At 37.8% G+C, this 72,089-nt stretch overlaps 1 protein-coding gene across 9 annotated transcripts; it reads right to left on the bottom strand.

The window, feature by feature from the left end:
• Positions 1-24,636: 24,636 nt before the first annotated feature.
• HNRNPC (heterogeneous nuclear ribonucleoprotein C) lies at positions 24,637-71,778 on the bottom strand. Of its 9 annotated transcripts, none has more exons than XM_060004905.1 (10): positions 71,627-71,778; positions 70,962-71,006; positions 66,613-66,638; positions 45,452-45,729; positions 42,147-42,261; positions 41,509-41,556; positions 26,145-26,302; positions 25,509-25,625; positions 25,106-25,263; positions 24,637-25,006 (listed from the first exon to the last, which is right to left on the bottom strand). In XM_060004905.1, exons 4-10 carry the CDS (start codon positions 45,690-45,692, stop codon positions 24,923-24,925), a joined length of 921 nt encoding a protein of 306 aa, XP_059860888.1. In that variant the 5' UTR covers positions 45,693-45,729; positions 66,613-66,638; positions 70,962-71,006; positions 71,627-71,778; the 3' UTR covers positions 24,637-24,922. The 9 variants fall into 9 exon arrangements, with proteins under 9 accessions (XP_059860888.1, XP_059860890.1, XP_059860882.1 ...); XM_060004907.1 differs by having other exon boundaries at positions 42,186-42,261; XM_060004899.1 differs by having other exon boundaries at positions 25,106-25,266; positions 71,627-71,777.
• Between the last annotated feature and the right edge of the window lie 311 nt (positions 71,779-72,089).

Genomic DNA, 72,089 nt, shown 5'->3' with positions numbered 1-72,089 from the left:
TATACTCACCCCCTCCCAAGAATCCCGAAAGTCACGTTCCATTACAGTATCAGCTCAAGGTCCACAATCACATCATCTAAATCAGGTACAGGTATGGATGAAGTGCATCATATGTGGTTCCTTACATAGAGTTTCTTGAGTACAGTTCCTCTCAATCATAAGATTGGTGAGCTAAACACACAAGTTACATCTGGCTTCTACACACACAAAACACATAATGGCAGGACAGGTATAGGAAAACCACTACAGAAAAAAGCGGGGGTAGAGGAAGGTGGGCACACAAGAGTCACTGAGTCACAAAAATTCTAAAATCCAGTAAGACACTTGTTGGCAAGTCCTTGATTAGGACTCAAATCCTAGGAATAATTCTCGGTGGCTCTTGGCTCCACTCTGAGATTATAGCTCTGCCCACTAAATTATCCTTCATTTTATATGAAAGGTAGCCTGTGTTTGTAGCTGAGTAGTTTTCTTAGCTTGCTTCCTGTCTGAAGGAGTTTGGGGATTGAAAGGCTTCTCTTCATTTTCTACTGTCTTACAGTTCAAGCTGGTGGTGATTCTGCACCATGACATTCTTAAAAACTTAACAAATCTCTGAGAAAACGCTCTACCTTGAACCTCTGCTGAGATAGCTGAGGGCCTACACTCTGAAGCTTCCTGGAAGTCCTATCATTTGTCTGAACTGTTCTCTGAGGCACCACCTTGGATCTTCCTAAGGTCTTAATGAAAGATTTTACTGTCACCCTCAGCTTCATCTTTATTGATTGATTGATTGATTGATCGATTGATTGATTGGCTGCACGCAGCTTGCGAGATCTTAGTTCCCTGACCAGGGATTGAACCTGGGCCCTCGGGCAGTGACAGCATGCACTCCTAAGCACTGGACCACCAGGGAATTCCCAAATCAGCCATTTCATTAGGTACATTTTCTACCACCTACATTACTGTAACAACAGAGTTGCTAAACTCTCTGCCACTGCATAACACAGAATTTTTTTCTCCAGTTTCCAATAACACTATCCTCATGTTTATTTAAGTCCCATTGGCAGCCTTCTCAAAGGCTATCCGAATTTTCCTAACAGTCTCCTCAAAGCCTTTTAGACTTTCACTGATACTTTCCTCAAAGTTCTTTCAGCTTCCTCCCACCGTACTGTCAAAGACACTATAACTTTTCAACGTCTCAATTCCATGTACCAAAGTCTGTATTACTTATCTATTGCCGTGTAACAAATTGTCCTAAAATTTAGCAGCTTAAAAGAACAATAAACACTTAGTATTTCACATGATTTCTGCTGGTCAGAAATTTGAGAGACCTTGGCTCTCACCACCAGGGAAGTCCGTCAGGTGGATTCTTAACCACTGCGTCACCAGGGAAGTCCGAAAAACATTCTTAAAGAACATAACTTACGAAAACAAAGAGGAAATAGATAATCAGAATAGTCCTAAAGCTACTAAAAATTTTATCCATTATTGAAAATTCCCGGGACTTCCCTGGTGGCGTAGTAGTTAAGAATCTGCCTGCCAATGCAGGGGACATGGGTTGGAGCCCTGGTCCAGGAAGATCCTACATGCTGTGGAACAACTAAGCCTGTGTGCCACAACTACTGAGCCTGCGCTCTAGAGCCCATGAGCCACAACTACTGAGCTTGCGTGCCACAACTACTGAAGCCCACATACCCTAGAGCCCGTGCTCTGCAAAAAGAGAAGCCACTGCAGTGAGAAGCCTGCGCACCACAAGGAAGAGTAGCCCCCGCTCGCCGCAACAAGAGAAAGCCTGTGCACAGCAATGAAGACCAAATGCAGCCAAAAAAATAAATAAAATAAATAAATAAAATTTAAAAAATTCCCTACAAAGAAAAATCTAGGCCCAGATGGCTTATCAGTAAAATTTCCCAAATATTTAAAGAATAAATAACATCTATATTACACAAAATTTCCAGGGGATAGAAAAAGATGAAATTCTGTTCAGTTCATTGGAAGAGGCCAGCATAACCTTGACCACGAAACTTGAAAAACACTGTAAGAAAGGAACCTACAGGTCAATTTCTCTCCTGAACATAGATACAAAAATCCTAAATAAAATATTACTAAAGCAAAGACAGCAATATATAAAAAAGCTAAATCTTACATCAAGTTCATTTTATTCTAGGAATGCAAAGTTGATTTAACATTCAAGATAGAATCTAAAGAAAGGGTACAAATGAACTTATTTACAAAACAAAAGTAAAGTCACAGATGTAGAAAACAAACTTATGGTTACTGCCGGTAAGGGCGGGGAGGTTGGGACTGACATATACACACTACTATATATAAAACAGATAACTAATAAGGACCTACTGTATAGCACAGGGAACTCTACTCAATACTATGTAAGGGCCTATATGGGAAAAGAATCTAAAAACAGAGTGGATATATGTATATATATAACTGATTCACTTTGCTGTACATCTGAAACTAACACAACATTGTAAATCAACTATACTCCAATAAATTTTTTTTTAAATTCCAAATAAAGGATAAAATATATAATTGTCACAATTGATGGAGAGTAAGCATTTGATAAAATTCCATATCCACTCATGATTTTTAAAAACCTTTGCAAACTAGTGATAAAAAAGAATATACTTAATCTAACAAAAGATAAATACAAAAACTTTACAGCAAGCATCATATTTATTGGCTTTATTAAAATCCAATAAATAGTAAAAGTGTTCTCCCTGAGATCAGGAATGAAGCAGGGTTGTCCTCTGTCACAATTTTGTTTTGATATTGAACTGAACAATTTGTATTCAATAGTGTGTAATAGGCAGGAAGAAGAAATAAGAGGTATTGAAAAAGAAGAAACAAAACTTTTATTATTCACAGACATGATTGAATACATAGAAAGTCCAAAATGAATCTACAGAACTAATAAGTTAATTTTACAAGGACCTGAATACAAAGTTAATGCATAAAAAATAAATTATTAGAAAATGAAACATCAAATGATAGCATTTCTACTGGTATCCAAAATTAATGAATTCTAATGAAAGATGTATATGAAAGCTACTACATAGTACTAAAACAACTAAAGAAGACTAAATAAATAGTTATATTATTTTCATAGATTGGAAGTTTCAAAATTATAAAAATTCATTCCATTTTGATCTATAGATTACATTCAGTCCCACTCAAATTCCCAGCAGTTTGTCTTTGGAAATTGCAAGCTGATTTAAAAATTATTACATATTTTGGGGGCTTCCCTGGTGGGGCAGTGGTTGAGAGTCCGCCTGTGGATGCAGGGGACACAGGTTCGTGCCCCGGTCTGGGAAGATCCCACATGCTGCGGAGTGGCTGGGCCCGCGAGCCATGGCCACTGAGCCTGCATGTCCAGAGCCTGTGCTCCACAACAGGAGAGGCCACAACAGTGAGAGGCCCGCGTACCATAAAAAAAAAAAAAAAAAAAAAATTATTACAAATTTTTTAAAAAGGCCCTCCCCAAATCCTCTCTTTAGCCAAAGGAATGGCAAAGGGTGGCCTAGGAGAATAGAAAATCTTTGGACAATATTCACACTACCACAAACCACCATATCAAAAATTGCAGTCAGCAGTCCCAAATGAGGAACCTAGAGTTCCAACCCATCCAGCAGTAATGAGGCACCATTCTCCCTCCCTGCAGAAGCTGAGTGGAGGGTCTAGACTTCCATTCCTGCCTGACAGTAACAAAGCGCCCCTCTGGATACCCATGATGTCAGTAGAGGCTGAATCAAAAGTCTAAATTTCTACCCCTACCCAGCAGTAATGAAGCATTTCTCCTCATGTAGGCAGAGGCTGAGTGGAGAGCATAAACTTTCACCCCTACCCAGTGGAAAAAAGAGGTGTCCTCCCTTACCCCACCAGCAAGGTGTCATTGGAGGCCTGCTAAAAGACAAGATTTAAATAAGATCCAGAAAATCATAAAATAATACCCAGTATGTCCAGGATATAATAAAAAAAAAACAGTTGTCATACCAAGAACCAAGGAAAGCCTCAACTTCAATGAAGCAACACCAAATGAACACCAAAATGACACTGTTGGAATTATCTTAGAAAGATTTTAAAGAAACCATCATAAAAATACTTCAATGATAAATTATAAACATGCGTAAAACAAGTGAAAGAAAGGAAATCTCAGCAAAGAAATAGAAGATATAAATAAGAACCAAATTCCATTTCCATGGAAATCTAAATTTCCAATTTAGAACTTAAAAATAACTGAAATTTAAGACTAACTGGATGGGCTAAAATAGTACAAATGCAGATGACAGAGGAAAGAATATGTGAATGTGAAGATAGAACAATAGAAGCTACCCTATCTAAACAACAAACAGGGAGAAAAGGGACAAAAAAAAAACCCCAAACTAAACAAACAAAGAAAACACCAACAACAACAGCTAAAGAAAACAAGAAAAACCTCAAAATCCCCAAAACCTCAGGTACCTGTGGGACGATAACAAAAGATCTAACATTGGTATGATCAGAGTCCCAGAAGAACAGAAAAAGAATGAGAATTTTTAAATTAAAAAAAAAAAAGCTAAATTTCCCCCAAATTAGGTGACAGGCATAAACCTACAGATTCAAGAAGCCTAGCAAATAATTCCTAACAAGATGAACCCAAAGAAATCCACACAGAGAACATCATAATCAAAACTTTTGTAAACTAAGAATGAAGAAAACATCTTGAAAGCACCTAGAAAGAAAATATACATTACCTATGGGGGAATAAGAATTCAAATATTAGACTTCTCATGAGAAATCATGGAAGCCAGAAAGGAGTGGCACACTTCAAGTGCTGGAAGAATGGTCAGCCATGAATCTTTATCCAGGGAAAATATCCCTCAGGAAGGAAAGTTAAATAAAGATATTTTCAACTGAGGTAAAACTAAGAATTTTTGTCAACCAACCTATTCTAAAGAATAAAGCAAGTTCTTGAAAAAGAAAGGATCTTGAAAAAGAAACTTTGGAATATTAGTAATGAAAAATAGGAAAATGAAAAGGGTAAAAATATGACTAAAGGTAATACACTATCCTCCTCTTGAATTAAAAAAAAATTCTGTTTGATGGTTGAAGCAAAAATAAAATTGTCTGATGTGGTTCTCTGTGCAGGTAAAGGAAATATTTAAGACAATTTTATGATGAAGGAACAGGGTAAAGGGATCTAAATAAGGTTTCAAAATTTTGCTCAAAATGGTAAAATAAAAGCAGTAGACTGTGGGCTTCCCTGGTGGTGCAGTGGTTTAGAATCTGCCTGCCAATGCAGGGGACACGGGAGCCCTGGTCTGGGATGATCCCACATGCCATGGAGCAACTAAGCCCATGCACCACAACTACTGAGCCTGTGCTCTAGAGCCCACGAACCACAACTACTGAGCCCACATGCCGCAATTACTAAAGCCCACATGCCTAGAGCCCGTGCTCCACAACAAGAGAAGCCACCACAATGAGAAGCCCACACACTGCAACAAAGAGTAGCCCCTGCTCACCGCAACTAGAGAAAGCCTGCACACTGCAACAAAGACCCAACACAGCCAAAGATAAATAAATAAAATAAATAAATTTTTTTTAAAATGCAGTAGATTGTGATCAGTTTTGTATGTATAATGTAATATCTAAGCAATCTCTAAAAATCACTACAGAAATCTATCAACAGAGTGAAAACACAATCCACAAAATGAAAGAAAATATTTGAATATAGCTCATAAGGAACTGATATCCAGAACTCATAAAGGACTTCTATAACCCAACAAAAATGAAACAAACAAGTCAATTAAAAAATGGGCAAAGGAATTGAATAGACTTAATCCAAAGAACATATAAAAATGACCAATAAGCACAGCAAAAATGCTCAACATCATTAATCATTAGCGAAATGCAAATCAAAACCACAGAATTCCCTGGTAGTCCAGGGGTTAGGACTCTGCACTTCCACTGCAGGGGGCACAGGTTTGATCCCTTGTCAGGGAATTAAGATCCCACATGCTGTGGTGTGGCAATAAATAAATAAAAATAAAAAACATTAAAAAAAAGAGACTTTATAAAAAAAACACACATTGAGATACCACTTCACATCTTTTAGGATGGCTATTATCAAAAAAAGAAAGAAAGAAAAAAAATAACAAGTGTTAGTGAAGATGTGGAGAAATCTGAACCTTTGTGCATTGCTGGTGGGAATTTAAAATGGTGCAGCCAAGGGAATTCCCTGGTGGTCTAGGGGTTAGGACTCGGTGCTCTCACTGCCAAGGGTCCGGGTTTGATCCCTGGTTGGGGAACTAAGATCCCACAAGTCGCATGGTACAGCCAAAAAATGGTGCAGCCACTGTAGAAAATGGTGTGACAACACCTCAAAAAATTAAACAGAATTCCCATATGATCCAGCAATTCTACTTCAAAGTATATAGCCCAAAAAAGTGATAGCAGAAACTTGAATAGATATTTGTACATCCATGTTCATAGCAGCATTATTCACAATAGTCAATAGGTAGAAGCAAACCAGTGTCCATTAAGCAGATGGATAAACAAAAGTGGTATATGAAAAAAAAAAAAGTGGTATATATACCTAGGAATAAACCTACCTAAGGAGGCAAAAGACCTGTACTCTGAAAACTGTAAGATGCTGATGAAAGAAATTAAAGATGACACAAACAGATGGAAAGATATACCATGTTCTTGGGTTTTTTTTTCACCTTTTCAAGAACTTTATTTTAGAATTGACCTTTTTCCCCCTATATATATATATATTTTTTTTTAACAGCGTTATTGGAGTACAATTGCTTTACAATGGTGTGTTAGTTTCTGCTTTATAACGTAGTGAATGAGCTATACATTTACATATATCACCATACCTCCTCCCTCTTGCGTCTCCCTGCCACCGTCCCTATCCCACCTCTCTAGGTGGTCACAAAGCACCGAGCTGATCTCCCTGTGCTATGTGGCTGCTTCCCACTACCTATTTTACATTTGGTTATATATAAGTCCATGCCACTCTCTCACTTTATCCCAGCTTACCCTTCCTCCCTCCATGTCCTCAAGTCCATTCTCTACATCTGCGTCTTTATTCCTGTCCTGCCCCTAGGTTCTTCATAACCATTTTTTTGTTTTAGATTCCATATATATGTGTTAGCATGCAGTATTTGTTTTTCTCTTCCTGATTTACTTCACTCTGTATGACAGACTCTAGGTCCATCCACCTCACTACAAATAACTCAATTTCGTTTCTTTTTATGGCTGAGTAATATTCCATTGTATATATGTGCCACATCTTCTTTATCCATTCATATGTCAATGGACACTTAGGTTGCTTCCATGTCCTGGCTATTGTAAATAGAGCTGCAATGAACATTGTGGTACCTGACTCTTTTTGAATTACGTATACTGTGTTCTTGGATTGGAAGAATCAATAGTGTTAAAATGACCATACTACCAGGAATTCCCTGGAGGTGCAGTGGTTAGGACTCCGCGCCTCCACTGCAGGGGGGCATGGGTTTGATCCCTGGTCAGGAACTAAGATCCCACAAGCCATGCAGCACAGCCAAAAAAAAACCCAAGGCAATCTACAGATCCAATTAAATCCCTATCAAATTACCAATGGCATTTTTCACAGAAATAGAACAAAAATTTTTTAATTTGTATGGAAACACAAAAGACCCTGGATAGCCAAAACAATCTTGAGAAAGAAGAACGGAGCTGGAGGAATCATGCTCCCTGACTTCAGACTTACTACAAAGCTACAGTAATCAGAACAGTATGGTACTGGCACAAAAATAGACATAAAGAGCAATGGAACAGGATAGAAAGCCAAGAAGTAAACCCATGCACTCATGGTCAATTAATCTATGACAAAGGAAGCAAAAATATACAGCAGAGAAGAGACAGTGTCTTCAATAAGTGGCGCTGGGAAAACTGGACAGCTATGTGTAAAAGAATGAAATTAGAACATTCTCTAACACCATAAACAAACATAAACTCAAAATGGATTAAAGACCTAAATGTAAGACTGGATACTATAAAATTCCTAGAGGAGAACCTAGGCAGAACACTCTTTACATAAATTGCAGCAATATTTTTTTGGATCCATCTCCTAGAGTAATGAAAATAAAAACGAAAATAAACAAATGGGACCTAATTAAACTTAAAAGCTTTTGCACAGCAAAGGAAACCATAAACAAAATGAAAAGACCTTGTGTTACACTGGGAGAAAGTATTTTCAAATGATGCTACCAACAACAGATTGATTTCCAAAATATACGAAGAGGTCATATAGCTTAATATAAAAAAAAACACAACCTAATCAAAAAATGGACAGACCTAAATAGACATTTCTCCAAAGAAGACATGTAGATGACCAACAGGCACATGAAAATATGCTTGACATTGCTATTTATTAGAGAAATGCATATCAAAACTACAATGAGGTATCACCTCACACCAGTCAGAATGGCCATCATTAAAAAGTCCACAGGGCTTCCCTGTTGGCACAGTGGTTAAGAATCAGCCTGCCAATGAAGGGGAAACGGGTTCGAGCCCTGCTCCAGGAAGATCCCACATGCCATGGAGCAACTAAGCCCATGTGCCACAACTACTGACCCTGTGCTCTAGAGCCCGCGAGCCACAACTACTGAAGCCCACGTGCCTAGAGCCCGTGCTCTGCAAAAATAGAAGCCTGCGCACCATAATGAAGAGTAGCCCCTGCTCGCTACAACTAGAGAAAGCCCACGTGCAGCAACGAAGACCCACCACAGCCAAAAATAAATAAATAAATAAATAAATTTATATTTTAAAAAAGTCTACAAATAATAAATGCTGGAGAGGGTGTGGAGAAAAGGGAACTTTCCTACACTTTTGATGGGAATGTAAGTTGGTGCAGCCACTATGGAAAACAGTATGGAGGTTCCTTAATAAACTAAAAGTAGAGTTGCCATATGATCCAGCAATCCCACCCCTGCGCACATATCTGGAGAAAACTCTAATTCGAAAAGACACATGCACCCCAATGTTCATAGCAGCACTATGTACAATAGCCAAGACATGGAAGCAACCTAAATGTCCACTGACAGATAAATGGATGAAGAAGATGTGGCATATATATACAATGGAATATTACTCAACCATTAAAAAAGAATGAAATAATGCCATTTGCAGCAACATGGATGGACCTAGAGATTATCATAGTAAGTGAAGTAAGTGATACAGAGAAAGACAAATATATGATATCACTTATATGTGGAATCTAAAAAAAATAATACAAAGGAGCTTATTTACAAAACAGAAATAGACTCGCAGACATAGAAAACAAACTTATGGAATGGAGAGGTGGGGTGGGGTGGGAGATAGGAGTTTGGGATTAACATACACACACTACTATATATAAAATAGGTAAACAACAAGGACATACTGTATAGCACAGGGATCTATACTCAATATCTTATAATAACCTATAATGGAAAAGAGTCTGAAAAAGAATATATATGAATAACTGAATCACTTTGCTGTACACTTGAAACTAACACAACATTGTATATTAACTATACGTCAATAAAAATTTTTAAAGCAATGTATGTATAGATATACATGTGATATAATAAAAAATAAATATTTGTACTTTGTTCCTAGTTTCTGGCACAGATTTCCTAAAACTCTTGGAATCTCCTACGTGAAAAGAGTGTCTCTTGTATGCAAGTGAGATTACTCATGGGGTGGGGGGTTGCACCTAGATATCTTCAGGATGGGGACTGGTCGTCAAAAAAACTAACAACTGATTAGAAGGCTAAAACTTTCAGCCTCACTCCCAAACCTTGGGGAGCGGGGAGGGGCTGGAGATTAAATTCAAGCATCAGTGGCCAACAATTTAACCAATCATGCCTATGTAATGAAACCTTCATAAATATCTCTAAACAACAAGGTTCAGTGAGCATTCAGATCAGTGAACACATCAATGTGCTGGGAGGGTAGCATACCTGGTAAAGGCAGGGAAGCTCTGCATCACCCCACCCCCACGTCTTTCCAATACATCTCTTTCATTTGGCTGTGCCTGAGTTGTATCCTTTATAGTAAATCAGTAAAAGTAAGCACAGCAATTTCCTGAATTCTGTGAGTTGTTCTAGTGAATTATTGAACCTGAGGCAGGAGGTGAGGGTTGTTGGAACCCCAAAATTTTCAATAGGCCAGGCAGAGAGTGGCTAATTTGGGCACTGCATTTTCAGCTGGGGTCTGAAGTTGGGGCAGTCTTCTGGAATTAAGTACTTAACCTGTGGGGTCTGCACTAACTCCAGGAGTTACCGTCAGAATTGAATTATTGGACATCCAGTCAGTGTTGGAGAACCAGAATGAACTGGTTGGTGCTAGAAAAAGACACATATATTTAGTGTCAGAAACACTTTACACCATACAAGGGAATATTATTCAGCCTTAAAAATGAAAGAAATTCTGACACATGCTGCAACATAGATGAACCTTGAAGACATTATGCTAATAAGCCAGTCATGACAGAACAAATATGGTATGATTCTACTTATATGAGGTACCTAAAGTAGTCAAATTCATAGAGACAGAAAGGGGCTGGGAGGAGGGAGACAAGGGGAGTTAGTACTTAAATGAGTAGAGTTTCAGCTGGGGAAGATGAAAAAGATCTGGGGATGGATGATGGTGATGGTTGCACAACAGTGTGAATGTATGTACTTAATGCCACAGAACTATATGCTTTAAAATGGTTAAAATGATAAATTTTATCTTATGTATATTTTGCCACAATTTAAAAAAAAAGACTATTTCTAAAAACATTTTAAGTTAACCAAATTATCCACAAAAACTACCAGAGCTAAATCAAGATGAAATTCTAAAAAGTGTTCAAGTAACCCATAAGACGTCAGGAAAATGGGGAGGTGGGGAGAACAAAATAGAGAGGAAACAAACAGAAAAAAAAAAAAAGCAGATTAAAGCCCTAACCTACCAATAATAACATTAAGTGTAAATGGTCTAATCCATCAAGAAGACATAGCAATCCTAAACATGTATGGTCCAAATAATAGAGGTTCAAATGCATGAAGCAATAACTGATGGACCGGGCTTCCCTGGTGGCGCAGTGGTTAAGAATCCACCTGCCAATGCAGGGGAGATGGGTTCGAGCCCTGGTCCAGGAAGATCCCACGTGCCGAGGAGCAACTAAGCCCACGCACCACAACTACTGAGTCCACGTGCCTAGAGCCCATGCTCCGCAACAAGAGAAGCCACTGCAATGAGAAGCCCACGCACGGCAACGAAGAGTAGCTCCCGCTTGCTGCAACTAGAGAAAGCCCGCATGCAGCAATGAAGACCCAATGCAGCCAAAAATAAATAAACAAAATAAATGAATTTATTAAATAAACAAAAAACTGATGGACCGAAATAGGTAAAAGCATAACTATAGTTAGAAACTTCAATATCCCTCTCTAAACAATGTACATAACTATTAGATTAAAAACAAAGATATGGAATATCTGGATAACACCATTAACCAAAAGGATCTAACTGAAATTTATACAACACTCCACCAAACAATGGAGTAGAATACACATTCTTTTTAAGCATCAATGGAACACCTACCAAGATGGACCATTTTCTGGATCATAAAACAAACCTCAGCAACTTTAAAAGAATTGAAATAATACAGAATAGGCACCCTGATCGTGATGGCAACAAACTAGAAATCAATAGCAGAATGATAATAGGAAGACATACAAACACTTGGACATTAAGCAACACAAATCTAAATAATCCATGGATGAAAAAAGAAGTCTCAAGAGGAATTAAAATTCATTAAACTGAATAAAAATGAAAATACAACATACCACAATTTGTGGGACATAGTTAAAGCAGAGAGAAAGGGAAATTTACAGCAGTAAATACTTATATCTCAAGAAACTAGAGAAAGAGCAAAACAAAATCAAAGCAAGCAGAAGAAGGCGAATAATAAAGATAAGAGCAGAAATCAATGAAATTGAAAATACAACAAGAGAAAATTGAACAAAAAAGTGCCTCTTTGAATAGATCAACAATCTTGATAAACCTCTAGCAAGACTGACAAGGGAAAAAAAAAGAGAGAAGACACAAATTACCAACATCAAGGATGAAACAGTGGCCACTACAGAGCCCACAGACGTCAAAAGGATAGTAAGAGAACAGGTCAAACAACTCTACACACATAAATTCAACAACTTAAATAAAATGGATTAATTCTTTTAAAAAAAACGGATTAATTCTTTAAAAAAAAACCAAACTATTAAAATCACCCAAAACAAAATAGGTAACTGAGTTCCTAGTTTAAAATAATCCTTAAAAGTAAATCTCTAGGTCTAGATGGTTTCAGTGGACAATTCTACCAAATATTTAAATAAGAATTCACATCTATTCTACATAATCTCTTCAAGAAAATACAAGAAACCCTTTCCAACTCATTTTATGAGACCAGTATTACCATAATACCAAAAACAAAACAAACAAAACAACAAAAAAAAGGAAAATGGAAAAAAAAAGAAAAAGACCATACTTAAAAAAAAATCTGTCAAGGATATAGACACAAAACTCTTCAGCAAAATATTAGCAAACAGAATCTAACCATATATAAAGAGAATTATGCACTATGACTAAGTGGTGTTGATTCTGGGAATGCAAGATTGGTTCACTATTTGGAATACAGTTGTTGGAATCTACCATATTAATAGGCTAAGGAAGAAAGTCACACAATAATATCAATTGGTGCACATGACAAAATTCAACACTCATTCATGAAAAAACACTCTCAGCAAGTTAGGAATAGAGGGAAATTATCTCAACCTGATAAACAGCATCTGTGAAAATCCTACAGCTAATATCATAACTACGACTGAGTATTTTCCCCCCTAAAATTGGGAACAAAGCAAGGATGTCTGCTCTTACCACCCTTATGCATCATAGTACTAGAAATCATAGCCAGTGCAAGAATGCAAGGAAAGGAAACTAAAGGCATACATATTGGAAAGGAAGAAAATCCCTATTTGCTGATGACATGACTGTCTAGGCAGATAAATCTACAAAATTCTCAATGCATTGAGAAAATTCATTTCTCAATGAAGCTACAAAAAAACACACAAAACTCCTAGAATAAGAGGGTTCAGTAAGGTTGCAAGATGCAAGATCAAGATATAAAAAGTAACTATATTTTACATACTAGCAATGAACATGTGGAAACTGAAATTAAAATAAAATACCATTTGCAATTGCTCCAAAATACTTAGATGTAAATTTAGCAAAACCTGTACAGAATCTGCTTTGCTATATGCTTAAAACTACAAAACATTGATGAAAGAAATAAAAGATCTAAACAAATGGAAAGTCATGCCATGTCCATGGATTGGAGGACTCAACGTGGTAAAGGTGTCAATTTTCCTAAACTGATCTACAGATTTAACACATTTCCTATCATAATCCAAGTAAGATTTTTAACATACAGACAAGCATATTCTAAAATGTATATGGAAATGCAAAGGAAATAACTAAAACAAGTTTGAAAAAAATGAAAGAATAAGTGGAAGGAAACATTCTACCCAATTTTAAGACTTTCTATACAGCTACAGTTAACAAAAGTATGATATGGACAAATGGATAAATACACTGAACAATGGAACAAAAGAGAGAACCCAGAAACAGACTCACACAAGTATGCTCAACTGATTTTTGACAAAGGTGCAGAAGCATTTCAGTGGAGGAAGGATAGTCTTTTCAACAAATGGTGCTGGAATAATTGAATAGACATAGGTTAAAAACAAACAAACAATAACATCCTTCAATCTAAACCTCACATCTCATACCAATACAAAAAATTTTAAATGGATCATAGATTTAAACTTAAAAGGTAAAACTATAAAACTTTTAAGAGAAAAACATAGGAGAAAATTGTCAGGACCTAGGTCTTGGTGAAGAATTCTTAGAAATGACACTAAGGGACTTCCCTGGTGGTCCCGTGGCTAAGATTCTGTGCTCCCAATGCAGGGGGCCAAGGTTCCATCCCTGGTCACGGAATTAGATCCCACATGCTGCAACTAAGAGTTCATATGCCGCAACTCAGACCTGGCGTAGCCAAATAAATAAATATTAAAAAAAGAAAAGAAAAGAAATGACACTAAAAGCATGACAATAAAAGAAAAAAATTGATTACTGGACTTCACCAAAATTTAAAACCTTTGTTCTACAAAAGGCTCTATTAAGAAGATGAAAAGACAAGCTACAGACTGGGGGAAAATATTTGCAAACCATCAAAAGGACATGTATCTAGAATATATAAAGAACTCTCAAACCTCAGCAGTTTAAAAAGAATCCAATTATAAAATGGATAAAAACATGAACAGACATTTCACCAAAGAGGGATGTATGGATAGCAGATAAGCACATGAAAAGATGGTCAACAGCATTTGCCATTAGGGAAATACAAACAACCAAACAGAAACAGAAAACAACTACATACCTATTAGAAAAGTGAAAATAAAATCTAGTGATAATCCCAAATCCTGGCAAGAATGCAGAGAAACTGGATGTCTTATACACTGTCGATGGGAATGTAAAGTAAGACAGCATCTCTGGGAAATAGTTTGGCACTTTTTAATAAAAATAAACATATACATACTTACCATACTACTCACCAATCACCACCAAATGTTCACAAAAACTGATACATGAATATTCATAGCAACCTTGTTTGTAATAGCTCCAAACTGGAAACATCCCAAATGTCCTTCGACAGATGAATAGTTAAACAAACTGGTACATCCACAGCAATAAAAAGGAACAAATTATTGATACACGTTAACAACTTGGATGGAATTCAAGGGCATTGTGCTGTGGGGTAAGGAGGAGCCATTCTCAAAAAGTTACACACTGTACAATGCCATTTATATAACTTCTTGAAATGGCTCAATTATAGTGACCAGGAACAGATTAGTGGTTTCCAGCGGTTAGGGATGGTAGTGGGAGGATGGGGTGTGTGTGTGTGATGAGACAATAGATAGTACAAGCGTTCCTTTGTGGTGATGGGACACTTCTTTATATTGATTGTGGTGGTGGTTACATGAATTTATACATGTGATAAAATTGTGCAGAAACACACACACACACGTGCATGTAAAAACTGGTGAAGTCTGAATAAGGTCTGGAGTTTAATAGCATTGTACCAGTGTTGGTTTCTGAGTTTTGATAAATGTGCCATGGTAGTGTTAAGATGTTAATATTAAGGGAAACTGGATGAGGGATATACAAGGAGTTCTCTGTACTGTCTTTGCACCTTTTCTGTAAATCTAACATGATTTCAACATTAAAAGCTTTTTTTTAAAAAAAAGAAAAAAAAATAGGGCTTCCCTGGTGGCGCAGTGGTTGAGAGTCCGCCTGCCGATGCAGGGGACACGGGTTCGTGCCCTGGTCCGGGAAGATTCCACATGCCGCGGAGCGGCTGGGTCCGTGAGCCATGGCCGCTGAGCCTGTCCATCTGGAGCCTGTGCTCCGCAACGGGAGAGGCCACAACAGTGAGAGGCCCGCGTACCGCAAAAAAAAAGAAAAATTTAATGTGATTCCACTAGGCACCTTTAAAATTAGAGAGAATCTAGGTAGGCAAGGGTGTGGGGAATACTCTTTATCCCATTGATTTCATTCTTAGTTTCATAACCAGAATAGATACATAAGTTCAAAAAGACATGGTCTAGAATGTTCGTAGCAACTTTATTCATAACAGCTAAAATCAAAAACAGTCCAAATACCTATTCACAGAATGAATAAATTGCAATATATTTTTACAACATAATACTATACAATGGTATGAACTACAACATGCAACAATATAGATGAATTGCACAAACATAATGTTGGATCAAAAAGCCAGACACAAAAAACTACATAATATTATATATTACACCATTTATTTGCAGTTCAAAATCAGGCAAAAATAATCTATGGTGTCAGGATAACATGTTCCTGGGATGGTGGTATAGTGATGGGAAGAGGGCATGCATGTATGGGGCTCTAGTGCTGATTTTCCAATTCTTGATTTCTACCTATTGTGTGTGTGTTCAGTGTGAAAAGTAACAGCTATACACATGATTTGTGCACTTTTCTATATGTAAATTATACTTCAATAAAAAGTTTACCAAAAAGCAAACAAACACAAAGTGAGATACCACTACATACTCATCAAGAAAACCTAAAATTAAAAGGACTAACAATATCAAGTGCTGGCAAGGATGTGGAGCAACTGAAAATTTTGTTTACAGCTAGTAAGAATATATATTAGTACAATCACTTTGGAAAAGTGTTTTGCAATATCTGTTAAAGCTAAATATACACATAGCATATGATCCAACAATTCCACCCAATTATATACCCAACAGAAATGTGTACAAATGTGTACATATGTGTTCTCCAAAGACATTATCCCAAACTGAAAATAATCCAAATGTCCTTCATTGCTGCTGGAGCCTAAGATCAATTACAGCCCAGAATTGTACAGAAGTTAACCTTCCTGTGGCATCTCTCAGTGAATGGGGAAGAGGAGCCCATGGATAAGTATTCCAGCCTCCCATTCTCCCAACCTTCAGATAATTCTGGGAAGCATTATGTGTCCAATCTCAATAACACACCTTTATATTGGCGTTTCCTTCTTAACTGTCTCACTCTCCCCACTTCATCACTCCTGTCTCCTGGGATCATCCCCCCCAAGAAACTACTGCATCCAAGTGTTTTCTCGGGGGAGCCCAAACTTCCACGATACAATACTATTACATCTACACATAGTTCAAAGACAGACAAAATCTATCTATGGTGACAGAAGTCAGAATAGTGGTTACCTAGTGCTGTAATGATTGGAGAGGGCATGAAGGAGGTTCCTGGGGTACTGGTAATGTTCCATATCCTGATCAGGGTGGTGCTTAAAACAGGCATGTTCACTTTGCAAATCTTCACCAAACTGTATGCTTAAAATGTATGCATTTTATAGTATATATGTATATTTTTAAAAATCAAAGAATGCAGGTGTTGAGGTGTAGAAGAGATGCTTACTAATGGGAGAGTGGGCTATGTAAGGGAAATCAGACATAAAGGTATTGAAAGGTTAATTGCAATAGGTACATCCGTCTTTCTGGATAATGCCCTTTCTCTCTCATCCTTGGCATCACAGATTACTGAGGGATTTGTTGCAGGCTGACACTGGGAGAGGATTGTGAAACATTACAGTGGAAGCAAAGGCACCGAAATTCACCTGTTAGGAAAGCGCCTCCTTGAGACAGGCACAGGCATTACAACATTCTTCCAGGTGTGCAGTGAAGTCAGTTCTTCAGCCTTGCTTGGCATTCCTGCTGCCTGTTTCCAAGACTGCCTCACTCAGGGCTAACCCTCCCCACCTTCTTCCTTTCCCTTCTTCATTCATTCATTCATCCAACATATATTTGTGTTTCAGATACTATGTTAAGCACTTGGGATATACTGCTGAACAGTAATGGATGTGGTTCCTGCTCTCACCGAGTTCCATTCTAAAAGAAAAACTTTTAATCAAATAATCAATACAAATTGATGAGTGTGACTGTAATCAGTGCTACAAAGAAGAGATTCCTGGTTTTTGAGAGCCTATTGGTGGTCTACTTAGGAAAGGTAGGGAGTGACACTTGAGCTAAACTCTAAGGATGAATAGAAGTTAGCTAGGGACAAATGGGCAAAGGTGGAGGGGGAGAGCATGGGGAATAAGAGGGACAAAGAAAAGTCCCATATGGTTGCAAAAGGCAAAGTGCAGGAGCAAATGGTAGAGAGGCTGGACAGATCGGCAGGGGAAGACCATTTTTGTCCATGTACACTGTGTTAAGAAGTTTTGTCATTATCCTAAGGACAAGTAAAGCCAGGGGGGTTTTAAGCTGAGACGTGCCATCATTACATGTGTGTTTTGAAAAGATTACTATGGCTGGTGTGTGAAGTGACGGGAAAAGGATCACAGTGGATGTGGGTATACAGGATGGTACTAAGCCTGGAGAAAGGTGATGGTAGCATGGACTGGGATGGTGGCAGTCAAGATGGAGAGAAATAAAACAGTTGAACAGATATTTAGGAGGCACATGAGCTTTAAAAGTAGCTATTAAAATGTGGTGTGTCATCTTTATTTCTGAACAAATATAATTATGTGCTTACATAGCTAGATGCAAAAGCATACATATTGTTAACTTCGGTTGTTATTGTTTCACTAGCACATTTCTTAGGAAAAAAGGTGTGTGGCCATGTTGCAACTGAATTGTGCCTGGGATATTCTGAAGCTGCTAAGTACCAATATTGCTTAAGGAAAAGAATTGAAGATTGCCATAAAGTTGCCAAAAAAGGGAGCAGGGGGAGAACATGGCTAGGGAACCACCAATGAAGGAAAAAACACCCAAAGGGCACAACGCAAGGGAGGCAAAATGAAAAACAAGTGTACAAAGGGCAGGCAGGAGGCTACCATCTTGGTGGAAAAATGTTGAAACAGGACTCCAGATACACCAAAGCTAAGACAAAACTTCTCAAGGTCTGTAGAGATTTTGGGAAAACGAACCTTTGAGTCATTTGCAGGAAGAATGCAGAATCCTTGAGAAAGTGAGGGACTCTGCTGAGGGTGTTAATATTTTGAAGGAAAGATGTATATACTTACACTCAGGTGGATGCTTAGGAGGACAAGACTGTACTTCAGACAAGTGCCTGTCACGTGCCTGATCCCAGGCTGAGGGGGAGACAGCAGGGCCCCACCAGAATGGATCAGGATTGTATGCCCAGTTAAGAGGGAATGAAAACACAGCAAACACTGAGGCTGTCTCCAAAAGTGTCATGAGAAAACAAAGTGAGGATGCTGCTAGACTTCCCCTGGGGGAGTAGATGCTGCCAAAGGCTGTTCCTCTGCCCAAAGCAGAGAGAGTTGGAATACCTCTAGCTGGAAAAACACTGCGGGTCAGTCCAAGATGGGGGACCTGGAAAGGACAGTGCAGACCATCACAGCATTTCCAGCAGTTATGCAGACAACCTCCTGGCAATTAAACGCCAGCAACTTCTGGGACCTGGGAATGACCTAGCTGCTGCTACCCAACAGCTTTTGTGAAGAGTGCATATAAAATTCTGGGGAAAGAACAAATTTGGCTGGATGAGGAAACTAACAAAAAGTCATCACACGCAGGTTCCAAGCAGGGAGAGGAATTTTGTGGGTGAGGTTGGGCTGGAAGCTAGCTCTAGACAGCTATTTAGCAGACCACCTGGTCCACTACAAGCTCTCTGGTTAGCGTAATTTCTCCCAGCAAGACCAAGACAGTGTTTGAAGTATTATATTCATAACTCTGGAGCAAGTATCCTTGAAGGCAGAGACAAAACAGGCAAAAAAACAAAAACAAAAAAACCATCAGACATCAAGGTCCACTTCTAAGTTTGGATGGGAACTAGTAAGGCTGTTAACCAAGGACCAAGCTGGAAATCAGCAGGCTCACCTTCCTCCCACCCCCAATGTGTCTCATAGCCACGCCAGCAACTCATTATTGTGGCTTGTGTGGGTCTGCAAAGGTGAGTCAATCTGTGTCATTGAACCCCTTCCAGATGAAGAAGTCCTTTTGGGAGGGACTCATCTTGCAATGGCGCTGCCAGGTGCTTATGAGTCATGCAGCCTCAAGGGATGTGTAGTCGTTGTACTATCCTGACAAAGAATAAATTTTACAAGGTATTTGGAAAGTTTATATTGTCCGAAGTGGAAGAAATGGTCTAAAATAGGGGTTCTGGGTGCCCCAGGAACAGCAAAAGAAAATGGGTGAGAGAGAATGTATTTTCTGTATTCTTCCTACATTTCTAAAGCCCAACCATGTAGCATAAAACAGCAGCATTTCAGCTCTTAGCCAGGCATTTTTCAACAATGTGCTTTTCCAATGATTAGGTCTATGAACCACTCTAGTACTCAGTGGACAGAAAGGAAAGAAAAAATGAAGATTTTTTTCCTCTTTTGTTAAGAGAGTAGGTGCTGACAGTAGGTTACTGTAATTTGGAAATAGTTTTTGTCATTTTCTAGGATTTGGGATGTGGGTTCAAATACACCATTCCCTTTCCTAAGGTCCGAAATCCATGGATGTTAAGTCAGATCACAGATTGAAATGTTGGCATCATTTAATAACTATGGGGCTTTAAAGATATTTAATCTCTCTGAAACCCTTTGGAACAGCAATTACCACTTCCATACATATGTAATAGAATTGTGTGAGAATGAAGTAAGATTGTATATGTTAAAGGCTTGCCTAGCAACACGCTGGATGCATTTAAAACTCTCTATAAATGGTAATATGTGCCTGAGCCTTGGGCCACCCAGCCAAGTCAGTTTACCACTTAAAAATATATTTTATTCTACAAGAGGCCTCGCTAAATCAAGGCGTGAGCAACATGGATTAGGCCTGCAGTTGTAGATGTTCTCATGCTAGGGAAATCTTCTATTTAGGGTCTAGGGATGTTCCAGGCAATGTTCAATATTCTAGGGAAGTCTTCAATGCTAGTGCCTAGGACCTGGAAATAATGAACTCAGGATATGAAACATCTTGGAAACAGTCACATTTGTTCACATAAGTTTGTTAGTAATCTGTATCTGTACTTGTTTAGAAACTGCTCAGTATTCTCTGATACTACACTACCCAAGAAGGTAGCCACATACTATATGTGACTATTTAAAAGTAAAGAAAATTAAAATCCAATTCCTCATTTTTTTTTTTTTTTGACTGTTTGGCTTGCGGGATCTTAGTTCCCTCACCAGGTGTCGAACCTGGGCCCCCGGCAGTGAAAGCCTGGAATCCTAATCACTGGATCGCCAGGGAATTCCCCACACTAACCACATTTCAAGGCCTCAGCCACTGGGCTATCATACTGGTCAATGCATGATGAAACATTTCCATCATCACATAAAGTTCTAGTGGACCATGCTGCAGTTTCTTATTCCCCACACACCTTGGGCTACAACTCCTTCCTATTAACCGCTCTGTCTTATTTGGCATTACATTATCCCTTCTCTCTTCCTACTGTGTTTTATAGTTCTAATTTAAGAGGTGGGGGCAGAGTCCCAATGTAGCTCACAACAGGGCTTTAATTCTTCAACACTGTCTAAACAGGTCCCGCTTTTCTAACTGGGGTTCTAAAATTTTTTTGATAAACTTGAAAGTTACTAATGAAACCACCTACTGTTTTTTTTTTTTTTTTTTTTTTTTTTTTTCCGGTACGCGGGCCTCTCACTGTTGTGGCCTCTCCCGTTGCGGAGCACAGTCTCCGGACGTGCAGGCTCAGCGGCCATGGCTCATGGGCCCAGCCGCTCTGCGGCATGTGGGATCCTCCCGGACCGGGGCACGAACCTGTGTCCCCTGCATCGGCAGGCGGACTCTCAACCACTGCGCCACCAGGGAAGCCCCCACCTACTCTTTTGAGGCTTTCTCCTTGATTTACTTTAATTCTAATGATTAATTTGATTAGAAAAATCAGACTAACTTGGAACTTCCAAAACCCCTAATTTAGTCTCTTCTCTGAACATTTGGAATTGTCATCCCAGAATATATATATACCCAGCCTTTTCTCTACACAGCTTAACTGCCAAGTTTTTACTTTATTCCTAAGGTCTTTCTAAACACAGAAAGTTCTCCAACATAGCGTCCCTTATTAGTCAAATAAACACCATGGTATAAATACCTGTTCTCTGTGAGGTAGAGCATTGATAAAGCAAGTGAGGTACTTCAAGTTACTTAGTAGCCCTACTCCACATATTATATATAACATTTACTCATCACTAATTTCTATGTCACATCTGTTTACTATTGTTAAGTGGTTTCTGCAAGTAATCAGGGTACTGCTACTTTTTCTTTGATCCCTCTAAAGTCAACTGAAATGCATTTTCTTGGTCAAGCTGATCTGAACTAGGGTCCCAAAATTCAAACCCCACTTGACATTGGTGCAGCTGCATTCTCCTCATATTTTCCTCATATTAAATAAAAAGGTCAATTGTCACTGAATTTTATCTGGCTAAGTCCTTCATTCTCCCAGGCCACCACAGTCAATAATGATGCTTCCTGGTTCTCTCCTGAAAGTAAAATTAGCCCATAAATGGTCAGTCAGTGCGGTCACAGGCCAGCCACGTGTTCTCAGAACAAAGTACATTTTTAAACTGTTCTCTTTAAATATACAGCTATTTCCTATTCCCCAACTATTTCCATAACACATCCCATCATTTCATCTGGGTTAACTAAAAAATACTAGTACTTGTGAAGTATAGATTGTGTCCTGTTTCTTTACTTTCTGTATCATACCCCTGGGTCTTTGCTATCCCTTATTCTTTTGAACATACTGCTAAGGTGTCCAGAAGATTCCTTTATGGATATTTTATGTTTACTGTATGACTCAAATGATGGTTATTTTTCTTCTACTCTTTCCATTACATTCTCAATCCTCATCTGACTTCAGTTTATTCCCTTCCAATTTACCATAATCTTGTTGTTCCTGTTTGCATTATTTCCCTTTTCTTTCACATCCAGTTCCCTCTATAAAACAGGGGCTTTAAAACATACATTGACTGGTACTAGTCTATTTATAATCCTTGCAGGTTTCAGATGCTGGAGTAACATCTGAAGTGAAATCTAATGGGAACCCCCTTCCAAGCATTCCAAATTTGTCATCCACCCCAACTGGACATCAAGTTTGCTCCTTTCACTGGTTAGATAACGGCAAATTACAAAGTACCCTAAGCCAGTGAGCTCCAAAGAACAGTTTACCAATTAAAAATTACATACCATTAGAAATGTTTCAAAGGGATTTCTTTTCAATCATCCAACCTCCTTTCTTGCATTCCAACCTTTGTTGGAAACTGCACTCTTAAAATCTTCCAGGCTATTTTCTTAGATTTCATGGCATACTGAGAAAACCCATTACTCTAAATTTTATATCCAAACAAACGCATCACTGTATTTTACTTTGTTTTGAGCTTTCCACAATTTTTTCAATACCTGGTTTCATATGCAATTAAAAATAGACAATTGCACGCCTGGGGTAATTGGTCCAGTACTTCTAAATACTGATGGCTAACATAATCTCAAACAGGTTTTATTAGCATCTTAGTCTTAGAACTTTGACTCTTCTTCTAAGCATCTAGTTTATTTTCTTGTCATCAGTTACGTGCTAAAAGTGAGTTTGTATAACATGAGAACATGTAAGATTAGAAAACAAGGTGGTTAAAAGTATTTTTGACCAAATCATCACACAAAAGCTACGTATATACTGTGAATCTGAGATCCAAGGGCAGTCCACAGATAGCCTTTCCCTTCTATTCTACTTTGTCATCTATTATATAAAATGATTTATGAAACCTTTATAAATAGGATATGACTTCTGCCCATTACTAGGTTGTATATAAACACCTTTGAAACAGCAGCAACTTTCTGGGGAACCCAAGGTTTGTGTCAGTGATAACAGCCCAAAACTAACTGTTTTTGCCCTGCTCTGCAGGAAAAACTGAAGTATAAAACAAATAAACTGGACCTTTCAGGACAAGGCAAGCATCACAAAACAAAGCTGTTTAATAAATCCAGCCTTAGAAGTTTGGGTGCGAACTAGTACCATGCCTAAAATTAGTTTATATGGATTGAACTAATTGAAAGTGAAATAAATGTGTAACTCTGTGTCCTCAGTTACCTAGGAAGGCACAGGCTACAAAAAACCAGGAAATAAAAAGCTCTCCTATTTTCAGTAACACTGAGGCACAGACTCAGAATCCATTTGGTAACTGGGGCTATAAACAGCAATTAAAAGAACAAAATGGAAGAAAATACAGGTTTTATTCTTCAGTTGTTTCACTTTTCCTAAAATCTTGACATGTTTGAGCCTCTTTCTATTTAAGGTTGAAACAGTTAAGCACACGACAAAAAAAAAACTCTAAAAGAGGTGCCAACTGGACCACAAAACATTGAAGAAAAGGCTTAATGCAGTTCCCGAACTTTTTCATTAGGATCTAAAAGCCATTTTTGCAAAAGAATCTCCACTTTACATCAAAGTTACTTGTCTCCTTAATTCAACACCCACCCCAATGAAACACAATTTGAGTAGTGTATGTTGGTATGCATAATAATTATGACTCAAAGAAAAATATATCTAGTATATTCTAGGGGTTTTGTGGAGGCCGCTGTGAAACAAAGAATTTGAAGTAAACAATTATAAAATACAAAAATAAAAAACCAGGGTGTTTATTTTTTCTCCAAATTCCTGGTTTAATAAGGACTTGTTTATTTTGAGAAAAAAAGGTCCCAAACATCAGGCTATTCACAAAAATAACCCACAGTATCAACTTTAGAAAACAAATCTTAAGACTATTACACTAATTATTTTTCTAGAGGATCCATTTGACATGCCAACTCTCATTCACAAAAATACATTGTTACATTTGTGTTGAACAGCCCCACACAGCACTCTTACGTGGGGTATAACACGCACACCTCTAATTCAAAGCTGTTCTCAGGTGCTACTCAACTAATGAGACTGCCTTTGTAGTTAGGGAAGCAACTACTGAACTTATGTATGAATGGAAAGAACTGTACTCCCTGCATAACAAGAGATTATTTTGGAGACAGTTGATAAAAATCATACATACTTTTTATTGTTAAGTCATAAAGAGGTATCAAAATTAAAAGCAAAAATTACAGGGTAAGACTTAACATAACTACTAGGAGCATCAAAGGAAGTGAAAACGGGACTAGGCGCAGGGCAATGTGAATTAATGAACATGGGAAGGACAAGGATGGGGACAACAGTGAGCATGTGCTGAAGATACTAGGGGAGAGGATCTGGTGAAAATTTTGATCTTAGACAAGCGCCTAGGTAAAGAAATAATGGGACAAGATTTCTAAACCCCACTATGTGCTTAAGAGTCATCCTCGCCATTGGCGCTGTCTCTGTCATCCTCTCCTTCCTCAGCCTCTTTTTCATCATCCTTGATCAACTCCAGCTGTGAGAAACAGACACAAATAGGATGGAGTTAGAGGCACTCCATGTGTCCCTGATCCCCCCTCCACCACCTCTTTCTTTCCTTTCCCGTGGTTTTCACCTGGTCATCCCCCCGATCTTCATTATCATCATCATCCAGTAGGTCCCCCTCCTCAGCAGAGTCATCTGCCACCCCCTCAGACTCCATCTTCACATTAGTCTCATCTTTCTTCAGGGAGCTGCTGCTCTGCTCCTCTTCTGACTTATCATTCTTCATCTCTACTGCGGATGAGAAGGACAAGTCTGTCTAGGGGCAAGTAATGTCCACAGGATGTAGACAATCCCCACTGATGATCATAGAACTGCAGCACAAGTCTATATCCTCCCACACAAATGTCCTTCCCAATTCAAATTCCACAAGTTTCCAATTAAACTGCTTTCTATCCCACTATTCCAACATACACTTTCAACTATCTTAGATAGCTACCTCTACTTTACACCCAACAAGCAAAAGGACCATTTACCTCCTTGTTTGCTGCTCTGTTCCTTTTCGATTTTTTCCAGGTTTTCCAGTAGAGAATCCACTTTTTGTTTTATCTGAGTCAACTCCTTCTTAATGGCCTGAAGGTCATCTCCTTTCACTTTAATACAAACAAAACCCTAGATTAGAATCAAATGTACCAGAAGCTACCAGTTAGCTATACACACACTCCCCCACTAGACTATACAACAGTAGTCAACATGAGATCCTTGGAGAGAAATGGAGCCTGTACCAGACTGTCCTAGTTATGGGGTCCACCGATCTTTTAGTTGGTAGCTGAAAACTGAATCTAATGTGCCTAGTTCCTTAGCAACAGCATTCTTACTTTTGTAGGTCTGCTAAAGACCTCAATTCTATTTTAAAAGCACTTTACCAACATATTTTACACAATGAATGGGCGCCCCTCAACTCCCTAAAATCTAATGACTTTTTTCAAATTACCAAGGTCTTAAGGATAGAAGGCTTCCTAGAGTTGGCCCCTTAATCACTATTTTCTCATCTTCTATTATTTTGATTATGCAAAGTTATTTGTACAAAACCTGAACATTAACTGCACTAATTTCCATATTTCAACATACAAGAAATATCAGAATCACAAAGCTGCAATAATAATACATACACTTTCCAGACTTAGAAGATCCCCGCTGTCCACTCTTAGAATTGAAGCCACTTTTGCCCCTTCGTGAGGTGTTTCCTGATACACGCTGGCGTTTTGAGGGCACTACAGCCCGAGCAATAGGAGGAGGAGGAGGAACACGTGCTGGGTAACTGTACATCCTATTGGATAAAAGGAGAACAGAATTCCTTCACAACAAGTCAGGAAGATTCCAACAATGGTGTCCTTGTAAAATGATAAATCATTGTCCATTGTTCTGCAATTATTTTTTTGCTAAGCTAATTTCTTTCAAAAGGCCAGTTTACTCTTTGATATATTTAATACTGCAGCTACTTTTCTTCAAGAAAATACTACATATATACACACATATCCAATGGTTGGTTGCCTTAAGCACTGGACATAAAAGGTTTCTGTGTACAATGGCAGTATTAACATTTCTACTTTGTACTTTTTACAATGAATGGCCTTTACCTTGATCTTATTCTTTTCACATATACACTACAATAAGCAATCCATATAAGCCAAATAAAGTACTTACAAAAGACTGCAATTAACCAAGTCTGCAAACAGAGCTATTGGTCGCTAAATCCCTGATCTTTTCACCCACAGAAGCATACAAGTAATTATCACTAGTTTGTAGTATTACATTAAACCATATAAAATTGCCAATATTAACCATTTTTGGCCTATAGAAATGGTATTTCATGTGTTGTTAACTGGGTGTACATAGCATTATCAATTCTAACAACATTTAGCACTCTCCACTCAAATCTCCAACAGGACAGAGAATACTGTCTATGTTGTTCACTATTCACTACTGCCTAAATCCACTGCCTAGCACACATTTAGCTTTCAAAAATCACTGATTGCTCAATTGCTGCTTCCACTGGATAAGTATCCCAGTGATTGCTAAAGATATACCGAAGTGATGGCCTGGTATTGATGCTTCCATTTGTAAAGAGAAAAATCAAAATACAACAAAAAAACTTCCCACATGGACATCAGATCTAGACAGTCTCTTTATCCCATGCTGTTACTTTTACAAAAGCCTGTGGCAGCATATGAAGCTAAGACATACCTGTAGGAAAAAAACTTGTAATTCTAGTTCTGAACCTTTTTGGCTATTAACTTAACAACCCACCAACTGTTGCTCTGCCTAACCGCAAAGCTTTGAAATTTTATAATGCATCAGTTAACTTTTTTTTAAGGATTATTTATTTATTTATTATTTATGGCTGTGTTGGGTCTTCGTTTCTGTGCGTGGGCTTTCTCTAGTTGCGGCGAGCGGGGGCCACTCTTCATCGCGGCACACGGGCCTCTCACTGTCGCGGCCTCTTGTTGCGGAGCACAAGCTCTAGATGCGCAGGCTCAGTAGTGTGGCACACGGGCCTAGTTGCTCCGCGGCATGTGGGATCTTCCCAGACCAGGGCTCGAACCCGTGTCCCCTGCATTGGCAGGCAGATTCTCAACCACTGCGCCACCAGGGAAGCCCAGGATTTTTTTGATGTGGACAACTTTTAAAGTCTTTATTGAATTTGTTACAATATTGCTTCTGTTTTATGTTTTGGTTTTTTGGCTGCGAGGCAAGTCCCCAACAGTAACTTTTTATTATCACTACCTCCTTCCATTTTTATGTATAGCTTTTCATCTTCTGGCCCAAAATTTTCCAAAGTATAATGATCCAGAAACTATAAAATATCAGTGTTCAGAAACTACTTTCCTTTGTGTAAGGTGATGCTACTTTGTACAATTTCTGGGGGTAAAAAAGTGAGTTATCCACATCTTTAGGTATGAAACATCTCATGCCTCAGCCCTGTTGAATTCAGAGATCTAACCTACCTTCCAATCTACTCACTCTCACTGGCATCAGTCTCCAAACCAATCAGCTAGCCATTCCACATTCCCTACACTCCAAGGCATTGGAATTTCCTTTTGAACCATACTAGTTCATCTAACCGGGGTAAATCGCCATAGCAAAAATGAAGAAATGCAGTCTACTTTCAATCTATGTAATGGCCTCCTGAACACAAATGGAAGTCAAACGCTCTAGTTCTCTAAAGAAAAATGTATTTTAAAAGATCAACTAGTGATGCTTTTTAGTGCCACAGAACTTAACTGCTGGTTAAGCAAAAATGGGCTCTCAAAAAACTCACAAAGATTCCTCTAAGGAAGTTTAAGTAGACCTTGCCTTATAAAATGCCAAAGTGCATCAATGTGAAAACATGAGACAAAAACACAAAGAGAAAAACCATACCTACTGTGATAACCCTTAAAGTCAAAGGAATAGATAAGCGGAAGCTCAGTATAAAAGCTTCAAGAACCAGCTACAAATTAAGTAACCACTTTCCCCACAGGAAAGCTATACAAATAAATCACAGGAGGCATCAAAACAGCTGCTGATCCTCTAATGATAAAGCCCAATCTTCATGAAAGTTTCACTATTACCAGAGGAACAAGCACTCAACACTAAGAGAATTATGGCTGCACCTTGAATCAGAAATCTGGACACTAAGTGTTGGTATAAAAACTAGTCAGAAATAAAAGGCAATTAAAATACCATTTTAAAGAAATTAAAACATTTCTGGACACACATTAGCTAAAAACATAAACAGATGAGACCAAAAAAACCCTCTATCCTAATCTCCAGGCTAAAACATAAGCATTACAAGGCATTTATTAAATGTACACGTTTTCAAAGGCAAGCTTCTTAAATGACTAGATGTAACACATAGTGATCTTCGGCCTCAAAAACCCTGATTAATAATAATACATTTCAACCACTATGAAAGTATTGATAGAAACAACTAGAATAAAGTATTAGTGGGCTTCCCTGGTGGTGCAGTGGTTAAGAATCCACCTGCCAATGCAGGGGACACAGGTTCAAGCCCTGGTCCGCGAAGATCCCACATGCCACGGACCAACTAAGCCCGTGTGCCACAACTACTGAGCGTGCGCTCTAGAGCCTGTGTGCCACAACTACTGAGCCCGAGTGCCACAACTACTGAAACCCACGAGCCTAGAGCCCGTGCTCTGCAACAAGAGAAGCCACCGCAATAAGAAGCCACAACGAAGAGTAGCCCCCGCTCGCTGCAACTAGAGAAAGCCTGCACACAGCAACAAAGAACCAATGCAGCAAAAAAAAAAAGGTATTAGTAAAAACCTACGTTCTCCTGAATGTTTATTTAATGCACTGTAACTGTTTCCACTCTTAAAAATTGGATAGATAAAAAATAATTTTAGGCATATTCATTATCAAATTCTGAAAACCAACTAATTTTCAGGTATCGTTGCCCACAAAAAAATTTAAATAAAAAATAAATGCCATTGGGCTTCCCTGGTGGCACAGTGGTTGAGAGTCCGCCTGCCGATGTAGGGGACACGGTTCGTGCCCCGGTCCGGGAAGATCCCATATGCTGCAGAGCGGCTAGGCACGTGAGCCATGGCCGCTGAGCCTGAGCGTCCAGAGCCTGTGCTCCGCAACAGGAGAGACCACAACAGTGAGAGGCCCGCGTACAGCAAAAAAAAAAAAAAAAAAAGCCATAATGTGAAATAATTTATAGGTGACAGCAATCTAGTAAGATCACCCCCCCCACTGACAATACTGATTTATCAAATTCACTTTAAACATGCAATCTCATTATAATTTCATTCAAGGGTTAGGAGATATTTTTTCTTCCACTTCATTATTTTTCATCTACAACAGAAAAATTTCAAGAGAAGTTTCTTCCTCATTACCTTTGATTTTCCTAGAAAAGGGATTGATTTTATAGGGTACTATGTTTTGGGGCTTTACAATGTCTGAGACTCCCTGAAATTGTCTGCTAAAATTCTGTGAATGCTCTGCCTTAGAACAATCTACAACTTCTACAATTTCAATTGTAAGTTTCCCAGTATATCATCCAGAGTAAACCTTCAGAACACACCCCTTATGTAACATTATGCTGTACAGTTTTGTAGAAAAGGACTTTACAAAATTTATTTATCTTTGGCCTTGTGTGGACTGAAGCATTATACTGCATGAGCAGAATATCAACTACCGATACTCATGAATACCAGAATTTAAAAAACTGTTCCAAGAATCAAGGCCTTCAATAACTGGCATCTTTGAACATTATAAATGTATTCCTGGATATTTCTTCCTCACTCTTTATAAAACCTTCTGAGAAACCGTATTTGAATGATTTAGGTAACTATTTTGCAACCTTTTTTAAAACTACCAAAACTTCCACCAGATTATATTGACAGTACAACCCCATCAAGTAGACTTTATATCTTACCATTCTTTTTTTAGTAATTAACACAATGAAATTATCTTAAGTTTATTATTGAAGACTATGGTATACAGTTCTAACATATAAATACTTATTAAAAACTAATTTTTTAAGTTCACCCTAATCTAATTTTAATAGTATATATTTCTTTAAATGTCAAAGCTTTATTTTACAAATGAGTAGACTACTGACTTTAAAAGTGCAAAAAAAGTGCAAAAAATGACAATGTGACATGTTTAATTCAGGTTTATATTAAAATGAAAATATAAAACTGTGTTATGTCAAATACTGACCCTCAAAACCCATTTTCATGATGTAGTTGGAATTCATCCTGTTGAGCTTTAAAATAAACTAGCGAAATTCTTAGAATTTGTGTTTTATTTCTAAGATACAATTTCGAAAATTGTTATTTGTAGGCACCCCTCCCCAAACGTTGCCTTGAGGAGTCTGGGAGAAGCCAAACTAGATACAAGGGTTAACACTTGTTTTGCTAATACAATTTGTAGATAGAGTTCCAAATACCAAGGTAAATTTGCATAGTTGCACTTTATGGTCCTTGACTTTCTTCAAATTGCCCTTTATGGTCCATTTAAGGATACAGATTATCTGTATGACAGTTAAAATTAGTAACAGCAAGTACTTCTGATCTAAATGATAAAGGGACTAAATGATAAACCAGTCTGCTGTACAGGATTCATTCAATATATAGGGTCACCCAAACTATCAAAATTTAACTAAATAACCATTCTTTAACTAAAGGGAAAAAAAACACATAAAGAGGTTATTAGTACCTCTGTAAGGTTTAAGAAGCTTGCCCAAAGTTTGGGGAACACCACATGCACTGCTGCTTACAAAGAGCAGGAATCAACAGCCCCTATATATGTAGAACCAATGGTAGCAATCAATAATTGGTTCTGCAATCTTCTTTTGAAAAGAACTGTTGATATTAGTATTTAGAGATATTTTTGCAAATTCAAAGATACATTTGATTAAAAATTGTCCCACTGATTTTTTTTTTTTTTTTTTTTTTTTGGCGGTACGCAGGCCTCTCCCATTGCAGAGCACAGGCTCCGGACGTGCAGGCTCAGCGGCCATGGCTCACGGGCCCAGCCGCTCCACGGCATGTGGGATCTTCCCGGACCGGGGCACGAACTCGTGTCCCCTGCATCGGCAGGCAGACTCTCAACCACTGCGCCACCAGGGAAGCCCTGTCCCACTGATTTTTACAAACAGTTTTGCAAGAGAGGGAAGAAATACCGAATGTACATACTCATTTTAAGATGCATCCAATCTCACAACTTTTAAAATATGAGAAGTTGCTTCTTAAAATTAAACAACTATATTGAACTTTCTTGATGGATTCATAGGAAAGCTATGTTAACATAAAACTATATGTTTCATAGGAAGGCAATTTGAAAATTCACTTGAAAAAAAATAATCTGGGTGATAAAATGCAGATTGCTTTGAGTCCTAAATCAATCTTTTTAGAAACAGGACTGGATCCAAGAAAATATTAAGGAAAAAAACCTTTTTAATCCCTGGCTTTGCTTCTGTTTATCAAACTTTCCATCCAGGTGATAATCTTTTCAAGACTCCTTAATTTCCAAAAAATTATACTATTACTCATTTGTCATGATGTCCTCAACATATCCAAAAGATAATGTCTTAAACTCAGTGTGGTCCAATTTTTACTTTTTTAAAATCTGAAATTAAAAACAGTATTTATGAAAAATACTGTTTATAAACAGTTAAGTTAAGAACATATAAGCTCATTCATTCCTATATTCTCATATTATCAAGCCAGGTCAGAGTACAATTCTCTCTTTTCACTTACAATAAAATTTCTTTTAAGGAGTTGTCTGAGAAAACAGATTTGTGGTTGCCAGGGGATAGGGTGGAGGGAAGAGCTGACTACAAAGGAGCTTCATGGCGAATTTTTGGAGGTATAAAACTACCTATATTTTGACTGTACTGGTAGATACATGGGTACGCATGTAAAAACTGTACACCGAAAGAGTAAATTTTACCATATATATATATATATATATATATATTTTAAAAGTTTTCTAAGTTGTCTCCACAATCTGTCTTTCCATTCCCTCTTGAATCTCCTTGTAAAGTTTTGTGCCCCCACCATTATCAAAACCTACCCTTATCACTAATGATTTCCACACATGCTCCTGCCTACTTTACATCTCTCAAAGTGGATATCTAATAAGGAGGTTAAGTTAACATGTCCACAACTCATCTGTTATATTCACCCCTCACCCTGGTTCCTTCTATGTTCTCTCCCTATCCACTGTTTCTATAAATTCCAAGCCAAAACTTTGGTGACATCTTTGATTCCTCTTAGCCCTCACATAGATCTAGAAGCAAATCTGTCTGCATTAACTTCAAAAAATTCAACTACTTCTCACCATTCCCACCATCACCTCCCTGATCCTTCCCCAAATGACTGTATAGATAATTCCATCATCCACTTATTATCTATTTTCAGAATAATCTTGTTAAGACATTACAATTAAGATCCTTTCTGGGCTTCCCTGGTGGCGCAGTGGTTGAGAGTCCGCCTGCCAATGCAGGGGACACGGGTTCGTGCCCTGGTCCGGGAAGATCCCACATGCCGTGGAGCGGCTGGGCCCGTAAGCCATGGCCACTGAGCCTGTGCGTCTGGAGCCTGTGCTCCGCCAACGGGAGAGGCCACACAGTGAGAGGCCCGTGTACTGCAAAAAAAAAAAAAAAAAAAAAAAAAAAAAAAAAAGATCCTTTCTGCTCACAACTCTCCAATGGCCTTTCCCTCATTCAGAGTAAAAACTAAAGATACACAACATCTTAACAGTGCTGTATATGTGTTCAACCCATTCATCATCTCTGAGACCATCTATTTTCCACTAGTACCCCTGGTGCACACAACAATGCCTCATAATAAGATCTTAACAAATAGTTGTTGAGAAAATAAGTGACTTTCCTAAACTGGCCTCTAGGAAAGTATTTATCAAAATTCATCAACAACAGATAACAAACCAAACCTACCCATTTAAGGAAAGCCAGTAGGATTAGTCTGCCTTTTTTCTAGCTTTAAAGACTACTGGGAGAGTTTTTCCCTAAGAAAATCAGACAAAACTTGAATAATAATCTACCACAAAACCGAATCCTTTTTCAAGCTATTTATTACAAAATAAAAATCAGATCTTGTGCCTATAATGTATGTAATTTGAGCCTATTATGCCATGCTTCCTGTAAGGAAATCACAAAGACAATTTTCCATAGATGAGTTTCTCCTGCTATTATATTATACTTTTTGTACCTTATGAATCTGTTCCCCTTGCTAAACTCCACTAATCTCACAGTAATAGCACACTTATCACTGTAAAGTAATAAAGGTCTTGGAAAAAAAGTTTATCCACCTAAACAAGTCAAATTCTATTTGGTAGACTCTGTTTCTTATTCCTTGGATTACAGTTTAAGAGGGTATCAAAGTAAAATCTTATCCTGTTTATCAAAAGGATATGTCCTCTTTCTTTCCTTGAAAAATAACACTGGTTTCCTGGATATTCTTTCACTATTCCCAACAGCTTTGTTCCAAAACTACAGCCTGGGTTCTCTAACTTCCGTAAGAGCAGTCTTCACTCATTATATTTCTCATATCAAACACTACTCAAAATTTGTTATACCTAGTCAGGACTAACTTTGTAGCACTCCAGACGTGTACTGTCCAGCTGAGTAGTGACTGGCCATGTGTGGCTAATTTAAAACAAATTTAAAATTCAGTTCTGCAGTCATGTTAGCCACATTTCCCATATGTGGCTGTCTACAACAATAGTGCACATATAGAATCATCACACAAAGTTCTATTGGACAGCGCTGTTCTGGTTTGTTCCTTCCAGACATCTACCTATACCTATATATAATTTCCAAAGAGAGCCTAGAATTCTATAACTTTAAGTCTATAACAAAAACATAACAAACTAGCTAAATGTCCTTAGTATAAATTGATAGTTACACATCTCCTATGACCACAAAACAAAATGGTGAAACTATTAAAAAAAGCTAAAAAGATTAATAATAAACTTCAAAAATGATATTAGATTCTGTATCCAGAGACTTATATCCAGAATATATGAAAAAGCTTTACCCAATATAAAACTGGGCAAAGGATCTGAACACATTTCTCCAAAGATGAACAAACAGGCAATTAGCACATGAAAACCCAACATCAGCTTTTAAGAAAATACAAATCAAAATCACAATAGGATAATCCTCACACTAGAATAAACAACAAAGATACATAATAAAACAAATGTTGGCAAGGATGTGGAGAAATTAAAACCCTCATAACATGGCTGATAGGAAGGTAAAATGGCACAGATGCTTTGGAAGACAGTATGGCAGTCCCCCCAAAAGTTAAACAGAATTATCATTAAGACCCAGCAATTCTACTCCTAGGTACACACCCAAGAGAAATGAAAACATATGCCCATGCAAAAATGTGTATACCAATGTTCAGAGCAGCATTATTCAAAATGTGGAAACATCTCAAAAGTCTACCAACTGATGAAGGGATAAACAGAATGTGGTATTATCCAAGCAATGGAATATAATTCAACAATAAAAAGGAATGAAGTACTAATACAGGGTGTAACATGGATGAACTGTGAAAAATTCACGGAAGAAACTGGTCACAAAAGACATCTCATATGATTCCACTGACATGAAATGTCCGCAATAGGCAAATTTATAGATAGAAAGCGGATGCTAGGCCTCGGGATAGAGGAAGAATAGGGAACAACTGCTAGTAAGTTGTTTATTTTTGCGGTGATAAAATGTTCTAATATTAGATAATGATCATGACTGCACAACTCTGAATATATAAATTGAACTGTATACTGTAAAATGAATTACATCTCAACAAAGCTACGTTTAAAAAAAAAAAAAAAAATTAACATCAAGGAGCTTGACGAAGTATACCCGGATGGAGAATGTCCTGAAATAGATTCCTAAAACAGCAGAGGTTACCTTTCCATTAGGTAATAATGTACCCAAAACACCACTTAATTAAGAGCCAAAGCAGATTCTCTGATCTAGACTCAAATGCTTCCCCTTCAAATAAATATCTCCCACTTACTCAACAAGAGTCCAGGACACAAATTTAAATCCAATAATATCATATTTATGTTCAAAGTATAGTCATACTAATATATGCACGCATCTAAAATCTTTCTGCCAACTACAACATGATCAGGTTCCCGTAAGAAAGAACCAACAAAAGGGCTCTAAGCAAATGAAAAATTTTACCCTATGCCTAAAATGACATCTAAACTGTCACCTAAAGAGGCATCTCTTAGCTTTTCCAAGTAGCCAAGAACCCTCTTGCTCTCTGAATCACATGCTCTTTCCAAGCAGATGGTCGCACTCAGTTCTCCAAAACCTAAATATTTCATGTACTCTTCCTTCATACACACATACAAAGCCCATCTCTTGGGTCCAGTGTTGCTCAGGAATATCAGAGAATTGGAATAAAAGGAGGGAGCCAAGAAGACAGCTCCTCTAACACCAATAAGATGGGTGGTGGTGCCTCCAATCCATGTACTGTATTTTTTGACTTCTTAATTCAAAATCTAAAACACTATGCCTAGGACAAAATAAGGGCTCAAATATTAGTTTAAGGAATATGATGGTCAGCCTCTTTTACCTGTCTTGCATTTCAATGGAGATTCCCCCACCTCAACTTCCTTTCTCCACTCTCTATCACCAGCATACCTTAGTGGAAAAGATCTGTAGGGTAAGTATCAACAAAATTGCTTATTTCCCAAAATTCTAACAACTAACTCAAAGCTTCCAAACACTTGTCACTTAGCAAAAAGGTTATGCCTTTGATGGCATAATTCTAGTCATAAAAGATAAAAATCTCAGCTTTACTTGACTATTTTCTCCCTACAAAGCACCTGCTCTCATAACTTTGACCCAATAAATCATGCCAAGAGCAGTCTACCTCAGAAATTTCTCCCCATTCCAACATTTACAATGGTTACTACACATCTTTTCCCCTCCAGTTTCTCTTTTCTAGTCATGGAGTTGTTTATAAGACATCACTGCTAATATGACACAACTAAATATGCCATACAACTGCCCTTGACAACCAACATTCTTTCCAATCACAGCTGGCTGCTTCCCCAAATATGCTAAGGATATTCATAACTGTGTATCTTTATTAGAGATGTACCCTCACCCTACCCGCCTAAAAAACCTCCTGCTTAATACCAAAGGCAGGTTCAAATACTGCCCTTTGTGAAACTACCTGGAGCTCTTTAAAATTTAACAGGGGAGCTTATAGCTCCCCAAAGGGCAACACAATTCATCTTTCTATGAGACAATCCTGTACAAAGCAGGACGCACAGCAGCCCCTATTAATTTCATAGCACTTTCTTCACTGTATAATATAGTACATATCATACATGTACCACATTTGATCTGCTTGTAGATTTACTTCATTCCTCTATTCATGGTGTACTAGCAATATTTACTTAATATATTTGTATGTAGAGTAATAGCAGCACTCTGAAAAATCTCTAGTGGAACAACTTCACAGTTCAGTCACTTATACATTGTTGACATTATTATCCATATGCAACTTATGATAAGTTATGTATTATAAAGTCCTCAAAGACCACTGAACTAAAACCATGGTCCTTTTGAACCAGATCTTTTGCTTACCAGGTGTTTAACATGTCTCAGCTATCATACTATAGCCTATTATCAAATCTGACTAAGTGCTCCCAAGTTCTTTATAGAAGAATGACTGAGAAAGAATTACTCCACTGTCCATAACTGATATTTCTTTTATTCAAATTGAGACACAATTCGCATACCAAACCACAAAATAAACCCTTTGAATATGTACAACTCAGTGACTGTTAGTATTCTCACAAATTTCTGCTATCATCACCACTCTAATTCCAAAACATTTTCCCTGGGTGATCTTATAAGGGAAAGAAAAGCGGGACTACAACTGATTACAGAAAGTACATCTGAAAGCTTTTCCTAAAAATGGATATGTTTTTACACTCAAGAGAACACTGTAAATATTTGTGGCAGAAATCAGAAACACTTATAAATCAAGCTTGATAAGAATATTGCCAGGTTAGCTGTGACAAACAATTTCATACATGTTAGCCTACTGAAGAACTTTCAGATCTACTTTTAGTATATTCCAATCCTCTTGCGTGAAAGATAAGATTCCTCAAAAACTATAGCTTTAAAAATTTTTTTTTATTGGAAAAGAGTTGATTTACAATGTTGTGTTACTTTCTGCTGTACAGCAAAGTGTATCAGTTATACATATATATATCTCCATTCTTTTTTAGACTCTTTTCCCATATAGGTCATTACAGCGTATCAAGTAGAGTTCCCTGTGCTATACCAAAAACTACAGCTTTAATGCCTGTTAGATATCTCCAACAATGTGCCAATTATTTTTATTACAACACTTTCGGTACAACAGCACAATGTGCCTTCTAATGATCAGTAATTTCAAAAATAAATGACTAAATATCAATGTGGAAAGAGAATTTAAATAAAGAGAAATTAATTTAAGCATTTGAAAGAAAAAACACTCAAAGGAACTGCTTCACACAAGAAGTCCTCTGACAGGAACTATTCCAGCAACAATTTCCCTAGAAGCAACAACAAGATTCAACAGGACACAACTCGAACTGGATCTTTGTCAGCTTACAGGACTTATCAGACTTTCAACATCAATGAACAATATGTTTTGTAATCAAAGGTAACTGATGCAACTCTCCTAGTTTTATACACAGACCCCCATGAATATTCACCCAACTTTGAGCCTTGTACTCCTACCAGAAAAAAAATGTTAACAGATCTCTGAGTAATTATAAACTATGCATGACAGTTTATAGCATATTTGAAAGAGCTGACAATCTATCTGAGTGACATTAACAACTCTATCTAAAATGGTAGTTTTACGTATGTTGGCACAATTTATGTTAAACTCATTTAAGAACTTCCAACATCTATTACATCAGGAATGGCCTTAAGAACAAATAAAAAGACAGGCCTAATTTACATAATTTATGAAAAAGATAATTTGCGTTAAGACTACAGAATCCAATCTGCTGTCTCCTCAGAAGACAGAATACTAAAATATAAGCGACTCAGTTAAATTTTAATATTTGATTATCCTCCAGTTTTTTTTGCGGTACGTAAGCCTCTCACTGCCGTGGCCCCTCCCGTTGCAGTGCACAGGCTCCGGATGCGCAGGCTCAGTGGCCATGGCTCATGGGCCCAGCCGCTCCGCGGCATGTGGGATCTTCCCAGACAGGGGCACGAACCCGTGTCCCCTGCATCGGCAGGCGGACTCTCAACCACTGCGCCACCAGGGAAGCCCTATCCTCCAGTTTTAAAGATAGAGTATTTATAATCTTTGGGATTTGATCACCAATACCCACAAATACCCAAGCAAAAATACAAATCACTCTAATTCTCCTAACAAAACATCATTTATCACTTACTTCCTGATATCTAAAATATATATATCTCCTTAAGAAACACCCAATGCCTTCATTCTTAAAGTTTCTAACAAAAGTCAGGCTAATGATGATTAAAGTGCGTAATACCTTCATGAAATATTCTGGTCTCCTCTCCCACCTCTCCCATGTCAAAAAAGAGAAAAGAAAAGAAGAAAATAGTACTTGAATCTCAACTAGCCTCCAAATCTACCCCACTAGTTCACAGGGAATACAGGTGGCAGAGGAACATGCTAAACAACACAAAATACAACCTGCAAAATCTGTGGTCTAAAAAAATTTCCAGTCTGTGGAACACTGATGAGATTATTTTAACTATTTTAATTATAAATGGTATTGTCATTATATTTATAAAAGCAGTCTTTATATTTTACTGATATACTACTTTCTTATATATGTATATTTGAATTAAAAAGTTCCATAACACAGAGTAAACAAAAAAGTTGAAGTAACTACTAAACAGCATGTCTAGAAAACAAACACCCATCAGTCTTCATTTCACTATGAAGACTTCTGTCACATAAAGAACTCTAATTATGCTAGAGATGTTAGTTTTTGTGGAGAGGAATGGTGGGGTGTCCATGATTCCCTTCATTTTGATATTACAGGAAAGACTGGGAATTCTTGACTGATTAAAAGCATGATAATATTTGAGGGTTATTTTATAATGCAATCTATCTTCCACGTTGCCTTTAATCTTCATAACAACTCTATTAGTAGGCATTATTATCTCCATTTTAGGGATAAGAAAACTGAGATGACATATATGACTCTGGTCATAACCTTTTCCACTAAGTGATTAAGTCTTTGGATTCCTCAATTATTCTTTTCTCTGCTCTGTATCAGCTGCCTCCCTAACATAACAATAGGTAGCAGAAATGTCAAATTTATGTCTTGAAATATTCATGTGAATTTCATGTTCTTCAGGGTATGACTAAGGACCAAAGTGACTAAGTAGACAGATTTAACCTCCATTTACATAACAGGAAGCAGAGCTTTCAGCACATCTCACAGCCAATTTCCTATCTTCTTAAGAATCTAACAACTGATTCAGGATGTCTTAATCTTGTGAATAAAGTATCTTCAGGATGACTTCTGAGAGAAAACTATACCATTTTCCTGAGAAGTTTTTCCATTCTTAAAATGTTCGTTTCCCCAACAGACCTCAGTATATATTTAAATGAGCTCTTTTCCAGGTACTATTTGGTTACTCCATCACTCATCAGAATTCTTTTTCTACTGGTTGAGATTAGAATGGAAGATCAAAGACATTCCTTTTCACTGACACTCCATAATATCAAGCAATAGAGAATAACTAAATGTCTCTCTTGCCTCTTGAAAAACTAAAAAGTGAGGCCAACAGTGGTAGTGTCACTTTTTTTTTTTTTTTTTTTTTTTTTGCTGCGGTACGCGGGCCTCTCACTGCTGTGGCCTCTCCCGTTGCGGAGCACAGGCTCCGGACGCGCAGGCTCAGGGGCCATGGCTCACAGGCCCAGCCGCTCCGCAGCATGTGGGATCTTCCCGGACCGGGGCACGAACCCGTGTCCCCTGCATCGGCAGGCGGACTCTCAACCACTGTGCCACCAGGAAAGCCCCAATGTAACCAATTTTTAAGACCAAATAGCAGTGGTAAGAAATTTGAAGATATTTCTGCAAACACCTAAATGATTTCACTCTTCTCTGCTGTCTCTAACTCTTTTACTCAATTTTGAAATTCCTCACTTAAAAGAGCTTTTCCCAAACTTATTTAGAGTAGGATGATAAAGGAATGGTCAAAGTTTCACTGCCTCACCAAGACAACTAGAAGTAAAACTTTAGAGGACAATTCTCATGAAGGTAGAAGTGTACACTGTTAAAATTTTCTATACACTCAAAGTCATACATAACTTATCCCTATCCACACATCTACCAATTTTCTCATGACTTTTTCAAATACGAATACTATTCTGTAGGCACAAGAAATCATAATCATTGTTCCAACCTCCCTGCCTTTTAGAACTGTATCATCACCCCCAATCTACAATACAAACACTTCAACATTAACTTCTAAAGCAATCTGTATTGTTAATTCATTATATATGCTTATTGCATCCTATTTCATATTGGTTGGTTTGCTCAAAGGAGACTTGGATTTTTAAGGTTAGGAATCATTTTTTACAGTTTTGCTGCAATCCCTTACAATGCAAAACCAAGGGGCCAGTATGCAATAGGGAAATAATGAAGAGAACATGATACTGCTAATTTAGTCCCATTTCATCATTAGGCAAGTCAGTCCTTACTTTTATGTGGCAAACAAATTAAAACATTTTCTCTGACAATATATATAAACTGATTCTTTGAAATCAACAGAAACGTCACCTTAGCTAGTCTACCTCTGACAATTTTGGGGAAGGTATTTTTTCATTATGTTCTGGCAGAAAGAGGGGGTTTTATTTGAAAGCATGTCTGTTATTCATTACTACAAAATGGAACATTACTACGCAATAGAAAAATAAAATGGTTCTCACTAGACAGCTTCTTTCTGGAATAGACAAAACATTTTAAACATACCTGTCATAATAATCCCGTTGAAAGTCATAGTCCAAGTCAAAAGAGGAGCTGAAAAATAAATACCAAAGAGGATTAATTTGGAACTGTTGATGTAAATTCACAACAGCCGATGGGAAAAAAAAAAACCCACGCTAAACCAACCCAACAAATAGATCAATAGATTAGCATGAACTAACATCCAATCATAACACAACAGATCTCTAAATTCCAATCACCTTAGGTCACTGGCCATTCAGTGGCCAAACTGCAAATTTAGGTGTAAGATTGCTAAAATGTCAACACACAACATTAACAGCTAAAATAAGAACATGGAAAAATACAATAGTAAATTAAACATTTTTATGTCATCCTCCTTCCCTCTCTCCCTCCCCAGCTTCTTAGAAGCTAAATAACTCCTCCTGAAGGACTGTAATTTATGCTTTAAATACCAAACTACTCTTTAATAGTAAAAACCTCAGGGAATTCTAATAATTCTCTGGGAAATGGGGTAAAAGGAGGTATATTAACACAAAATTAATAAAGCATTACTTTCGCACATATAAAACATACTACAGTTAACCCTCCCCACATCCAGAAAACAGATAGAGAAGATGCCCACTGATGGACACAATGCAGTTATAAATAATAAAGTTCCGGACCTGAGTAGAGGGGACGGAGAAGGGTGTTCTGGTACTGACCCGTACATCTCCGCTGCAGATCGTTTCACACCTGCTTTTCCTCGGTTCACTTTTGGCTCTGCAGCCAGATTAATATCTGAAAAAAACAAAAACAAAAGCTTTAATGACACCTCCGTTGAGGGGGTAGGGTGGGGTGGGGTGGTCCTCAAACTGCAGCTTTTTAAAGTGTACATGGCCATACATATCAACAAAGGTCAAAAGATATACCTCACCATTCCTTGTCATATAAAATAGGCTCAAGAATTTTTTACAAGGTTTGGACTTAATCTTCCATTTCTTTGTCCTCTGTTCTGTACCAACAAAGCATTCATTATGCAAAACACATTAAGTTTGTCTCTGGTACCTTCTACCCTCAGCTCGCACACTTCAATGAGAAACTCTCACCATTCAGAGAGTGCTCACTCAGTTACTATCAAAGAAGAAAAGTATCAGTGACCAACAGTTGCCTTTCCAGAAATGATTCTGTGTATTTAAAATAAGCACAAATATTAGGAATGACCTCAGAGATGTAAATATATAGCAATTCATGAATTAACATGGTTGAAGTACGGCACCCTCAAAATTATCCCCAAAGAGGAATTTTTAATTCTCCTTACAAACAGGATAACCTGAAAAGTTGCATATAAAATACTTAAGAAATACTGTGCAAGGCTGCCCTGGTAGAGCAGTGGTTAAGAATCCGCCTGCCAATGCAGGCGACACGGACGGGTTGAAGCCCTGGTCCGGGAAGATCCTACATGCCGCGGAGCAACTAAGCCCGTGCGCCACAACTACTGAGCCTGTGCTCTAAAGCCCGCACGCCACAACTACTGAAGCCTGCGCGCCTAGAGCCCGTGCTCTGCAACAAGAGAAGCCACACAATGAGAAGCCCACGCTCCACGATGAGGAGTAGCCCCTGCTTGCCGCAACTAGAGAAAAGCCCGTGCACAGCCACAAAGACCCAATGCAGCCAAAACTATAAATAAATAAATAAACTTATAAAGAAAAAACAAACGAAACTCTATTTGGAGAAACTACTAAAAAAAATAGAGAAATACCGTGCAAACAGCGAGATGCTTAAGTAAACAACCTTTACATGCATGCATACACACAGTCCAAGAAAAGGGAAACACGCAAAAAAAAAAAATCGTAGTTTCCATATACAGCATAATTTTTAAAATACCTATGCCAGAGTACCCAGCTGCTTGCCATGCCACCCACTACCTATGAAAGAGTTCATGTTCTCCCTCCTATTTTAACAGAAGAGACCATTTGTCAAAAAACAATTAGCCAAAAGCTAGCCAGCTCTCCAAAACTCAGTTTAAATGACTAATTGAAAAACAGACGTTTAAGTACACTGTCTATTTGCTAAACACCATTACATTTATGAATAATCTTCAGAGTTCTTGGCTCACTAAACATTTCTAATTTTTAATATGTAATGTTTATTAACAACCTTGCTTTTTACAGTTTTGACTTTGGAATCTTAAGATTTTACAAAACTAAATATAGAATTTTTAAATCAATTTAAAAATGTAATAAAATGAAACAGAACTAAATTATATATCAGTTGATTATACAACCTTATAGAATAATTATTTCATGTGATTCTAAACTATAGTATAGTTGACTCTTGAACAACATAGGGGTTGGGGCGCTGACCCTCTGCACAGTTGAAAATCTGCATATAACTTAACAGTTGGCCCTCCTCATCCATGGTTCCTCACTGGGCGATTCAACCAACATTCCTGTAATACTGTAATACATATTTATTAAAAAAAAAATTCCACGTATAAGTGGATCTGCGCAGTGCAAACACATGTTGTTCAATCAAAGGAAAACTGTACTAAGTCAATATCCAAAATAGAATATACAGTAATAAAATGAACCTCAAATCTAAAATAACATTTAGTAATCTTAACTTTGGTAAAAACACCTATGATTGTTTGAAACTGCGGTACAAAGCGCACGTAAAAGCATACGTTTTGTTTCTTAAAAAAGTAATGTGGGGCTTCCCTGGTGGCGCAGTGGTTGAGAGTCCGCCTGCCGATGCAGGGGACACGGGTTTGTGCCCCGGTCCGGGAAGATCCCACATGCCGCAGAGTGGCTGGGCCCGTGAGCCATGGCCGCTGAGCCTGCGCGTCCGGAGCCTGTGCTCCGCAACGGGAGAGGCCACAACAGTGAGAGGCCCGCGTACCGCAAAAAAAAAAAAAAAAAAAAAAAAAAAAGTAATGTGTCCCCTATTCTGCGCAAGATGCAACTGAAATTCAGTAACGATAAACACTCCTGGTATAACAGGTTTCTAAATAACTCCCATTAAAAGGAGCCAACAGTCTTATGAAAAAGGGACAAACTCCAGGATAGATCAAGAAATACACAGATGACATGGAGTATCTTGTAGTACCAGAAAGCAAGGAAGCAATGCAATATTAGAAGAGTAAGGTCTCAAGGACACAGGAACCAACTTGAAGGTTATCGATCCACTGGCCAAAGACGAAATATCCTGAGCTCTAAAGAATGATTTGCAATGGACTGAACATATGTAATGCGATCTAAAGTTTAGAATATAAACTGTTTATCAACAGAGATCAGATCTCATTTCTCAAAATTTGAACATGCTAGATCACAGAGAACCCTACTGGGAGAAACCAATATCTAAAACAACCTTTTATTGAGTGTAACATACTGAACTAGAAGCTTCTCGTGAAACATCTCAATTAATCCTCTCAATTTATCTAATTTCTCTTGACAGCCCCGAAGTATTATTACTCAGGTAAGAACAGATAATAAACTGAGGTCCTATTACCTTCATTTTAACAAATGAGAATATTAAAGGCTCAGCCAAACTAGACAGACTGCCCAACACATAGTTGTGAGGCCCCAACATACAGCCCAGCAATCTAACTCTAGAATACATGACTAAGCTATACTGTCTTCACCCAGTCGACTGTGCAGTAAGACACAGCCATTTAAAGCAGCAATAGTACCTTATGAAATATCACTCCTATCTCCCCTACCTTACTCAAGACTGCCAACTAAGAGTTATCCAGTCTCTACTATCACAAAACGGCCTAATAAGTATAATCCTCTTTAGCCTATGAAACCTATAAACCCAACATTTTTATTAGGCTAATGTCAGTCATAACATCCAGAACACCTCAGACTGTTAAGTTTATGAAGAGGGAGACAAAGAGAAGACATGAACAGAAAAACTCTCAGATCTGAATTATATAATCAATGATATAATCAATATAATCAATGAAAAATTAATTCAACCCAGACCTTACCTAAAACCTGGCCAGCAATCATTCTGCCATCTTCTCCTGCCACAGCAGCCCGGGCATTTCTCTCATTAACATACTGAACGAAGGCAAAACCCTTATGAACAGAGCAACCCACGATTTTGCCATATTTCGAGAAGATTGCCTCCACATCAGATTTCTTGACCACAAGAGTATTGAGATTCCCAATGAATACACGGGAGTTCATGGAGCGAGGATCCGTCTTGTTGGTAACATTGCTGGCCATTGTCTTTGATGGTAAGGTGCTTCACAAAGCTGAAAAACTGAGAGAAAAAACGGCATTCAGGTGAAAAGATGTTAAAAACAAAACAATCCTTGATAAAAACCTGTTCTACTCTTATTTTGAACCACTGTGACTACCTACTACCTTATTTTGAACCACTTTCAGTCAACTGAAAAGGATCTCATAGCAGCAAGTATATTACTATTCAGAGACTAGAGCCCCCTGAATAAATCCTTATAGAAATTCAATCTCCTCTTCTGTAGTATATTCCTGCTAGATTATCCCTTGTGGCGGCGGGGGGGGGGAGTCCTCTTCACAGATTATTGGCAACACAATCTTCTTGGGCATTATTAATTCCAAGTGACCTCCCTGTTTTAAAGTCCTCAAGGAAATTAGAACCCCCTAAGCTCTCTACCACTGACTTCTTGTTTTTCACCTTCCCAGTCATGCTAACCTAACTATTTCTTGCCATCTATCATCAATAACTCCACCTTCTTGCACACTGTTTTTACTAAAATGAGTCTCACTCATTCCCGCGGATACACAGAACTCCAAATTCTGCCCGCAAACCCTTCTTCAGCTAGATGAATGTGGACCTAACACACTACCCTTCAAGTGTAATTCACTTTATTATACAAAAGCAATAAACAGAACCAATTGATTCACTCTGGAAATAATCTATTTCCAGGTACTTCAACTGATTTATAGTATGCCATAGATTATCAATACCATCTTTTTTACAAAATGTAATGATTCTTTAGTTTTTATGTGAAAATATAATACAAAATATAGCTGGGACATTTAATAATGCTGGATGGTGATGATGATAAAACTACCAGGTAGAACACTGCGTGAATCAAAAAAGGACCAGGAGACGGGCTTCCCTGGTAGCGCAGTGGTTGAGAATCCGCCTACCAATGCAGTGGACATGGGTTCGATCCCTGGTCCGGGAAGATCCCACATGCCATGGAGCAACTAAGCCCATGTGCCACAACTACTGAGCCTGCACTCTAAAGCCCGTGAGCCACAACTACTGAGCCTGCGTGTTGCGACTACTGAAGCCCGTGCGCCTAGAGTCCATGCTCCACAGCAAGAGAAACCACCGCAATGAGAAGCCCACGCACCACAACGAAGAGTAGGCCCCCGCTCGCCGCAACTAGGGAAAGCCCACGCGCAGCAACAAAGACCCAACGCAGCCAAAATTAAATAAATTAAATAAATTAAAAAAAAAAAAGAACCAGGAGAACCAAGGAAGAGGATACAACTTTCCTCAGACCGTTTCAAAACAAAAATGATCTTTATGTATGTTATAGAGGCACAATCCTGTAATTACATGGAGACTCATGATATCATTTTAAAGTGCAGATGTTTTGACGTTCTTTAGCTTTTTTATCAGTCTACTGCTCCTTCCCAAACCAAAGTTAAAGAGTTTAAGATGGATCCCCCTTAGATTTAGTGTAACATTCTTAAGATTATTTCCCATTCATCCCTTTGAAAGGTTCCGACAACAAATTAAACAAAAGATACCAGTGTCTAGTATCTCTTAACTTTCCAATCCTCAAGATAATCGTAACAAACTAGTTTTCGTGGATTATGTAAAAATGTTTTATATATACATACATGTAAAAAAAAATACAGTATAATATTTATACATGACCACCACCATTCTGACCCTTAAAATACCTAGTCATTTCATAAGCATACTGATTTTAAAGCTGTAAAGCGCCTATCCTTTCTGAAATTCAAGAAACAGCCTGTCTTTACTTTGCCTTCTAAATTACACCTTTATAAACAGTTAATTTTTTGACTAAGCAGTAAAAATTTACCTCACAGTGGCTAGTGAGAATCACCAACAGCCTTTCAACTTACGTGGGAGCACCACAAAGTCTTAGAACACCAAGAGGACTCAAAACAGAAACCTACTAAAAGGCCTAACTGGTTTCAAATACTTCTGCTTGGCTCTTAAGGTTTGCTACTAAGTGGGGACTTAAGCCAGTTTTCAGCAAATGTTTTTCACAAACAATAAATATACCAATAGCAATTACACGTAAAATCTCCCTTTTAAAAAAAAATTTTATTTATACTTCGCTCCGTTGGGTCTTCACTGCTGCGCGCGGCTTCCTCTAGCTGCGGCGAGCAGGGGCTACTCTTCGTTGTGGTGTGTGGGCTTCTCACTGCAGTGGCTTCTCTTGTTGCGGAGCACGGGCTCTAGGCACACGGGCTTCAGGAGTTACGGCACGTGGGCTCTAGAGCGCAGCCTCAGTAGTTGTGGCGCATGGGCTTAGCTGCTCCGCGGCATGTGGGATCTTCCCAGACCAGGGCTTGAACCTGTGTCCCCTGCATTGGCAGGCGGATTCTCAACCACTGCGCCACCAGGGAAGCCCCCTCCCTGGGTTTTAAAGAGAGTAACAACCATGGGTAAAGCATGGACAGCATATACAACAGAACTTTGTGTCAAAGCATCCATCCCAACCAAAACTCCAAAATGCACGCTGCTGAGGGCAAGCCAACAGCTAACACACACACGGTATCTATCACTGTGGGAGGAGCAAAGAGAAGCAACGGCGAGCCTAAAAGACCCAGAAATTGAAGAATACCAAAACACCCAGGTAGTATTTATTGGAAAGGAAAAGGGAATCAATGTCAGGAAAAGCAGTTCCAACAGGGAGAATTTTGCCTGCTCCAATAGTGGGTGAGTACAAGGTACTGCAGCTTAACGGTCTGAAGGTGCTAGAGCAGCTGAAGTCTCTATAAAATCTCAATACCAACTGAGAAACCCCATATGCACCATTCCTTTCTCAATCCCTTTCGTCTCCCTAAAACTCCTAACTTTACAGTAAAATCACTTTCCTCCTTTTAAAATAGTTCTATTACCTAAATGTATATCCCTGCATAGTATAGTCTTACCCATTAAAACAAGTTTGGCGTGTTTTTTTTTGTGTGTGGTACACGGGCCTCTCACTGTTGTGGCCTCTCCTGTTGCAGAGCACAGGCTCCAGACGCGCAGGCTCAGCCGCCATGGCTCACGGGCCTAGCCACTCCGCAGCATGTGGGATCTTCCCGGACCAGGGCACGAACCCGTGTCCCCTGCATCGGCAGGCGGACTCTCAACCACTGCGCCACCACCAGGGAAGCCGTGATGTGTCTTTTAAAGCTCTTTTTATAAGTCCCCCTTTAACTTAAAATTTATCTGTTGAAGAATCCCGGGCATTTGTCCTGCAGTTTTTTCCAGAATTTCATACCCTCAGTATAATTCCACATATACTTCTGTCCTTTGTATTTTCAGAAATTGGAGGCTGGGACCAAAGGCTTGATTGATCAGACTCATGTGTAACACTTCTGTAAGATTATATATAGGTGGCATTATCTTTTTGTGGTTAGTAATGCTAAAATTCTACCAGATCTCTCTAGGCATTATGGTCCCTCAAGATTCTAATATATTACTTAGAAAGAACTTGGAAAATAGTTGATCAGTTCTTGCATCTTAGTAACAGTTTGCCTGTGTCCTTTATATTTGTCAGTTTCACTGGGTATAAAAATCACTGAATAACATTTTATTTCCTTAAATATTTTATTCCATTTACTTCTGGACTGTCACAGAATCATTCTAAAGTGTAAACCTTGCTGGCAAAGTTGTATTTTTCTCAACTTAAGTAGAAACTGCAGGGTTTTTGCTTTATGTAACTCATTAAGCTTTTTTCTTTTTCTTTTTAAAGACTTAACAGAAATGGAATAGTGTATCTGAAGCTGCCTCATGGGTCACAGAAGTTTACACTTTGGAGTCACCCTCATAAGACAGGTCAATTCCTCCTAGCTTTTTAAAGATAGTATCAGTGAAGGAAGAAATGGGAGAAACTGTTCTGACTGGGTTAAAACTCAGACCCAGAGGGTATATAGTCTTAAAGAACTGTATCAGATTTTAAGTGTAAAAGCAAGTTGCAGAGAAAGGGGTCAGTTTTTGCTTTTTACTTTATACAGAGCTGTAGTATTAGGTTGCACTGGGTTGGCCAAAAAGTTCGTTCCGTTTTTTCATACGATGGTATGGAAAAAACTGAATGAACTTTTTGGCCAAGCCAACATTCTACATGCATTTTTGTAAAAGATTTTAAACTCAGTATTCTAATTACCAGCAATTGCAGTCTTTAGAAAATTCACAGATTACTTTAAATGACACGAAAAATTACGATAAAATGTTTACGTTAGAAAGCAGTATATATAATTGTACAATACTTAACAGGAGGCATATATACCTACCCACATAATAATTGTGTGCTTAGGAAACACAGGGCAGAAGTATTTAAAAATACTGTTCCATGGGTACTCTTGTGGTTAATCAACTGTTACCACCTGCATAGTTTTTTATATTACCCAAATTTTCTAGAATGAACATGTAAGTTTTTTGTTTTGTTTTTAGGAAAACATTTTAAAAGTCAAGCACCTAACTCCTAATCAGGAAATGCATTTGAGAGAAATAAAAAAGGGCCCGTCACATTAGTAACAATTCAGGTTCTTTAAACATTTATTTTTTAAAAACTTTCAAATGTTTTGAGAACATCCATGTAGTAATGTACACTAACAGTCTTAACAACACTGTTACATAATGAAGTAACGTTAATTCACATGAATTAGTTTTAACTTTAACAACCTATTCTACTGTCTCCGTGAAGAATGTCTAGTTCACGGATCCAGAGTTTATAAATCACAACTTCTTCCCCTTTTTGAAAATCAGATGTTTCTGGCACATCATAAACACTCAGCAATTTCTGAGTATTCTGGTCACACCCTGCAAAAGTTTTCTCAGCAAAATCATTAAGATAAATTCATTCTTTTAAAAACTCAATACTGAATACTACAGAAGAGCTAAGTAAATAAAAGTACATAGAATAAAAAATATACAGAATCAGTTTCTTTCCTAAAATTGGTTTCAAAGAGTAAAACCAAAGGGGGAAAGATTTTTGAAATGATTATGGTCCCCTGGATACTCTGCGTCCTGTTTAATTCAGTAGCAGAGATCAAGTGGATCTGGTTACCAGAAAAGCAGAATTCCACCATAGCACAGACAACAGAAAAAGACTGAGTATTTTCCTAGAGGCTACTGGGTGGCAGTACTCAAACCTCTAGCTCATGGATGCATGCACATGTGTGTTTGCATAATATTTTTGTTGTCATCCCAGGTTCTTACTTCCACAATTTTTATCATCAAAGGATCACTAAAACTGGTGAGTAAAAGTCAAAACCAGGAATGTTGAGTTACTTTTATTGCTTTATTACACCAAAGGATCTGTGTGTCCATTTGACCATGTTTCATGTTGAAGCAATAAAAGCAACAAGAGATTTTAGTGGCAGCGTGAAGGACAAGAATTATAGAAATGTATTTCTATTCCCACTTCTACCATCCCAGTCATATCCTAAAACAGAAAACACAAAATCTTACATCTAATTGGAATGCAAGCAAACCTGTCAATTCTATTTCCAACTGTTCATTCTGAACCTGAGCTACTGTGCTCTCTGCCCTCTTAAGAGGCAAACCTAGCTTGGATTGTCAATCCAGTTTAAAATCTGGGAAATGTTTATAACAATTACTCCATTTCTCTTAAGTTCACATTAAAGAGCAAGTAAATTCTGCTGGGAAGAAATATGACAAGGTGGGAAAGGCAGATTGTGCTGACAATCATGAGACGTTAAGTTTCAAATGGTCCGGAAATGTAGGTTATGAAGGTCCTGGAATTTGCTGGGAGCTGGGCAAGAATCAATTCATAATTGGAATCAAGCTTTCAACTCCCTTGTCTTTATGTACTGGGCACTGGAACTCCAACTTTAGTGGAAAGGGGATGGACGATAAATACTTGACAAAGCAGTGCCACTCATTCAGACTGTGTTCAGTATCATATGTAGGCATATTTCCAGGGAGGATGGAGGTGGGGGGAAACACACAACAGAAAGTAAATCAGCCACAAGATATTTCTACTGAGCTTTTCAGTCAGTCCTCTACCAATTTGCCCTATTCAACAGGCTACTCACATTATACTTACTCATATCACATTATCCGTTGGACCAGAAAAAAAGAAATTTAAAGATGGCATCAATACAGCTTATCAAATGTCAGATATACTAACTAGAGAACAAGGGAAATAACTTACCTCGGACTAGGAAATTCAAAACCCCACCTTAGAATTTTATCACTATCCCTTAAAACCTAAAATAGCCTCTACATTCAATTTAAATTAGATGCAACTACCATATGCCTAATACGCTATTTCCCATCTTTCTTTGAAACCTTTTAAAGAGAAAGTGTCACCAGATGGCAGCAATGAGTTGGCAAATTTTTAAGATGATGGCAATCAAGTCCAAAGACTTCCTATTTCACAGTTTTCCACAATTTCTTATCAAGCATTTCTCAGTACCTTTTGGATACTATAAATAAATATCTCTGCCTACTTAGAGCAGCATCTCCTGGTCTAAATTATTTTCCTTTAACACTCTTAAGCTCCTATTTTACCCCTTAAGGACCCTTGTCCCTGTTCCACACTACTTTCCTGTTACTCCCTTCCCCACCCCAACCCTGTTCTCTGCTTCCTATGTGTCTTTACTGCATTCATCAACTATTTCCCTCTGGCCTCTTCAGAGCGCAACAATAAACTGCCCATATGTCTGCAAAAAGTTGGCCAGTGCAGGGGCTTCCCTGGTGGCGCAGTGGTTGAGAGTCCGCCTGCCGCTGCAGGGGACGCGGGTTCGTGCCCCGGTCCGGGAGGATCCCACGTGCCACGGAGCGGCTGGGCCCGTGAGCCATGGCCGCTGAGCCTGCGCGTCCGGAGCCTGTGCCCCATAATGGGAGAGGCCGCAGCAGTGAGAGGCCCGCGTACCAACAACAACAAAAAGTTGGCCAGTGTACAGTGGGCCCTCCGTATCGGCAGATTCTGCATCTGTAGATCCCAACCAATCATGGATCAAAAATATTTAGGGGAAGAAAATTCTAGAAAGTTCCAAAACGCAAAACTTGAATTTGCTGCACACCATTTACATTGTATTTCTAACTATTTACATTACATCATGGTATTATAGGTAATTATAGTATTATATTTAGTATTGTAAGTAATCTAGAAATGATTTAAAGTATATGAGAGATTGTGTATAGGTTATATGCAACATTACACCATTTTATATAAGGGACTTGAGCATCCCCAGATTTTGGTATCTGTCAGGGTCCTAGAACCAATCCCCCTCAGATACCAAGGGACTATAATTTGCTCCACCCCCAAAGCTGTAATTATTCATCAAAACATAGACATGATCTCAAGGTAAAGACTATCACACAGAGGCTACTAAAAACAGTACATGGTGGTATTTTCAGGCCACAAGAACACCAAAGTTGGCCTTTTTAGATAAACTATGCTAACTGCTATGGTCTAAGAATTGAAACTAAGAATATTCAAGATAAAAATTAGGGGGGGACGGGCTTCCCTGGTGGCGCAGTGGTTGAGAGTCCGCCTGCCGATGCAGGGGACATGGGTTCGTACCCTGGTCTGGGAAGATCCCACATGGTGCGGAGCAGCTGGGCCCGTGAGCCATGGCCGCTGAGCCTGTGCATCCGGAGCCTGTACTCCACAACGGGAGAGGCCACAACAGTGAGAGGCCCGCGTACCATTAAAAAAAAAAAAAAAAAAAAAAAATTAGGGGGAAATGCAGAATTCAATAAATGGTACCTGAGTGTGTGTGTGTGTATATACCTGAAACTAATATAACACTAAATCAACTATACTTCAATAAAAAAATAAATTAAAAAACATTATAAATATAAGTGAAAAATAAATAAATTAATAAATGGTGCCTCACAGCCATCTAAAAACAAAAATTGGGGACCAATCTCATTCTATACACAAAAACATTAACAGATCAAAATCTAAATGTAAAAATTACATATGCAACTGTCAAAACCTATATAAGACAAAAAACTCAACAGTCCCCAAAAAAGTATGAGTAACTGAAAAAAATAAGGGCAGGAATAAAATAATAAACCATAAACATGAAAAACTGTTTTAAGAAAAGCATACTGAAAAAGACTTAGACCACTTAAACTGTTAGATTGGTGTAGATTATATCAATACAAGAATTGATTCAGACAACGGTCAATGTATGCCAAAGCACTGGGTGAAAGCTTGGTGGGAGGGAAACAGGGTTTACACGGTTTCAAAGTACTATCCAACAGACTACTCACTGATTAAAAGAGGAAATAAACGTACCTTTACTATAGAAACATGGGTCACCACTTAAACCAAGTAATCTGACATCATATGCTTCCTGATTCCACAAAATAAGAAACATACATTCCCCTATGCAATATTCTTGGTAAAATATTTGACTTGAACCTATACAACAGGGAAACAATCAGGCAATTTCAAGATTGTGGACACTATACAACACACCTGGTTGGGACTCCTCCAAAAAAAGAGCAGGAGGCCATTTCTAGATTAAGAAAGCAACGTTGTGGGGAAGAGACTTTTTTTGTAAAAACGAGAATTTTAATGTGGACTGTATACGAGATAATATTGAACTAATGTTTATTTTCATTGCTTTGATAGTATAGATTATCTTTATTCTTAGGCGATACAGCCATGAAATTGAAGTTCCCATGTGAAGTATCACGCTTGTAACTTTAATATCATTCAGGAGGGGAAAAAACATACAGAGAGCAAACATGGTAATTTAGACAGTTGCTACCAGAAACAAGAACAGGAGGGCTGAAACACAAGGACGGTGTATTTTACAAAAGTACATATTACCTGTTCAAGTTTTTTAAAAAGACCTTATTATAGCAAATGTTAAAATGATATATACCATGTCACACACTCTTGAGCAAGTTCCCAGAAAATATTTTTTCTGTCAGATTTGCTAATATAAGGATGATCATCCGGTGGAGTGGAGGAAGAAACTGGCACTTCCACTGCTATAACTAAGTAAAACCAGTACACGTTTCTGTAAGTTCATTTGAAAATTCTTAATAAGTGCCAAGCAATGGGTAGGTCAACAAATTTGTATTAAGCAACTGACAATGTTAAATAAATTTCAGGTTATCCTATTCTGGAACTGAAAAAGAAACTTTGACCATCTTTAAGTTTTGTAAATCCTTGTGACAAAAAACAAAAAAAACAAACAAAAAACCCCCAGCCACTTAACAAAAAAATTGGAGAAAACTAAGTGGAAAATGTTTACAATATAAAGGTTCTGAAACGATATAATGATTCCATGTTGGTAAAAATATATTATAAAAATATAAAACATATATAGGGAGGGACTTCCCTGGCGGTCCCAGTGGTTAAGAGGGTGCAGGTTCGATCCCAGGTCAGGGAGCTAGATCCCACGTGCCTCGTGGCCAAAAAACCAAAACATAAAACAGAAGCAATGTTGTAACAAATTCAATAAAGACTTCAAAAATGGTCCACACTTTAAAAAAAAATAAGTCTTAAAGAAAAAGCCACATATACAGGGGTACAGGTACATCTGTAGCTAATGAGATATGAGAAAGGATCAAAACATCAAAATACTGAAAGTGGTTATCTTTGAGCACTAATGCTGTAAGTAAATATTTTCCTTCTCTCCATGTTTCCTTCCAAGTTTTCTTTAATAAGCATTTTATAATAAAAAAGGATTGTTCCTATCAAAGTATAAGTAATGCAACAGAAAATTTTTAAAATGAAGTCTTTAAGAAAATATTCCCAGAACCTCAATGATGAAAAAACTAAATCATGTAGTTCAATGCCACCAAATTCTTCAGAGGATGTTAAAATTCCCTTGCAACCTCCTTACTCACCAATTACCAAACTTCATGAACTGCCACTAAAGTCACCGAATTCACAACCTGAAGACACTCAATTCTAAAATTTAATTGGCTCTTAACTAATTTCCTCCCTTAGCTCTTCTCTTTAACGCCCATTCATTAGCAATCGAATATTTTTTTTTTTTTTTTTTGGCTGCGTGCGGGCTTTCTCTAGTTGCTGTGAGCAGGGGTTACTCTTCATTGTGGTGCGCGGGCTTCTCACTGCTGTGGCTTCTCTTGTTGCAGAGCACGGGCTCTAGGCACGTGGGCTTCAAGGCATGGGGGCTTCAGTAGTTGTGGCACACGGGCTCAGTAGTTGTGGCTCGTGGGCTCTAGAGCGCAGGCTCGGTAGTTGTGGCTCACGGGCTTAGTTGCTCCGCGGCATGTGGGATGTTCCCAGACCAGGGCTCGAACCCATGTCCCATGCATTGGCAGGCAGATTCCTAACCACTGTGCCACCAGGGAAGTCCCCTCGAATTATTTTTTATTTGACTGAAAACATCTTATGCAAACTGTTCCCTATCCTATCGTCCATAAAAATAAGACATGGTGCATTATAACCAATACAACTTAACCTGTCAATGTCCCTCTGAACACAGCAGTCCAAGTTTGGTTGCTCTTGCAAGAGTGGAACACATTGCAGATGCTATCACGTCTGCTAACTTTGGCATTGTCAACACATGCAGAATTCACTGTTAAGTGCACGGCTTTGCATTTCAGATACTATTTAATCCTCTTGTATCTAGTTCACAATCCCTGGGGTTCCAGCCTGAAGAAAATTTCAAATTTTGATTTTGTTGTGTAAAATACTAACAATCTCTCCCAATTATATACCCTTCACTGATTTGTTCAACATACTGTAAGCAGCCTCACCCATCCTTTTAGAAAGTTCAGTAAGGGCAACACAATTTTCCTTCAACAGTGAAAATTTTTCTTCATGCTATATATTAGTTTTGAAACAGTGATAATTAGTAAGATCAATCTCAACTGAGAAATCCTTCTGCATATGTCTGTACACTGAAAAGCTCCACCCTGGTTTACTGCTGAACAGGACCCAAGTTAATAACTTAAATTGTAAATGTTTAGATACACCTATTTTTTTAAAAAAATTTTTTAACTGAAAAGGTAGATACAAAGATACCTGTTCCCACAGTCATGCCACACCCACCGTGACCAAACTATGTTTAAAGTAATGACTAACCTTGAGATGAGAACTTCCTAAATAACATAATACAAAAAAATCCCCGTACTAAAATATACCATAAATAAAAAGCAAAAAACTGATGAAATGTATGCAATACATATTTGTCCACAATTCAAGTTCTTAATACTGAATATAAAAATAAACACATCCTAATGGTTAATAGCTCAGAGGCTTTGGAGTCAGACCTGTTTCAATTTCAAACTCAACCACTTCTGGTGTGCATTTCCCTCTGGAAAGCCAACCCCTTCAAACACCAGATTCTTCTATCATAAAATGAGTACTGTTGATAGTACCTGTCTCACAGGATAGGTATGAATGAGGTGTAAGTGAAGTAAGGTATAGAAAACAATGAACATAGTGCCTGGCACACAGCAAGCATAGCTGCAGCAGCTGCTCCTACTACCACATCATTTACTATTATTGGTACATACCAACAAAAAATGGGACAATGACAGAAGGACACAAAAGATGATTAACAAATAATTCTAAAGGTCTATGGAGATTAGCAAAAAAAATCAGTATCACCATAAAGGAGACAAAAATTAAACCAAACATTCTACCTACCAAACAAGTAAAAACATTTTAAATTGAAATGATCACTTCCATACATTATTTCTGACAGTATGAACTGGTAACCATATTTTCAGAAAACAAATGGACTATTTTATCAAAAACCTTAAAATTGTGCATGTTCTTTAAAAACAAAACAAAATACCCCCAAAACAAAACCTGTGCACGTTCTTTTGACTCAGTAATCTCACTCTGAGAACTCATCTGAAGGAATCAAGGATGTGGACATGTTAACAGTGAAAAATGAGAAAACAGGTTCATAATACTAAGAAACTGACTAAACGAATTTCAGTACATCAGTCTAACTGGATACAAGCAGCAACATTTGAAAATAACTTATTGACACCAAGACATGTTTAAGATGTTAAGGAGCATACACAATATAGAAGATTATACACTGAAGTGTTAGACATCTCAGGATGTGGCAAGATTGTGAGGTTTTAAAATACTCTTTTTTTCAGTCTTTAATACCGTATTAGTTTCATAATTCTTTCATTCTGTAAAGACAGCTTCATCCACCCTAGAATTTAATGACTACAATATATGGCTTGGCCGAAAGTCAGCAAAGCTTTTCTATAAACCCCGTAACAGAAGTTAGAAAGTTGTGTGCTTCCCTTCCTCAAGAGCAATTCAGAACTATATAAAATCAAGGAAATGGGCATCTCTAGGACAACAAAACTTTCACTGGATATTGCATTCCATAATTTGGGGTCTCTCATTCATTGGCAGTCCTAACAGACATAGATACTGGGTATAATTCCCTGTGCTATACAGTAAATCCTTGTTTTATTTTATGTATAGTAGTTTCTATCTGTTAATCTCATACTCCTAACTTAACCCCTTCCCCATCATTAAATGTTAAGTCACCTCTATTCTGAGTGTTACATCACACTTAAGAGGTGGGGGGGGGGAAGACAGCATTTTAGAACCCAACATACTCTTAACTAGGGCAGCTTCTATACAGTAAAACTCCCCATCAACAAACATCTATTCACTCTGGGAACATTTTAAGCCATTTGAAAAAGAATTTCCTGAATCTACGAGTATCAAACAAGCATTAGGAATATGTAAGAGAATGCTTTTCATAGGAAAAGAATTAAGATTAACATTTCAAAATTACTTCAATAAGGTCAATAAATCTTGACTGTTTTCAGCAAAAAACACTGAAAGAAAAAGCAAACATGGCAATCTAAGTGAAAAATAGAAATTCATTATTCTGTTTTACTTGCTTAAGTGGCATTGCCATTTATCCAGCCTGCCTGTTGGAAATTACTTGATTTTTGATTCTATTTGTAATTTAGGAAGAGTCATTATTCAAATTTTGTATATATAATGGTCATTTTAAATACTGCATTATTTCAAATTTATGTAAAACATGGCTACTCTATGACCCTCAACTCTGCTCCCCAAACATCATAAACACTCTTGCCAGAAACTTTACCGAAATTTCCAACTCCCAAGCAAGCAATAAAAAGGAGTGAAAGGATAGGGCATGAAATTCTGTATTTCTAAGAAGCTTCCAGACGATGATGATGATGATGATGATGATGATGATGATATGCTGTTGCTGTAGCACAGACCATATTCTGAATAGCAAGGGTCAACAATATTTATTCATAAGACTTCATTTCTTTATTATCTTGTAGAAAGCTTCAGTTTTATCAGTAGACTCAAACTGAGCATTGAGTTATAACAAATACACTTTTAAAAGTCTCCCCAGGAAACACGTTCGGAAAAAAATCAAGATTTTTCAGGTTTTACAAAGATAATACCGTGGTTTTGCTATGCAACACCCAGTGGGATCTGGGCAAGCATTCAGCTATCAAATAAAATACATTAATATTTCTGCATTAATACATATGCATAGTCACTCAATGTAACAGATTATAATCTCATGTCAATTGAAGTCAGGTTTTGTCATCAAATGAGTCTGTCAAACTGATGAAAAATCTTTGTTGTCATAGATTTCCGAATTGCAAACAAAAGACTTCACGAGTACAGCAAAATAATTTTTTATAAGAAAATAAATTTTAATAAGGAAACCCGACTTAAAGTTACTATATCATTCTCCATCACTCAGATCCAAGCAGCTAAAATTTAGAATTATTCCTAGTTTCAGAATTTAATAGTAAAATGTATATGAAATATAGTGGAATCCCATCTTTTGCTATCCTGAAAACTCAATTTTATCACACGAGGATAATCATACCAAGATTCTCATTCAAAAAAATTTTTTACACTTATCTCTAATAAACAGAACTTCCCAAATTCTAGGAAGAACTAAGCAAAACATAACATGTAAGCAAAAAACAATCATCCACATTACCATTCCCACAGAAATAAAACACAACTGGAGAATGCCTTCTTAAAATATCTATTACATGTTTTTGTGTGATAATGACTGGTTATTTTTAAAGCCCTTATCTTTAAAGAGACACTGAAATAGCTAAGATGAAATATATCAAATATTTATTTACTTCAAAACCACAGGAGGGGAAGGGACTGGATGCAGGTATAGATGAAACAACATCACCCAAGAATTGCTAAAGCTGGACAAGTTCATGGAGACTGATTATACTATTCTTTTTTGCATGTTTGAATTTTTTTCACAATAAAATTAAGATAGCACTGAATATATGCATATATACACATATATACATATCTGAGAAAAAGAATTACACGTGAATCTCAAAGTATACACAGAAATATAATCAACCTGGTAGCACCTCGATAAATATTCTTACTCTTCAATTTATACTTATCAAACACCAAGAACACTTAAATTTCAGGGTCAAACCCTGAAACACAAGCAAAAGATTCAAGTAATTCACAAAACTAGAAGTTAATTATTAGTGGTCACTTACATTGCCAATAAGTAGATAAACTGTTTTCACCTTCCTGGAGAGCAACCTAGATTGAAAGTTTTTAAAACATTCATGCTCTTGAATAATTGTACTTCTGGGGCATAATTCTAAGAAAATAACTAAGAGTATTAACAAAATCTTAGTTGTAAGACTGTTCAACTGTTTATAAAAATTGTTTGTAAAAGGGAAAATTGGGGGAAAACCTAAGGGCCCAACAATAGAGTACTGGTTAAGTAAAATATTGTACAAGTATGCAATGTAATACTACGTAGTCATGAAAATTTTTAGGAGAGCTGTTATCTAATAACATTTTATGTTATGTTTGTGTTGAAGAAAAAAATTATTACTTAAATGTACGTGCCATATGTAGGACATTACTTTTTCAGACGCCTACATATGCAAAAAAAGTCTAAAAGGAGACATCAAAACCTTTTATTTTGGATGGTTAAGTATGTCTTTTTTGAGGGGTCTGCATTACATTTTCTAAAGGTTATGTGAGCATGTACTGCTTAATTCGGATTAAACCTAAAATAAAGATGCGGGTATCTTCTCTTAAAAATCCACATCAATCTTAAGTCATTTGATTAGTCTTCCTCTTTAATTTCAGTAAAACTATATCTTAAACAGCACAAATAACTGTAATTCCAACATAAGAAGCCAACAAAATTTCAAGGACAAGGGAAAATTTTTCTTTAGAAAGCACTTCACTACCTCAATTTTAGCCATAAAGTTTTTTAAAGTTATCACAAAACCACTTAGGTGAAGATGACTATATAAAGGATTAACATAAGGAATTATAGCACACTATGAATGGTTACATCATTTTCAGAATACAGAATTTTAATTAGAAGGCTAAGGGAAGATATTCATTTAACATGTATTCTACTAAACTATTCCTAAATGTCATTCCAGACTAGTTAGAAAAGCCTAAGACTGGTTCAATGAACTTCAGGGAGTTATATTAGTTCTGAAATCAACTCAAAAGCTGTAGGTTAATCTAAATAAGAAGCAGGAAGAATATTTCAGACTGGTGAAATTGGAATCAGATTAGGTAGGAAGAAAAACTCAGATGTCCTTTAATCTGCTATGGCTACCTCTTAAAGACAGCGATGCATTCCCACTGGAGAATAAATTTTTAAAAAGTGATAAAGTTCTTCCAAATTTTGATTACAGCTCCATCACAGACAACACAGCAGCCTATGCCCTCAAATGCTAACATGACTCATTCATTCCATCACAGCCAAACCTATTTTAAGGCTGTTTTTACAACTTAACTATAAAAACTGCTTACTAAACTACTACACAGGCCATAGTTATGCTATTTATACCCAGACACAAAATCCGAAGAGTTGATGTATCCCTACAACAAGTTTTAAGTTTAATTAGAAGCAAAATAATGCTGTGTTGCTCATTAAGCCTTTGAGCACACAAAGCAAAAGTTTTCTAACCCTCCTAAATCCCTCTCCCTTGTCCAGAAGTAATCGATCAATGTTGTTTTGCGTCTAACTTTCCAAATATTTCTCTGTATCTTTACGTAGTAGAAAATAAACTTCTATAACATGAGAGTTGATGAAAAGAGCTAAAGAGTATTTAGAAGGCTAAGTGAGAGAAAACAGCACTGAGGCAGTGGCTTTTGAATAAGAACCTAAACGAACTGAGGAACCCAACCGTCTCAATGTCTAGGGGAAGAAAATTCCAAGGAAAGGCTTTGAGGTAGGAACATCTATTATGTTCAAGTCTCAGTAAGGAGGCCAGTGTGGCTGCAGCAGAGTAGTATACCATTAACAAGGGAGGAGGGGCACAACAGATCAGGTAGGGCACCTTGTAAATCACAGTGAAATTTTGACTTCAACACTGAAATAGCCAGCTATTAAGTGAATTTCAAGAAGGAAACTACTCAAGCAATACATTTTTCAAGCATTACATTTCAATGGGATCAATCTAGTTACACATTGGTGTAGAGGGGCAAAAGAAACATAAACCTATTGCAATAATGCGCAAGACAAATGATGGCTTGAAATTGGATCAGGCCATAGCAGAATGGGTGGAGAATTCCTGTTATATTTTAAAGGCAGAGATGACAGCATTTTCTACAATGCCAAAGGTGAGGTATGAGAGGAAAAAAAAGTCAAGGATGGCTAACCATCCTAACTGACATGAAAACTGGAGTTTCATTAACTGAAATGGGCAACACTGCAGAAGAAACTGGTTTGAGGGAAGAACAGCAGGAGCCCAGTTTCATACTTTTAAATTGATATACTTAACATTCAAGGGAGTTGTCAGGTAGGTAACTGGACAGATGACAGTATGTCATTCAAAAGAGAAGTCCGGGATGGTGATATATGCATGGGAATCATCAGTTTATAGATGGTATATAAAATCATGGAACTGATTAAATGACCCAGGAAGTGTGAATAGAAAAGTGGAAGAGCTGAACCACAGAGCACTCCAGCTGAGTGGGAGAAGGAATAGCCAGAAAGAAAATAAAAACCTGGAAGTTAAGTTAAAAAATGTTTTAAGGAAGAAAGTGGCTCGACTGGTTAAATCACACCAACAGGTCAAATGTAATTGATAAGGACTGAAAAAGAACCACTGGATTTAGTAACATCCCTCTGGGTTACGTATTTTTTAAAACCATAAATAATACAATTATTTATTTTTTCTCCCAACTGAAACTCACTTTTAAACATGTTTACTTCCCTAAAGAATGCTGTCACATCCAAAGAGTCCATAAAATTATACTACAAAGCTATATCTACCTAAACAATTACCTTGGATATTTCATGCTATTTAAACTGTTGTGAATTGAACAACAAAATATTTAACAATGACATTTAGCTTAAAACTTGCCAAAAATAGAAATCCAGAGCAGTTTATTTTTTCTTTTTGGCACTTTAACCAAATTAAAGATTTGTTTTCCTAGAATACTTCACATGTCAAGTAAAGCACAGTCCGTCTAGTATGACTAAGAGTTGAAATCTGCAGGCTTAACTGCCTAGGTTGAATCCATGCCTAACCATCTATTAAGTGTGTCTAACTTTGGGCAAATTATTTAAATTCTGTGCTTCAACAGTCTCATCTCCAAAACGTGAAAGACAATAATATTTACATAAGGTTACAATGATGATTAAGTTAACACAAGAACTTTTACAGTGGTGGACACATGGTAAAGTGTCCAGATTATTACTTCCAAAAGGAAGAAATTCAAGTTTTTCTACTTCATTTTTCCTTTCAAACAGGAAAGCTATTATGTCAAGTCTGACCCAACAGGGGTGTTGCAGAAATAACTAGTAACTTCCTAAAGCCTAACTAACCTATCCTCTTCAAACTCATTACATTTGCTCATTAATACACGCATCTGGGAAAAACCAGGGCAAGTGCCCTCAGGCCTGCGATTACTACTTTCTTCAAGAGGTGAACAGACAGTGGCCTACTATAACAGGTCTTCTAACCTATTTAGTCCTATTAGCACTTAGTCCTCATTACTAACATTCCTCACACAACAGCCTGAAGGAAGTTCCAAGAAAGTAATCAGATCTCTCCAAAGTCCTTCAACAGATTCCTATTGTGCCCAAGACAATCTAGATCTTAAACATGGACCTTTTAAGGACCTGTACATTATGCTTGATACTTGCCTACTTTTCCAACTTCATCTGCTACTCTATGCATTCTTGGTGACTATTCTCCAGTAGTATTTCTTGCTCTGAGGCCAAGATTTCCCCCCCAATACCTGTGCTTTCAGGTAAGATAATCTACTTCCAGACCTCAATTTCAACATCAGTTCCTTTAAGGTCTCTTCGCTAGCAGCACCCTCCCACCTCCATATTCTAAATTTGGTTCCCTTAAATATCATCTCACTCTGTTCTTTTCCTTCAAGGATCTAAACTGTGAAAGTGCTATTCACTTTATTTCTTCCCTCAATGGTCTATAATAATATTCAAGAGGGCAGGAGACAGTATGTTTTGCTCATCTGTATGTGCCCAAGTCTAATGGTGATTTTCAGAATAAGCACTCAAATGTTTAATGAACAAACATCTCTAACTTGAAACCTGGGAGTCATGCCAAATCCCTCACTCTTCCTAACACAGCCACCACCAAATCCTCCTAAATTTACCCCCTTCTAATCCCAATACCATTGCTTTTGGCCAGGCCAGGTCATTATTCTTCCTATTTTAGTATCTTCCTTATTTATCACCTACTCCAATCTTATTCTCCTCTATGCCATTTCCACACTGCTATCAGATGACATTTCTAAAAATGAAAATCTGATGTCACTCCCCAGTTTAGAATCTTTCAATAGTTCACCACTGGTTTCTGGATAAAATACAAACTTCTTAGCATGGTATTAAAACTTTTATAATCTGGCCTTACCTCTCTAAGATTCAGTTCAGCTCCCTTTCTCTTAAAAGCATTTCCTGACCTCTTAAAAAAGTCAATTAGGTACCAACCTTTGCATGGCTCTAGCCTGTGCCCACCTCTATCACATGGTGACATTATCTCATCCATCTGTCTCCCTCACAAGGCTATGAGTCCCTGAAGAACTATTATACCTTTTTGCATCCCCAAAACCAGAAGAACATGACCCATAAAATAATGGATTTGTAAAATTAAGAAATAAATTAAGCTGAACCTATAGTGAACAACAGCCACACAATGACAGTAACAGAAACACAGAGGTAGAAACAGCTTTCCTACCAAAGAGGGTATCAGTAAAACTTGGACCTATAAAAGAAAATTTTCCATTCCTCTTCCAGATAACCTCAGGACATTTTACTTAACTTTTTCCCATTGTTTTCCTTTGAGGTTGCCTTCAGTGTTCACTTTAGATTTTACTCTCTCAGAATGAGCAAGGGAAGGAGTCAAGAATGTGATTTACCCTAGTACCCACAGAACTAAATATACCTTTAAAAATCACTCTACTTTTCCTCCCTGCCCCATCCCAGCTCAAAATCTATTAAAGCAACTCTAAAGTGAGTTATCAAAATACTCCACTGTTGTCAGTAAAATACTACAGGTTGCTAATATTCTCAACTCCTTGGCTATCCACATCCTTATTAATCTCTGCATTTTTCTTGTGAATAGACCAGATTCATTCTTTCTTATTACCCTTGGGAACACAGTGGATTCCCCAATACCTAGCTGGGCCACAAGTCATCACTGAAAAAGAGGTCACTCCCAGATCTTTCCAGATTTGGACACAGAGATTATACAGATTTTCCTGCTTTCTGAGGTTAAAAAGTCTATCTTTTTATTTTTAAAAAAACCTTCCAGTGAGATAGCATTTCAGTATCACAGCATGCTTCTTGTGGTCTGATTCATGTTAACTTTTAATGATAAAAAACAGTCTAAACAGAATACAATCCAAAATTGTTGTCACAGACCCAAGGAAGATTACTCTAAATGACAGAAAATTTTTCTGATTTGCAATCATCTAAGAAAAAGTACCACCTAATATGTCTGTCTTGTTGCTAATCATTAAAACAAATCGTCTTCATTCTAAAGTATATGCGAACTTCAGCTGCTCTTTCCATATATGAAATACTCTCAGCAAGCCCCAGTTTGACACTCATAATTCCATTAGTTTACAAAACCCTGAAGTGGTCTCCCTTAGGAACATCTCTTGAGATACGCACAAAAGCCTTAACCCAAACATTTCCAGGTAGAAGTTATCACCTACACCACATCAACTAAACTTAAACCAGTGTATTTCCTAGTCTTTCCAAGGAAACCAAGTGGACCTCACACCTCTTACCATCACCCAGGAAGGGTGTGCATCTGTTCCGAAGGCCCCCCTGGCTCCAGGTCATCCTGGCTGCTGCTGCTCCAGGCTGGGCATCCATGTTGCTGCAGCTTGTGGTTTGTGAGGGGTAGTGTACAGGAAAAGCAGGATGGGATTTCAAGGGAAACAGGAGGGAGATGGCTTTCTGGGAAAATGCCATCACCAACTTAGGTGTTAAGTAGTACCACACACATTTTATTGCAGCACAGTTTAAAAATTTAACAAATGAAAGATTAAAAATAAAAAAAACAAAAATAAAAAAATTAAAAATACAGACGACGTCCAGAGATGCTCTAAAACAGTTAAGTTAAAGATCAGGAAAAATAAGGTCACAGACTTAACAGCCAGTAAAATTCTTTCGAGCGTGGGGAAGGGGATGAGGGTGGGGAGGGGGGGAGGGGGGGGTTGGGAGAGAAAAGGTTTATGTGATCAATCCACTTAAAAATGCTAATGCCTTCACTTTCTCTCCCAAGATGCAAAACTCCAAAGTCAATCAGGAGGCCGGAGAAATTCTTATGAACATTCAGAAAAACTCGATTTTAATCCGGTTAAAAATCATCAGTGTCATTATCATCATCATCATCACCATCATTAAGTATAATAATAAATAATAATAGTAACTAGTAACAACAATAAAAAGGAAATCAGCGGAAAGTCAGGAAAAATGTAAAAACAAAAATGGAATAACTTACTGTAGCTGAAGATCAAAAAAATCTCACTGTAAAAAAACAAAAATAAAAATAGCCCAGATTAGAAAAACGGGAGGTGTAAAAATGTCAAGTCAATAAAGTTCATTTCTTTTCTCTTTCCAAAAGCAGTTTCCACAAAAACCGCAAGGGTAAAGTTCTCAGTAGCAGACAAGCAAAGCCCTTTCCACATCATCAATCAAACTTAAAAATACACGAGGAAGTTGAGAGGTCAGTTTATGAGAGGCTAAAAGGCTCCTCCTCCTCCTACCCAACTGCTGCAGAAAAAATAGAAATAGAAATTTAAAAATTACATCTTAAATCCAAGTCCCGTTTTTGGAAACAATTAAAAAAAAAACACCTGTAAATCTGCTGTAGTGCACACCAAGTTGCATCATTATGTTTAAAATGTCTTTATAAAATCAGTTTTGGAATGGGAATGTGTGTGTTCTGGAAGGGTGGGGAAGGGAGGTTAAAAATCAAAGCTGAGCTCCAGTGAGTAGGGATGGGGTTCGCCTTGCTGCCCTGTGAAAGGAGAAGGGACAGATTGAGTCAGAGTTCCTCAGAAATGTTGTGCCCTAAACCCCCAAGACAGAAACATCTGTCCATTGCATCTAACACATTTTGGTAAAGCGTACATCCCACTGGGATGGGGACAGCTTCTATAGAATCATTGCCTCTACCAGTGACTGTCCTCACAATTCTTCAATGTCAGCAGGTGCCTAAAGTTGACTAAATATGCACCTGTATTCCCTTAAGGGTCTCAAAAAAAGGTCCACATTCCAACATTCAATTTGATAATCAGCAGTTTGGGCAAAGAAAATATAGAAAAACCATGTCAGCAGAGATGAAGAAGTGAGCAAATGTCAAACATCAAGATTATGAAGCAGATTAGTGGGTTTTAAGTCCATGTAGCTTTTACTATGATACAAATTTAAGGGGAATGGTCTACCCTGAAGATACATACTAGAAATGACATCTAGTTTCAGAACCAGTGAGTGGTCAAACCAAAAGACCTGACAGAACCTATCGGGGGAAAGATGATTTAAATAAGGAGCACATTAACACTCTCAATAACAGAATGAAAAAAAAATCAAATGAAGGAAAGAAGATTATTATGGCTACTGAATATTTAATGTCATAAAACAGATGAAAAGTAAATTATGGTCCTTAAAGAATTTATTTCTGTGGTCCCACTGTTTATAAACTAGAACATACAGCTAATTCCAAGATAGGAATTCTACGAATCTGATACATAATACCACGACAGACTGGGTGTTTCATCAGCTACAACAAGATTTGCAATTAGATTGCAGGTCTTTGAGCAGGTAAGAATGATCATACTTGCGTTTCAATATCCAATCATGAGATTTTATTCTCCTTTTCAAATGTCAGTAAACTAAAAAATTTTAAGCTGCGCTTTTAGAAAGTGTTGCTTGAGTCAATTACGTATGAATGATGACAGCAACAGGTACTGTAACTCTAAAATTATAACTGTAAATTTTTAAGTAGTAGCAGACCAGTTTAGGTACGACATGAAAGTTACTTTTATGCTTAGACTGATGTGTTAAATTGTACAAAATGTTAAACTAAATGTACATAGAAAACGTACACTATTTGAATGTTACCTCCTCTGAGTAACTGTTAGGGATGTTCAGTTATAGTGAAACATTCAATTTTCGTCTTTGGAGTCACAGCCTGAACCTGGTACTCAAAAATTTCAGGATATGTTATGTAACCGTGGCTCATCTACAAACAAATCCTTTGCAACAGTGTTACAAGACATAAGCTTAAAAAGCAGCAACTGGGCTTCCCTGGTGGCGCAGTGGTTGAGAGTCCGCCTGCCAATGCAGGGGACACGGGTTTGAGCCCCGGTCCGGGAGGATCCCACATGACGCAGAGCGGCTGGGCCCGTGAGCCATGGCCGCTGAGCCTGCGCGTCCGGAGCCTGTGCTCCGCAACGGGAGAGGCCACAACAGTGAGAGGCCCGCGTACCGCAAAAGAAAGAAAAAAAAAAAAAAAAAAAAGCAGCAGCTAATGTGAAAACATTTACATCTTTCAAAATCAAGAAGCTGCCTCCCAAGATGTTAAGTTGATGAGCTACCACTCATAAAAATGACCAACTAACTTTAGCACCTAACTGTAATCTTTGCAATTAGCAGTATACCTAGTTTATACTTTGTCAAATCCCTGGGAGATTTGGATCCTTCTTCTAAAGGGGTATTCTCAAAGTAAGGGCTGCCAACCAGCATCACGTGGCACTTATTAGAAATGCAAATTAGCAGGGCCTACCCCAGGCTTACTGAATTAGAAAGTGGTGGTGGAGAGCCCAGCAATCTGTTTTAACCAGCCCCCTGGTTGATTCTAATGTCTGCTCATGTTTAAGAACTACTGTGTAGAGTTTAATAAGGAATCTCTATCCTCTAGTTAAGATCGATATAAAATAAATACGAGAACATTATAACATATCATTAGTAAATGCTATATTATACTATAAAACCCTATAGTAATCCTTTTCCCCTTTATAAACCCCAGATTTCCAATATCTAAGAGAACACATGCAGTTGTCACACCAAAGTCAGTTCTCTAGTAAATCTATTATGTACAAAACCTTAAACTTCCCTAATCCCAATGAGAACGAATCAGTACATATTAAGTATGACCACATAATGCTCCTCAAAGATAACTAATAAAATTACTTGAAGACAGATACTGTTAAGGCAGTTACCAGTAATAACTAATATACAAAAACTACTGTCAATAATAAAACTGTTTCTGTACACTTTTTAGCCTTCTGGCAACAAATGACTTGAGTTACAGAAAGTAGAAATTAAAACAGGTAAGATGCATAAGCCCCCTTATAAGTATAAAACTGCATTCCAGAAAGTTTAACTGATTTGCCTGTCAGGTAATAATGAACAGGGTGGGAAAAATCCAGTTCTCTTAACTCCTAGGCCAAGGTTCTTTCAACCGTCACATTCACCACTTAAATCTCACACATCCACCAGTTAATATAATCAATCTTTAAGATTAGAATTACTAGCTGTTTTGGAGTTTATTCCTTGCTTGTTTCTAACAGCAATTCCATCCAAAACAAGGTCCAACGCTATGTGAAACACTCTAGAGACCTAATCACAAATAATAAGGTGTGTTTACAAAGGAACAGCAAAACACCACCAGGCACTCCCGAGGCATAAGCATGGGAAACACAAAAAGGTCAGAAGATCTGTAACTTACTCAACCTTCTTAAATCCTTCCTCTCTCCAACGAACATGTAAATGTTACTAATGCCTATCTATTTGAAATCAAATCTAGAATTGTTTCAGGTATTAATTTTGCGGCCAAATCATTCCAGAGGAATATTAAATCAAAGAAAGTGTTACCTTGGTACATGCTGATCCTAAGGAATCCATATTTCTAACATCTCAAGGCAAGAGAAGTGCCCTTCAGTTAATTTCAATTCCCATCAATAGTTGTTCTTAAATACTAATTTCTTACATTTCTCGTTATTTGCCAACAATATATCTATTAGGTGTATGGTTTCCTAAATTAACCAGTCACTGCCCTTATCTCACTTCTAACAGTTCTGCACTTAACTTTAGTTTTAAGTCCATGTAATAATATACTTAGGCTTTTTTTTTTTTTAAAGGCAATGCTTTTGATCCCTATTACAGTATCTACATGGTGAGGGGTCAACAAATGCATAGCTATGTAGAATAAGAGTACTTTTAGTTTCTATCAAAAACGTTCCCTACGGCGTGAATTTACCCCACAGTATTGGTTTAAACTGTACTTAATAATATTACTTTTTGTGACAGTAACACATTATGAAAAATAAAACCAACTAAATCTTAGACAAGGATTAAAAAAAGCGATTTCTTGGAGAAGTGATTGTGATACCACTTATAAACCTACGTAATTTCTACAAACTTGGCAAAAAACTTTGGTAAAGTTTCAGGACCCAGTAAGTAGTAAGCACTGTAATACTTGCTTAAAAAAAGCATATAGTTATGCATTTTTGCCTAAGTTGGGATGGTCTGGAAAATTAATGCCAAAATATCCTGAAAGTCAAACTTTATCATCTTAGGACGTTACATTAATAATAAACGCAATTCTCGTAATTTAACATTTTCCCAAGATAATTTAGGAATTTCCAGTTACCGCTAGTGTTGTTGTAATTAGGTTCTTGTAAAGATTCAAATATAGTAATTTTAATACCTACTATTCCAATAGGTAAAGCCACTTGACTTAAGCTGGTGGCCAAATTCCTTACTAGTTCTGCTACTGATTTAATATGACCCTGGCAATCAACACTCACGCCTCGGTTCCTGTCTGAGAAAGATAGTAATACCCACCTCAAGCAAGTTCCACTAACTTATATATTTCAAGTGATTTGTAACCTGCAGATAAAAAGCCACCTTTAATTATTAATGTTAATACGTAAATGAGATTACAATTTAAAAAAATAAAATTGAAAATAACTATTTCGAGGTCCATCATTTCTTCAGAAAGGAGTAAAATAAAATAAATCAGTAAAATATTAAATCTATTGTTATAATATTTACTATTCTTAAACCGTGAGGTGCCCTCCAGAATTTAGAAGCTTGCGGTACAATAAATATCTGCTTGATAACGCTTCCCCACCCCCCGCTCAATATTTAAATTTAACAGGAGGCACCGACACTACATTAACTTGAACTACATTAATGAGCATCTCGATCGTCCCTTTCGTCCTCTCATAGAAAATGAAAGGACAGCATCCGTTAACGCAGGAGACCGAAAAAGAAAACGGACATTTTCCCTGCCGATTGTGGCCTAGAGGACACTAGGTTAAAAATCTACGCAAGGGCTGAGGCCTAAAAAACTCTCGCGCGCGTAAGACCTAATCCCCCAAAGCAAATAAAATAAACGGGGGCCTACGTACTCTACCGAGGGAAGGGTTCCCTCGTCTTCTCTCCCACACCCCCTCGCGTTCCCCGAGAAACCCAGCGCCTCCCCAGCTTCCGCCCCCTCCACTCACCAGGAGGGGGAAGGGAGAAGAGATTCGATTCTGAATCTCCCACTCCCGAGTTCTACGCCGAGAAGCCAACTGCTGCTCGAGGTCCGCAACGCTGCCGCAACAGCTCAGCCTTCGCCTCTTCACAAAATGGCCCCCGCGTCTCCTCTGCCGCCGAGGCGAAGGCCTAATCCCCGCCCCACTCCTGGGAATCCTCCTATTGGCTGCGACTTTTCTAGCTCCCGCTTCTAATTAGACAGTTTTACAGCTCCTCACAATTCTATCCAATCATAATTAGGAGTGGGTTAGACTAACCTAGCGAATTTCCACATGCGTGACAGAAACTAGTTTGTAACTGGTCATTTTTCCTGTCATTTATCGCCTGAGAAATGCTTATTGGCCACTGTACCTGACGGAGAGCTGGGTGGAAACTTGCCTTTGTACCGCGCACCGCTTCACATCCGGGTATCCGGGAGGTCTGATTGGC

This window comes from Delphinus delphis, chromosome 2, assembly GCF_949987515.2.
Source record: "Delphinus delphis chromosome 2, mDelDel1.2, whole genome shotgun sequence".
Taxonomy (NCBI): Eukaryota; Metazoa; Chordata; class Mammalia; order Artiodactyla; family Delphinidae; genus Delphinus; species Delphinus delphis.
The sequence above is the reverse complement of the archived record's forward strand: the minus strand, read 5'-3'. Positions and strand labels throughout refer to the sequence as shown.

Coding starts and splice junctions, on each gene's coding strand:
- HNRNPC (XM_060004901.1), bottom strand. CDS start 45,692: ATGGCCAGCAATGTTACCAACAAGACGGATCCTCGCTCCATGAACTCC. Junction 42,262..45,451: donor GATTGCTGGCCAGGTTTTAG/GTAAGGTCTGGG, acceptor TGTTTTTTTCAG/ATATTAATCTGGCTGCAGAG. Junction 26,303..41,508: donor CAACGGGATTATTATGACAG/GTATGTTTAAAA, acceptor TTTATCCAATAG/GATGTACAGTTACCCAGCAC.